Genomic DNA, 58,298 nt, shown 5'->3' on the forward strand with positions numbered 1-58,298 from the left:
CTAATTCAAGATCAAATATTTCCTGAATTTAAACCAATTCATTTTATTTGAACAAGACTTCAAAATGTTTAAGAATTGACTGAAACAAACACTGAGCTTGGAAAAGTCCTTCTGAGGTTTCCATTTTGTGATATATACAGTATAAACCAGGGGCCCGTAGAACCCTAAGAACATTGGGATGTAGCCCTCAAGTAGCTAGCATGCTAATCATACAACGTCCATTTTGAAAAAGGTCCGTTTAGCAAAATTTAAAGGTTCTTTTTTTTCTGTTTCATAAATTGCTCCTCATTAAAGGTTCCTTAGTTCTAAGAACTTTTTAATAGTGCAAATAAAAGTAATTTACTTAATACAATAAAGGTGTCAATCTTGGCTCATTTCTGGGCCAGAAACAGTTAAACAGGGGCTTTACAAACAGCTACAACAGTAAAAGATCTGCAATAGCAACGCAATTTTTGTGAATTTTCTAAGGATTCTTCAATTATAGGTCTGAAAACATTTTAAATTTGTGCAAACTGTACTTTTAAAATTTTATTACTTGGTAAAAATGACCTTAATAACCTTCAATTTTAAACACTTGTGCTCTGGATTGACTCAAGTCTCTCTCTCTCTCTCTCTTTCTCTCTCTCTCTATCTATCTCTCACGCTCTTTTTTAAAACAGAAATGCTTGCTTTGTCTTTCTGTGCAAAGTCATGATGAAGGACATCACTGATTAGATCCTGCTGTTCCCGTCTGCTGTGTCACTGTTAGATTGCAGATTCATGTTAAAAAAAAGGTCACCGTTCTTCATTCTGCTGTTTGTGCTATTAAATCAGGCTCATCATGTATTCTTCTGAACGCTAATCGCCTGCACATTTAACGTAGAGTTAAGCAATAAGTCTGCACTCATGCCCCTGAATGCTAAAAGCCTGTACAGAAATGAGATGTATGTAAGAATGTGTATGAATCTAGCACACGTGGCCTGTACATATAGAGGATATGCATATGGAATCAACAGTTGCCATTATTTTTCAAAAAATGATATGTTTCAGGTTTTTTTTTTTTTTTGTACATCAGTAAAAACAATTAAATTTGAACTTTGTGTTTTATCCTTTGACTTTTCGCTCCATAAAAAAAAGACAAACAAATCAGTAGATGAAATATACACTCATCCACTTTAATGCAATCACGTGATCACTGCGATTCACGATTATATTCTTATACAAACAATTTATCAAAACAAACAACAAACCAGATAAAAATAAATATTGCACGTCGAACGTCAAGTCCCACTCACGAACACACACACGGTGACGTCACCAGGCCACGGTTACAGAATAATGCCATGTCGGTTATGAATCACGAGTGTCACTTCACTGTGGTGCGTCATGCACGTCATCGCGGTTCCACTGCCCGAGTTGTAGATCATTCCATCAGGATCACACCGTTGACCCGCTGCATCTCGAGGTCAAGGGCCTCAGGAACCTTTTCGTTCAGCAGCCGACAGGAAACTTTTCACTTCACAGTGGAGCAGAAAAGCAACGAGAAAGGAGGGAGAAAAGAGGAAAAAAAAAAGGAGAGGAGCTCGGTTTCTTCGGTCACGACATCACACAGTGATTGTAGTCATGTGGCTGAAATGTTCTGCGTTGTCACGATACGATTCGATGTACCGAGAAATCAAACGCAAGTGTAAGTTCAGGACGACGTGCATATACAGTAAGACCCGAGGTGTGTGAAGGTTAAAAGTGGCCACTCAGGTGCTTATAGTGTAAAAAGTTAATTATTTCTTTAAAGAGAAATTATTTCCAACATGGGCTTGGACTTCCAGAGAATTAGTTTGAGCTGTAACGACTGTTAAAGCACGGTTGGGCCACACGGACAGATGCAGGACGGCCAGGACGGCCATTTCCTACATCATGACATCAGGAGTGCACTTTATTTTTCATTTACATCATTCCCAATTTATCACAAAGGCCATTTCTGCCATATTGTAAAAATTAAGATAAAGTCTATGAGAAAAACTATGAGGACATCACACGATACCATGACCTCCCTCTGGCTGTTCATCTCCTAATCCGATCCCTCGCTTTACTGATGATACGATCACTGCATGAAGAACTGAGGAAAATAGAGAGGAAGAAGAAGAAAATCTGGGATGAAAGAGCAGATCAATCTGTCCATTGATCTGTTTACCAGATGTCCAGATGATCACCAGACTGAGAGGGACACCAAACGGACGATACGTATCGATTTATAGTGAGAGAGCATCATCATCATCATCATCATCATCACTGCCTGGACGTTTCTCCGTCTTCCACATCCACGTCCTCCACATCGTCAAAGGATGTTGCTCCTGAAGTATCAGACATGCTGTACCAGCAGATCACCTCGTGAAAGACATTGTCCTCCGTTTCTACTTCCTGTCCCCCTTCTCCCTCCTCCTCTTCTTCTGGAGAGAGGCCAGACTCAGAGTAGGAGGCGGAGTGGTAGCAGGAGTCGCCTCTGCTCCATAAGGACCTCCGTTTGAGCTTCTGGACCTCGTCTGATGGCAGCTGGAGATCTTCTTCTGCAATTTGTAGTTCCTCCATGGTTCCTTGTGGGTCTTCTGCATATTGAAGGGCGTCTGAGTGACTCAGGATGAGGCTGGATTCCTCACTGATGTTCTGATTTATTTCAGGCTGGCAAGGCATCGAGGTCTTCTGATTGGACAGTGCGGCATCTGGGGGGAGGAGCAAAGAGTAAGAAAACAGGGGTGTGCAGCAGGGGTGTGTAAACATTTGACTAATAGTATATCTTGAATAAGGGGGTTCAGAAAGTAATTTAAAATAAATCAGTGTGTGTGTGAGGCTTTTGTTCCTCGTGTGTGTACCTGAGCTCTGAGTGGAGACGGTTAACTGGTTTCTGTGAGCGAGTTCCTCTTCTGAGCAATCCTCCTCCTCCTCTTCCTCCTCCTCTTCCTCCTCCTTCTCCACGTCCTCCTCATCCACAGAATTCCAGGCTCGGAGTTTCGCTTCCGCAATAGCGAACTGCTCTGCGACACCTGTAAACACCAAACACACTCATTTACTTACACACTTCTGGGTCGTGATGTGTCGCAGTTGCACCTGAACCTGGAACAGTCGCAGGTCAATACGAGGAACAATGAAAGTTTATTAGTGAAAAGCTGCAGCAGTAACAGTCATGAGAATTAAACTCACACTGCACACCAACACACACTCATCTACACCAACACACACTCATCTACACCAGCACACACTCATCTACACCAGCACACACTCATCTACACCAGCACACACTCATCTACACGAACACACACTCATCTACACCAGCACACACTCATCTACACCAGCACACACTCATCTACACGAACACACACTCATCTACACCAACACACACTCATCTACACCAGCACACACTCATCTACACCAGCACACACTCATCTACACCAGCACACACTCATCGACACCAGCACACACTCATCTACACCAACACACACTCATCTACACCAACACACACTCATCTACACCAACACACACTCATCTACACCGACACACACTCATCTACACCAACACACACTCATCTACACCAGCACACACTCATCTACACCAGCACACACTCATCTACACCAGCACACACTCATCTACACCAACACACACTCATCTACACCAGCACACACTCATCTACACCAACACACACTCATCTACACCAGCACACACTCATCTACACCAACACACACTCATCTACACCAGTATATACACTCATTAACCCCAACACACACTTAGTAACCCCAACAAATGCTCCTCTTTGCCAGCACATGGTCATTAAACAGGGTTAGGGTTAGGTAACACACAGTAATTAAACCCAACACACACTTGCTACGCGCAGTGTTCACAGCGTAAGTGCAAGTGTGTCTGTGTGTGTCTGTGTGTGTGTGTGTGTGTGTGTGTGTTCACCCTGGGTCACTCTGAACTTACAACCAATTTACTGCAATCAGACGTGTGAAAGCAACCAGGCAAATTCTACTCTCTGTCACACACACACACACACACACACACACACACACACAGGAAAACAACACAAGATAAGGAGCAAAGTGAAAAAAAAAGCGATATGAGGAGCAGGTGTGTGTGTGTGTGTGTGTGTGTGTGTGTGTGTAATCTCATTGAACACCATCTGCTGACACTAAACGCCTGCAGGAGACGAGTGCTGTGTGTGTGTGTGTGTGTGTGTGAGTGAGAGAGAGAGAGAGAGAGAGAGAGTGATTAGTGAAAGATGGGAGAAGGTGAGAAAACTCTGGAAGATGATGAATACTTGAGATGATTACTTCAGTATTTATTCCTCTTCACATCATTTGTAACTTACAGTGTCTCTCTGTCTGTCTCTCTGTCTGTCTGTCTCTCTATCTGTCTGTCTCTCTATCTGTCTCTCTCTGTCTGTCTGTCTCTCTATCTGTCTGTCTCTCTATCTGTCTCTCTATCTGTCTGTCTCTCTGTCTGTCTGTCTCTCTATCTGTCTCTCTATCTGTCTGTCTCTCTGTCTGTCTCTCTCTCTCTCTGTTTATCCTTATTACAGTTCATCATCAGAAAGCTCTGAACTCCATCAGGACCTCATTAGGAAGGTCACAGGAATTACTGAAAGGCGTCACGTCTCACCTGAACTGATGCAGTCAGATGTGAAAAAAGAAAAGAAAATAACAACAGAGTTTTACAAAAACAATCAGGAAGCAACAGAAACCTGTGGAAAAGAAACAGGAGTGTGAAAGTTGCCTCATTTCTTCTGCCTGTAATAAATCCGTGTGTTTGTTTCTTGACGTGTTTGAGCATCTAAAGAGATAAAATTCATAAAACCCACAAAACTTCCATCGTACGCTCTCTTACACACAGAGGGGTTTGGTGTTAGATCCACAAACAATTGCAGGAGTGTATCAGAGCTGACTCTACAGGAGAGCTGAATGTGTGTGTGTGTGAGTGTGTGTGTGTGTAACTTAGCGCTGACACACACCTGCTGCGAAGCGGGCCTCCTGCTCCCCCTCGCTGAGATGCGAGTAGGAATTAAAATGCGACTGCAGCGTAGCAGACGAGGGCTCCAGCGGTTTGGACCAGCCTTTCCACTCGATCAGGTGAGCCACTCGACCCTGAGCCATCGCCGTCGGTTTGGTCACGTGATCCTTCACCACCTGAGAGATGCCTGAGGAAGACGAGGAGGGGGATGAAGAGGAGGAAGAAAAGAGCAGGTGGAGGAGGAAAAAAGATGAAGAGGAAGAAAGCAAGGAGACAGAGGAGGAGGAGGACGAAGATGAAGATGGAGAGCAAGAACAGGAGGAAGCAAAAAAAGATGAGAGGATGATGAGTTTGAAGATGAAGACCAGGTAGAAATTTAGTCTAATCCAGAAGAAGAGAAACAGGAAGTGTTTCAACAGAATAAACAGAAATAACATATCATGGTCCCGCCCTCTTCTTTCCTATTGGCTGATGTTTCCATATTACAGAGTTACATTTTTCCTCTCATGCGGTGAAATTTAGCTGCTTCTAGGACTGAGTTTCACCTCCACATCTGATGGCCCTGCACACACCCAGCTCTTCCTGAAACTCACCACGCCTGGGGTTCACCTGCTCCTGGTGTCGCCACCCCCCAGGTACACACAACACACACTCACAACATCCCTACCACATCACACCGTAGGGCTCTGAAGCCGGACCGTCACATGCACACACTGTGTGTGTTGTTGTTATAATGAAACCCAATGATAACTCTGTCTCAGTAAAGTGTGATGTAATGCCTCCTCACCGTTGAGAGATGATCTGGCCAGAGCCGCGATCTCCTGGATGCTGAGAGCTTTTCTGGATTTTGGGAGCATTTCAACAGGCTCATCAACCTGAACAACAAACACACACACACACACACACACACACACACACACACAGGTCGGTCCAGCTGTCAGTGCACGCAAAACCACTAGAGAAGCATTCGAGTCGGAACAGCAATTTAATTCCAGTGAAAAAACAACGACTTTTAGGAAGTCTAAGATCACATGACACAAAACATGCAGTGGTTTAACATTTTTGTCTTTTTAAAAGTTAAATATTAAATGAACAGGACACACAGACACACAGACACACTCACATTCAGTTAATTCATTAATTAGCAACATAAAAGCAAAAACCCAACCATTAAATTAAACAGAAATAAATGACAATAAAATATTTGATAACAAAATAAATAATCAAGACTGAAAATGAAATAGAATTCACCATTAAATTTAAATTTAAAAAAATGATGATAAAATAATTAAATATTAAATAAATTAGATGCTAAAATAATTAAATATTAAATTAAAAGTGGTAATAACCAAAAATAAAAATAAAGAGAAATGACAATGATCAAAACCAAACTGAAATAAATTAATGGAAAATAGATTGAAATAAAATTGATTGAATGAAAATAAAAAGAAGCAGAATGAAAGAAATGAGAAATAAGAAATAAAATGAGCAACAACAAAAAAAAATAAATGAATGAAATAAAACAAAATTACAAAAAATAAAAATAAAAATAAGCCAATGAAATAAAATGCACGAGTATGATGAAAAAAGGTTATTTAGTGATGTATGAGAATATTCAGGCTTTTACTTTTCATATTTAACATTTTTACTGCACATTTATTACCCTTATTTATGTTTAAGTTTTTTTTAAATACATTATAAAATGCAGAACTCCTGGATCCTGAGCAGTGGACAGTGTGTGTAAATCTACAGGAAGTTACATCACACAAAGTATCATAATATGGTAAAAAATTCAACATAAACTTTGTCTGATTTTCATAAACAGTAGAAGAGGTCATGTTTAAAAAGTGCTCACCACACACACCTCCTCTGGTCTGACTCCGCCCACAATATCACACTCTGCACTTCGGGGTCAAATAAAGAGAGGGTGTTGCGGCAGTGTGTGTCCAGGCGATGTGTGTCCAGGCGATGTTAACTGTGACACACACTTGAACTCTGACTTTAGGATCTGAAGCAGACGTTAAATTCTTTGATAAGCCGCTTGGCCGTCTGCTCGTCTGCTCGCTCTGAGACAGTCGTCTGAGGAGCGAGACACATGGCCTCAGAGTCTACCGTTTAAATCCTAGCAAGAACTTCTTCAGAAAATCATCCTGTTTCTGCCACTACTGACCTTCAGCCATCTTTTATTTCATCTTCTACATAACTATCATTCTTTTTTATCTCCATATCTGTCAGGAAGTCGTATCAGGAGTAATAAAGTTTTGTGTTATTAATAATCCTGCAGCGCCGCTGAGCTCTGGGTGTGATTAGTTTTCTATAACAGCAGCTCTGACAGAAGCGTTGCCATGTTATTTTATCATCTTAGCTTTAAGAAAGAAGAGAGAGAGGGAATAAAGAGAAGCTGGTGAGGGAACGACTGATTAAAGCTGCTGCAACAGTAGGAAGAATGAGAACCCACTTGTTTTGCAGATGTTCCTTTAACATTAAATTTAATACAATTTTACAGACACAAAGTATGACATGTTGACCTTTAATAAAATAAAGTTGTTGCTGTGTTTTTTCCTCCAAAAATGACTGAAATCTGTTACATAAACTGGTGTGAAAACAAAATACTGACCTTTGAATGGTACTGTGTAAACAATATATCATAATAAAAAAAAAACGAATTCTTTTATAACTTACACACAGACATAATGTTAGACTAAAGTCTGGTCTAAACAGGATATGGCAAATTATCATTTAGTATTACAAGGTTTGACATTTTTTCAGGAAACTAAACAAGGCTTTTGTTAAGGCATTGAACTAGTGATCAGAAGGTTCCAGGTTCAAACCCCACTACTGCCATGTTACCACTGTTGGGCCCTTAAGCAAGGCCCTTAACTTACAACTGCTCAGATGTAAAACGAGATAACAATGTAATGGATAAGGGTGTCTGCCAAACGCTGTGTTGTAATGTAATGTAATTCTATTTCATCATACTAGGTTGCAAGTAGTCAAAGCGGGACTTTTGATTGTACAGAATAACAGAACTCAGTCCTGAGAGTAAAAACTCTCTTTATTTCTCTATATAATCCCCTGATACACTAATCCACTTATCCCAGTGTCTCACTAGCGCTTGGACGCCATCAAGGTAAAAGGTTTCTCAGTACGCCGCTTTATTCATGTCTGAAACGCCGGCCTCCCAGGAACTCCTTTAAGGGCCCAAACTTGTGTAGATGTGTTGGAGGGAGGTCAGGACTCTACGGGGGATGGGGCAATAACTCCAAGATGTTTCATGTTCAAATGTTTCACTAAAACTAAGAGTCTCATCCCCGTACTGTGCTTGAAATCTTCTGTAAATGTCAATCCCCTGTTTTTACGCCCTCATTCACCAGAAATTTCACAAGTCCCAGACTGATTTATAAATAATGCTACAAAGGTTTGAAGAATCCATGAGAGCTGGAGATAAAAACATTCTAAACTCCAAACACATAAACAGTCAAATAACCCTATTTTATTTGTTAGAGCTAAAAAGAGGCGAAACGTTTCTTTCATACTTTATTTTAAGCCGGTGCTGCTCAGACATTTAACCCCATATCACTGATATTTTTATTTCATTTGAGTCTCTGGTTAGATCTGATTTATTACTTGGCCTAAATCTCAGTGTGGGGTCGTCCCGCTCCAAATGGGATAAAAGCCGCTTCGTATCGGGGTCTGCTAATATTATCCAACACAGACGTGGACATCGTTTGAACGTTATTTGTGGCCTATTTGGGACGACCATCGAGGGAATACGGAATGCCCCAATAAGGCCGATACGGATACCAGGATGATAACGTTTATTTAAGAAAAATACTTGATAATAAACTTTCTAGAAGCCTCCAGATTTAAAACAATAAATCTGTAAAATCTCAGATTAATATTCTCTGCATCTCAGAACTCATAACAAATTACTGTAATGAAAATCAAGTTTATAAGTATTTTTAAAACCAAACAATTTATGTTTTGCTTCAAACACCTTTAAATATAATTTCTGTAAAAGATGCACGGTATTCCAAATGAAGAATTTATTACACAAAGAGATCAAATGAAAAAGAGGTTCTTTTGGTACTGTAGACCCTGATACTCTCTCCTGCCTCCTAGATGATGTTCTCGACTTGGTTAGATGTTGTGAACATTTCTCTTTAAGTCAATTTTGAGACCTTTTAGCTTCTTATAATCTTCTAAATGGCCATGAAACAGTTTGTCAGTGTTGTTCATTTTGTTTTGTGACTAAAAATGGAGGGCAGTTGACTGTAATTACTAAACAGTAATTACTTATCATGCGATAATTTTGTGAAAAACCCTGGCGCGGTCCAGAGTCACAGCACATGAGTGAACACACTTCTGTTTGGTGTTAAATTCCATTTATGGTATTGAATAAGGTGAACATGGTCAATACCACAGGTATTTATAAGTAAAGCAGGGCCTAGAAATGGTCCAGTCTAAAATACTAAAATATTCCTAAAACCTTCTTTAAACTTAAAAACTTCTGTTCATGTAAATCATTGTTATTAAATTTAAAATGAAACATAATAATCTTTTGGACCCCTAACGTATCAGTCCTGTGTCATTCCAACAGGAAAGCATTCTGAAACCATTCATGTGTGGTGTCACTTCTCAGCCAAGGGAGTCGACTCACTCATAACTCATAAAAAAACATCCTCAAGCAAGTTCCAAGAACAGTTTGGTCATGAACAATGCCTTTTCCAGCATGATGGAGATCCTCACCATATGGCAAAAGTGATAACTTAGAGGCTCAGGGAAGAAAACGTGGACATTTTGGGTCCATGGACAGGAAACCCCCCAGACGTTAATCCCATTGAGACCTTGTGGTCGAACCTTAAACAAACAAAAACCCACAAATTTTGACAAACTGCAAGCATTAATTATGAAAGAATGGGCGGCGCCATCAGTCAGGGTGTGGCCCAGAAGTTGATTGACAGCATGTCAGGGCGAACTGTAGAGGTCTTGGGGAAAAAAAGATCAACACAAACCCTGACTCTTTTCATAAACTTAATGTAATAGTTAATAAAAGGCTTCGACGCTTATAAAACACTTGTAGTTATACTTCAGTAGACCAGAGAAACATCTGACACAAAGATCTAAAACAAGCCGACACAAGCAGCAGACTTTGTAAAAAATCAATGTTTGTCATTCTGAAAACTTTTGGTGAAAAAAACATATAAAGTGAAATGTCTAAAATGATCACGTGGTCAGTCTGCAGAGCGCGGGAAATCAGAGCCGCATATCAGGTCCACATTTACGAGCCCGTGACGCCGCGAGTGTTCGGCGGGTGTGTGTGTGTGTGTGTGTGTGCGCGCGCGCGCTGAGGTCGGGGAATTAAAGACGCGACGGTGTGCGCGTGCGGCGCCGGTAAACGCGTCTGCTGGCGGAAAATAAACCCCGAGACGGCGCTGGGATCAGAGGAGTCTGAAATCCACCTGAGCTCGGCTCGGCTCGGCTCGCGATGCAATTAGCGTCGCTATGGCAACACGCGGGAAGCCGAAACAGCTGGTCCTGCTGCACAACACGTCATACACCCCCCGGTGAGCGTGCGCGTGCACGCGAGACATCCGGCGCAGGCGGGGGGGGTGTGTTAGCAACAAACCGGAAGTTGGCACTAAAAATCCTTTGTGTGTGTGTGTGTGTGTGTGTGTGGTGTAACCACCAGGCCCTTAATGGGGAGATGTTGAAATGCAGACAGACCAGACAGTATAAACACTCTTCCCCAGTATAAAGTGTTAATATTTTCATGGATTATTTGCAATGTTGAAGTAAATAGTAAACAGATTATTAAATAAATAACCTTCACACCTCACAAAGTGAACAATAACTAGATAAGGCAATGTGTTAATGCTAATAGCTTTACTGAAAAAAAAATATGCAGGGAAATAGTTACAGTAAACTATAAAATATTTAATTTACTAAACTGACATGTTAATGCATTGATTAAAAACTTATAATCTATTTTAGGAAATATAAAAACAGATATTGTCTGTATCGATAAAGCGCTGACTTTTCTTGCATTGAAGTCGTAACTGGAACAGACGAGCGGACGATTTAAAAATTTTTATCTTGACTGAAGGACAAAAACTACAGACAGTTTGGTCTCCACAGAACCCTGACCTCACCATCATGAAGGCAAATACACAAACATACACAGTTTGCCTTTAATATACTTTGAAATTATTTTACACATTTGCCTTTTCTTTTTGCACTTCGAGCACTGATAGTCTAATTAACAGGGTTACAGGGTTCTTTAAATAAAAGGAATTTTGCTCCTTCAGTAGAACACTGTTAGTATGATAACATGATTAGCTGAGCAACATTTTAAGAATCCTTTTATTTAAAGAGCACAAGTGCTAAGACCTAAATGTTACACACCAGACAGATTCTCAGTTCTATTAGGAAGAGAAACAATGAGTAACGATTTCCCAGTTCATACACACACACATACACACACACACACTCGCTCTCTCTCTCTCTCTGGGGGGCTTTACGTTTGAAAGATATTTTAATTTTTTATTCTTTTTATGTTTGGATCCATTCAGGAGTTCCAGAACATTTCCGTTCCAGGTTCTTGGAACTCTGTTAGGGACAAACAGTTCTTTAAAGCTCCTAAGAATAGATAAGGATTTATTAGATTGTACTTGGAAATCTTCCTGACAGGATCACACTTTAGAAATGATCTACATGGAACGGTTCCCCAGAGAGACAACTAAAGAACAACCGAAGACCCCCTAAGGGCTGTACATTTAGAGCGTACTTCCTGTACTGTACATTACATACGTACACATATACATATTATACTTATAGCCTTGATCCAAACACTATTCCTGGTATTAGTGTTTAGATTAAGGCTCTATGTATAAGGTGATTTGTTTCCTTAAATAATAATTCCAGCTTTCTGCAAAGGGTTCAACTGCTTAGATATAGCAAGGTCGAGTCTGCATACACCAGCATATTATTATTATTATTATTATTATAGTAGTACTAGTAATAGTGATATATAATAAGTTTTAACATTTAAAATCATTTTACACATTTTATTTGTATTTTTTGCACAGAAAGTCTGTTTTACGGTTCACTGGATAGTCTAAGCAGAGGGTCTCCTAACCGACAAGGAACACAGTTACCGGTCACTTTAAATAAAAGGAACATTGCTCTTTTAGTAAAACACTTTTAGCATGAGAAGAACCTTCAATTAGCTGATCAAATGTTCAAGATTTACTTTATCTAAAAGAGCAGAGATGATTATGATAGATTCTAAGTTCTGTTATAAGGAAAAATAATAAGTAACAAATTTCCACACACACACACACACACACACACACACACTTGTTTAGGAGTTCATTGCATACTTAAGAGTTCTTTACTTCCAAAAAACAGAGGTGTGTGTGTGTGGCTTTACTTTTGGAGCAGATGTTAAAACGTGTCCCTAATTTAATATGTACACATACAGTATACAGGGTGTTGGTCTTTAGATTAAGGCTATATGCATAAGTTTTTTTTTTATTCCTTAAATTATTGTTCTAGTTTTTTTTTCATGTTAAACTGAAATAAAGCAGGGAAGAGTCTGCATATACTTATTATTATTATTATTATTATTATAGCGGAGCTGCACTACAGCCTGTTCAGGCATTGATGTGAAAATCACGACCTTTATTAGGAGAGCTGTGATGTTCAGTAAGAGCCCTACAGCATCGCGGAATGAGACACAGCCGAGGGTTCGTATCCAGGCAACAAGGCGGCCGCTGTCGCATCTCTCTGATCTAATGGCGTACAAACTGCGCCTTCAGGGAAATACACACACACACACACACGTCTAATGCTACTAATAATGATAATGGTGATAAAAGGTAAACCCAGCTCTCTGATTGATCCAGGGACGAGCTGGGTTTATCTTTTACATGACATGATGATGATTCACCGTGCACGGGAAATAAATAAATAAATAAATAAATAAGAGGAAAGGGAGGGAGGAGGAGAGAAAATGTAATAAACAGAAAGATGGAAGACGAGCCCGTACCTTTAAGCTGAGCTGGGGTAAGGCGGTCAGGAGCATCGCACACATCAGTCACAGGCTGGGAGAAGCCGGCTTTAATCCAGACTCATGTCCAGACGCGACAGCACGCGTTAATAACGGCTTTGTGCTCGGTTAGGGCTCGGAGCATCCAGGCTTCACGTCTCCTCTGTGAGTGCCATTAACGCGTCACTGTTCACAGCCACCTGTTCCTTAAAGACACAACACACTCACTCTGACTCCTGCTTTAACCCCTTACACACCAGACAGCACTTTCTGTGCACCAGCCTGCACATCTGGCTTACACCCAGTTTAACACTCCTATTGTTTACACAAGTGTACTATAGAAGGTGTGTGTGCTTCCCATAAGAACTAAGAGGATCTAACCGAACTGTTTTCCAGCTTGATAAGATCCTGAGATTTCGAGTTTCCTGCACAGCGGTGACTTCGTGGTTATCACTGTCGCCTCGCACCTCCAGGGTCCGGGTTCGATCCCCGTGCTTGGTGAGTTTACTCCCACAGATGCTCCAAATACAGCGGTACCTCAGCATACAAACTAATTTCCACCTTAAGATAAAAAATTTTGCACAAACTTTGCCTTAGCGTGCAAAGCATTTGACATACATCCAGGAGCCGTTCAAAAATAGTGTCAATGGAAAGCCAAGTGAAGTGTGTTAACGTTCTTGGTGCTTTTATTGTTGATGGCAAAAACGTTATCAAGGACGGCAGTTAACGAATGGGAGTCGCTTTCAGTTTTGTTTTTAAAGCAGCCGGTGCCGAGACGGATCATAAATTAATGTTAAGTGATGTTTTAATATCTATTTATTTAATATTTTACTTCGTTAGTGTTTTCTAAATATTTTGTTTTCATGCACAAAAATATAATTATAGTGTTAGAAATTGATAACATTGGTAATATTTTGGGTGGCTGGAACATTTACATTATTTCCTGGGAAAATGCGATTCACAATATGAAATTCCACCTTAAGAACTCCTTATGGCTTCTGTAGATTGTGTGAATAAATGCAAACCCACACACACTCCAAAATCTAGTGTACAGAATGACAAGTGCAAAGCATGTTATAAATCTGCTTTAGAAAGCAAACATGGGTGTGATGGTCAAGGGTGCACAAATTTTTTTGGTCAAACAGTGTTAAGTAACTCTTAGACTATAAGGTTTGTTTGTACTGCCGAGGAAACAGCATGATGGAACCAACTCTATTCTTGTGTACTAAGTGCAGGTTCTTGCTTAAACTCAGGCACTTCGGAGCCCGTATTTACAAAGCTTCTTAAAATTCTCCCGGAGAGCTCCTATCTCAACTTAAAAAGTCCTAGCTGGGAGTCCTAGACTAAAAGTGATTTAGGAAACTTCTCAGAGCAAATATGAGTAAGGAAAGTACAAAACCCTGTATCTTAGTGAGGGGGTGTGGTCGACCCCGGCGATGGGGATGATGCAACAAATCAAGGACTGTGATTGGTTAATAGAAAATCTGTAAAGGTCTTAAAATGAGCTCTTTGTAAAAACAGAATATAAGATAATAGAACAGACAGTCAAATCATAATGTTTGTATATAAACAAAAAGGTAAAATCCTGACTACAGGCTACTTTATGCAAAGATTCTGTTATAGGCTAAAGATCTTAAAGTTAATTAAAACAGACAAATGTTAAAAAAAGGGGCCAACTTTTGAAGCAACCAATTTCCACACAGTAGTTACTATATTTAAGATCTTACATTTTTGATACTGATTTTATTTGTAATCCATTTCTTTTTGATGGGAGCAAAATGTCTCAGCTTTTACCAGTTTACAGGACAGTCTGTTTAAGTTGCACTTTTTAATGGTATGGAGCCAACAACCCAAGAGAGACAGAAGGAAGTAAAGGAACAAGAAAACCTCATTGGGCAGAAGAGCCGTGTTTACCTTTAAGCTTTACATTGTGTTTTTTTTTTTTTTTCAATATTTCTTCTTTTTACCATTTTGTCCTCTGCTATAGAAACTCTTAAGCCTTTTTTATGTCCAATATGTTTCAAGGATCATTTTTATTTTAAATTTAGGATTAAATCTTAGTTAAGGACAAATTCTAAGAGAATGTCTTAAGTCAAAGAATTTCAATAGGGGCAACGTTTAGACTTGAGAAGCTTTGTGAATACTGGCTCTGGAGTTTAATCCAGAAGCACAAGGGATGAGGACGCTGGATCAGGTTTAACCACCTACACAACTGTCAATCATTCAATATTTACATGACTCAGCTCATCAGTGCACAATAACAAGGCATTTAAACACGAGTGCAGTTCTCATTATACACATATATACATTATATGATATTACCTCGGATTATCGTAAGTTGCACTGCTTTGGACAAAAACAAAACCCAAAGAGATCATTTGGGGCATCATGCCAACAGTAGATTTCTGCTCTTCCACTTTATTTTTGATCTTTATTTCTGGTACACACGCAATTAAGAAAAGGCTGTTAATTAGCTGGCTTAACTAATCTGCTGTGCTGGGAGCTGAGTAAAAGGCCAACATGTGCAGGGACAAAACCGGACCCACTTAATAATTAAAATGTTGCATTGTGATAACCGAGCAGTGTAAAGAGATGATTGCAATAGTAAAGTGGAACTTTTAACATAGATTTGTTTATACTATATGGGGATGTGAAAATAGGGATTGCTTTTGGAAACCAAAATCAAGTTGTTAGTAAATGTTTGCGGTCTTGTTCAATATATGAACAAAAAAATTTTTTTTACCTTCCTGGGGTACAAGATGCCTCCAAGATGAAAATAAAAATATATATATATTTTTTAAATAAACCCAAGCAGCGACAGAATTTTCTAGAAAGTAGTTTTAAATTAGACATTCGTTAGCAAGTTTATATTCTTTTATTTTCAATGTGTTTCTTCAGCGTTTTCCAGTTTCTGATGTGAAAGAAGCATTTAATCCTTAAATAATAAAGTAAAGCAAAAAAATATATTTACATACTTTTCAATAAAACTGTAATCAATGAATTATTAAGCACCTCTCACCTGGAAGTAGAACAAAAAAAAAAAAATCTTAAATATAGAATACAAGAGAAAACTGCCATATCTATTTGGAAAAAAAAAAATGCATGGCATTAAACGCTATTTAGCTAATGTTTATTTTTTTTGAAAAAAAGAAAAACCTCTCATATATATGTACAGAACTCTCCTGAAATGTTTCTCCCACTTTGCTGTGAGTAGAAAAGGCTTTTCGGATCATTCCTGTCTCAGTTGTCTCAGATGATTATTGTCTAGGCTTCAAGTTTTATTCTTTAAATGAAAATTTATATTCTTTAAAAAAAAAAAAAAAAAAAGAAGAAAAAAAAAAAAGGCGCAGGCTTTGCTCAACCTGGGGTGGGAGGGGCTTCTGTGAAGGGAAAACCCCACCTCCAAGAGGTAAAAATGCAGAAACGCCATGTAGGCAAAGAGCGAGAGAAAGAGCAGAGGGATGGCTTAAGAGGAAGCATGGTGACCCTTTTCCAGCCGCTAAAAAGATCAAGGATTATCCCCATGAATCCTGACCAGCACTGCTCTTACAGCAAACACGAAGGAAAGGGGGGGAAGGAACAACCAAAAAAAACAAAACAAAAAAACAACCTCAGATCTGCCAGTAAATACTCCATCATCACCGGCATCTTCCTTCTTACATGTTAAAAATAACACCAGCCTTCTTACGTACGGACACATGAGAAAGGGAGGGGAAACCCTAATTAAGAGCTAGTTAACGGCACGATCACGCCTCCAGAGTGTCGCGCACGTCGTACACACGCTGCGTATAAATCTACACTGAAGAGTAATAAGAGCAGCTCCGCATCCACTACAACCGTGGCACGCAGCCATTTAGCAATCATAAAATTCTTTTGCGGTTTTCCCCCACTTGTTTAGCGGGGGGGAAAAAAAAACAAAATGAAACTTTATTTTTATTTATTTTTCAAAAGTCATGGGGTGGGGGTGGGTTAGAGAAGTGATTGTAGTCAGTGTCTTTTGACTCGAGTCTTCAGGAGTTTCAAGTTCAGTTCAGTTTGTAGTCCTTTCCCTCAGCGCAGTACAGCTCCCGGGCTGAAGGGGGCGCTCTTGCTTTTAGCTGTTATCCGATTCCTCCTCGGCCTCCCGGAGCCAAGTGAAGAACGCGGTGACGGATTTGAGGGCCACGCCTTTGCCCACTTGCTCGGCGGGGTCTTTGCTGGTCTCCCACTTGTAGAACGCTTCCTCTTTGATCACGTCCTCGTCATACAGCACGTCGAAGAACATCCGCAGCAAACCTGAGAGAGAGAGAGAAAGAGCGCGAGAGAGAGAGCGTGCGTTGTTACTACTAGCCACGGGAATCACCTGATACAGAATCGCAATGTAAATCGAATCGGCACATGGATATCATGATTAATATTGTAAGTACCACAATTCAATAAAATGACGGCATACTCTCCCCGCTTTTAACAATTAAAAATAAAAGGTAAAAAACGTTATAAACTGGACTCACTGGCTGGTTGCTCCAGTCGCACCATGAGGGCCTGGAGAGCATAAAGTGCCTGCAGCTCCTTCTGCTCGTCCATCAGGTACTTCTGCAGCAGCTTGGCCCTCTGGGTAATCTGCTCCACGTCCACCTTATACGGGTTGTCACCTGTGATTGGGCAGAAACGTTAATCATCACGGACCACGAATAAACAGCTTAAAACCGTGTTAAGACGGAGGACACTCACAGATGATCGCCGCTTGGCACACGGAGGTCATCAGCGCTCGGACGAATGAGTTGGAGATCATCTGCTGCTCGTTGAGGTTCGCCTGAAATAAAGTACAAGAATGATCATTGTTTTTGTACTTCGATACAGTTTAATTGCCGCTCATGCGCTGTAGTATCATGCTAATTAGCTTGACATTCTTCTTAGTGTTTATCAGCAGTTGGCATCTACTATGTTGCATTACCGCCACCTTCTGGTCCTGTTCGCTCTCTTACTCTCCTTTCAGTTAAAATCATCTTCTCTAGTCCCTTAATAAACCCATCAAACATCCTCTTTCCTACCTTTCACAGTGTACTCAACCCTTCACAAATCCTCCCACACTTCCCTCCCTTAAGTGCTGTTCCAGAAGCCCCACCCCCTAAACAGGCATTGCCAAGGAACTTGGATCTCTAACGTCTCCTTTAATTGGGATTGAAACACAGCAAGGACTCAGTGTTTACCTCCACCCAGTCATGGATCCTCTGGTTGCTGGCTTTGTCCTGAATCAGCCAGTCGAGGTTCTTACTCATCTCCTCGACGCTCAGCTCCTTCTTACTTGGCTTCTCAGTCTCCTCCCCCAGCGTAAACTCCACTTTCTATAAAACACGAGTCACATACACGAGTCAGTACTGGAGGGAAATCGACTCGCAACAAAAATAAAAACCGTCCACTATCTCTCTCACAAAAATAAGGGCATAAGTGGTACCTGTTCCGTCACAAACTTGTTGACGTCCTCATCCTCGGCCAGGAAGTCCTTCCAGTTGAGCCCTGCGTCGCTCCACAAAGCGCCGGCCTTTTTGTGACTCTAAAAACGAGAGAGTTTGAGCTTTTACACAATGCACACAAGCTCAGTTTGTACCCGTCATCCGAGTCGTTACAGTATAATGTTATGGACTTATGCTCCTGCCACACCCACTTCAGTTAATAAAAGGCTGTTAGTAGTTACATTTAGTGTGCTAGGAGCTGAGAAAACACGAAGACGTAGGGGAAGGGAGGGGAGGGGAGGGGGGGGGCTCTCCAGGTCTGGAGCGGAGAAACACTGATCTAAAACAATACACATTTATTCTTAGAAATATAGGACTAGTTCGTTTAAGAGAGAGATACATACCAGTCCTTTACAGAGCAAGTTGAGGATGTGAACCAGCAGCACAGCAGCCTTTCCTATCGGCAACAATGGCTTCGCCACCTCTCTACACACACAGAGAACAGTATGAGGACAATATTTAATCTGAAATTATTATATTCAGCATCTGAAGGCCACATAAAACCACTTGTTCTGATATCAAGGCCACATGTAGTGCAACAAGTCTGATGTACACTTCCTGTTCATTAGGTAAAAGTAAGATGGCCGCCGTGCGCATCTTGTAGTCATCTGGCGCTTCATTTGAACAGATGGTGTTTAGTGAAGTTTTTTAATCCACCTGACGTACATGAGATACACGGCGAGTGCTAACACTCACATGGCAGCCGGTTACGGTGCCACGATCAACCCTCACTCAGGAGTTCCAAAAACAGATAAAAAAAAAAACAACTCTGCACCTGTTACGGCACACATGGTTTATTTTAACTTAATTTTATCTTAATCTAAAAAAAAAAAAAAAAAAAAAAAAAAAGTTCCCCGCTCCAGAGAGGATCATCCTGTCACACTTTGGGGATTTAAATTTTTTTTTTTCTCACCTGAAGAGCGGCCCCATGGGTATTCCTCCCTCGTGCAGCATGGGGGAGATGATCTCCGCCAGATACAGCCAGATGTGAGGAATGTCGATAGCCATGTCATCAGCCACCTCCAGAATCTCTTGAAGCCTAAAACACACACCATTTTACTTCAGGTGTAAAACTTGTACTCACCCTTTACACTCAAGACAATAATAAAATAAATCCAGCACAAGCCAACAGTTTCCTTTTTACATAAGAAGCTTCACGGAATAATAAAAAAAATTTATTCATTTAAAGCATCTTCTTATCTTGTGCACTTGCGTGTGTGAAAACACTTAAGCACAACGTAATCAGTGTTAATGAAGGATTAATACAGTGATCAATCGATACGCGAGCTGTAATTAAGTCGTCAGCGAGTGACTGAGTTCAGGATCAGCCGCTCGTAATGAGGCGGAGCATAAATCTGAACAGGGAGTCATTTCTAAGGCTCAGGTGCGCGGTGCACGGCAGAATCGATTTACAGGCTGATTCTCTGAACTCCTGCATGTAAAGCAGGGACACATCTGAGACATGGGAAGACGCCTGGGATAAAAATCACATCAGTGATCTGTGGCAGGGAGCCGACCCAAAACTGAGGTCACCATCAGAGTAACGATGTGATTATACGAGATAGACAACAGAAATGATGGTAATAAAAATCAAAAGATAATCATATGTACAGTCGATGTTTCAGATGTTTTTTTTTTGGGGGGGGGGGGGGCTCACCCTTTGTAGTACTGCTCAGAAGGTAAGATAGCAGCGCTGATGAGTTTGTGCAGCAGAAGGCCCATGTGCTCCCGGGCGATGGTGCTGCGCTCGAGCGTCGACTCCACGGCAACGCGCACGAACACGTAGAGCACAGACGCGCTGTTCAGCTCCTGTACGCACTGCACCGCCTCCTACAGGAGAGACGAGGACAAGCAGAGACAAACGTTAAATCCACTGATCTCACTCCCGTTAAACAAATTAGGTTCTGTTGAGAGTTCACCCCGCGCTACAAACCTTCAGGTCGTTAATGTGTAGGTACTCCTCGATGATGGCGGTGGATTTCTTCTCCAGCTCCTCCTCACTCAGGGCGGGTTTGCTCGGAGCCGGTGGCGGCGGTGTCGGGGCCGTTTCACGCTTCACTGATGAACACAACGCAACACACAGTTACGCAAGAAAATTATTTACCTTTGACCTTCTAAAGGGCACAATCTTACACGCCATTATGACCAACACATAAGCACAGTGATTAGTGATCATTAGCAATTTATAACATAAATCATATTTTAATTATATTAATACAATACAATAGTAAATCATCTAATTTTTTAAACTGTAAAAATAATTTTTAAAATATATCCTACAGCATTTTCATTAGCACTTTATAGTTCTCCGATTATGTTTACAGTAAACTAATATGAAAACCAACTACATACAGTAATTTTGGTTTTTTAATCATACACCAGATGCCACCATGTGGCTGAAATGAGGAACTGCATCCCTCAGAAATATTTTATCAGAGACGTTTTAGATCATGACGCAGATCGAAAAATAAACTTGCTGGGAGCACCTACAAAATCATGTAGATCAAGTGGCGTGATCGATAATCGACATACACATTTAATTTCTTTTTGAACTTTGTTTTTTATGTAGCATCGTCTACAACAATATATTAATTTATACAATTACATTCTACCTTTTGATTTAGTTATTTTTTCCCCCCCTCTACTACATATTGTGTGACTGCTGCTGCTATAATGCAATAGTTTCCCCCTGGGGATCAATAAAGTCTGTCATTAACCCGTCTCCTTACCCGCTGCCTCTCGGCTGGCGGTACGATCCCGGCTCCCGCGCTCCCTCTCGTCAATCATGCTGGACACACGGCGCACGTCTCCGGCTCGTGACCGGTCCTCGCTCTCCCTGCTGAAGCTGCGTTTAGTGATCGTGGCTCGCGTCCTGTCCAGCCCTCGGTCTCTGTCCTCGCGGCTGTCCCGACGGTCCAAGCGATCAAATCGGTCCCGCTCACTGCGGTCTCGACTTGAGCTGTTCCTGCATGCATGACAACACACAAAATAAATAAATCAAAAGGCAAGATGACTCACTATCATTACACAGAGCTTCGGATCTATTCCTCAGAACTTAACAGTAAAGTGTAAGTGTGTGATGATTGCTCTGCCGCAATCAATGACAAAGAACCGCTTACATCATTAGATAAGATTAGACAGATGGAGACATAAATAAAATACAGTTTAGTCCCAGAAATGAGGATTTAATACTGCAGGGAGATTCGGACCAAGTTTGTGCGTCCCCTCATAAGTGTCTCAGCATGTTATACAAACTAAACAGCCTGCAATTTCCGCAGTCACATTAATAATCACCACTGCAGGATGTTTACCCTCTTCAAAATAAATAAATAAATATAAAATCATGCGCAGCTCACTGTAACTTCAGGCTGTTTTTAAATGTTAAACATTACATCATAAAAGTTATAAAGGCCAAAAAGGCAGCAGGAGGCAACACTGAAAAAATATAAAGATAAAAAAAATGAACAAGAAATATATAAAACAGTAAAGTGGGGGTGTCTGTACATTTACAATATTTGTGAAGAAAAAAAAAAAAAAAAAAAAAAAAAACCACTCTTTTTGGTGTGGGAGACGCAAGATGAGTAACATCATTACAACGGTTTTTGGGGATTTGTGTCCGTTTGTGCAGCAACACGCAAAAACCACTGAAGGAATTTTAAGGGAGATTGTTTGGAATGTGGACGATTTTTCACACTTGCCTTTGAGGAACTCTGCGCTCTGAGTCCATTGAGGATGAGGAGGACGTGGATGAAGGTGCAGCCTGCTGAAGAGCTGAAAAGCGGTTCAGGGTACTCGTAGCCGGCCGTCCCGCATCTATTTGGGGGAGAGAAAAAAAAAAAAAAAAAAAAAGTTAAATATCAACATGAGGCCTGAGGAGCACCATAAAACTTAAGGTCACGCAATTTAGGAAAAACAAATAAGAAAATAAATGTGCAGATAAAGGCCGAGTTTATTGGAGATTAGTAATAATTTGTTCTTTCTATCAAAGTTCAAACAAAGAGATGTCAGTAGCTGTACCTTGCTCGGTGGTGGTCTTGGCTCCTGATCCACCGCTGCTCCCTTTGCCCCAACTGCCCCAGGATCCCTTTCCTCCAGGGGCGAGAAGCTGATTGTTGAAATCTAAAGCACCAGGCTGTGGAAATTAAATAACAAGTACGAATAAATCACTCGCTATGAAGCGCTCATGCCCCGCCCATAAACACTGATTTTTATACCGTGCGCTACGGTAGCTGCTAATGAAATAAGCAATTGTACCGAGATGACGTTTTTGCGCTCAGGTGTTCAGTACCTTGGTGATCTTGCTGAGGCGGGACGTGTCGATGGGACGGTTCTTGGTGCTGATGGGTACCGTGTTCCAGCCCTCATCCTGAGGCTGATTCATTCTACCTCCTCTTCCTCGACTTGAGTCTTTCTTGGACAGAAGCTGCTGCTGCACTTTGGCGTGCTCCCGGTGCTCCTCCAGCTCTGCCTCTTTGTGGATCTGGTCGATGGTTTTAGGGCCCTGGTCGCCTCGCCGGGGAACCCAGTTATTCTGTACACACAGGAAAAACCAGGAGGGTCAGAGACAGGGAGACGAGGCACAACGGACCTCATCATATTTATGACTTATCAAGTTATTTAATTAACTAATAAATAAACTTTTTTGTGCTCCAAATTATTGGGGCTGAATTATGACAAAGTGTGAGACTGTCTGTCCACTTTAAAAGTTTAAGGGTAAACAAAAACTTGTACAATTGTATAATAAAAAAAATATATGAAAATGAAACTTTACTTTTCTCAGGTCTATCACATCCTGCAGCATGAAGCGGATCCTCGACGAGGTTTTTTTCTCCTTTATTATTTTCTCCATTTGGTGGAAGTACTGGTCCATACGGGGCTGTAACCACACACACACGCGTTAACACAAACACAGTACCACTACAGAAGTTAAAGCTTAAAAACTGGATTCGTTTTACTAACATCTACACAGTTTAGTTACCTTGGCCTTCTCGAAGTCCAGGTCCTTGCCGATGGTGGACAGGAGCCTGCAGAGACACTCGAGGCTCTCCTCATCGTGGTTCTTCAGCAGCTTGACGATGCAGTCGTGCATGATCGGCTCCGTCAGCATCTTCAGTTTAAACAGCTCTCCGATGAACTTGATGTTGCCGAGGGAACGGCGCCGGGCTTGGTCCTTCGCTTCCTCCAGCTCTTCCTTCAACCGCTGCCGGATTTCCTCCTGTGGGGAACAAGGGGGGGGGGGGTTAGGGTACGTCCATTACAAATATAGCCATCAACTACATATCGACTACTCAGATTCCAGACATGAAACACTTTTACCACAAATCCCTAAAACTAGGGATGCACCGAAATTTCGGCTGCCGAAAATTTTCGGCCGAAATAGCATAATCGGTTTCGGCCGAAACGTAAGAAAGCGCCGAAAATAAAAGCCGAAATTTTTGCCACGCCTCTCCCATCCTCCCGTCTCGTTCGCGCTGTCATTACGCATCAAACACGCCGTATGTCGGCGGTTTGGAAGCACTTCAAAGTTTTAGATGAGGACAGCAAAGTTGCAATAATTTTAATTAATTTGTAGTTTTTTTTAATACAAACAAAAAGAAAATATTTTAAACATGTTTTTTAATGAAGCCATTTTCGGTTTCGGTTTTCGGCCAAGTGCATCCAAAAATTTCGTTTTCGGCCCAGAATTTTCATTTCAGTGCATCCCTACCTAAAACATTAAGAACCTACACACAACCACCTTTAACAGGTGTACAAACGCCTTATTATAAAGATATTTAAAATGAGAAGAGTATTAAAGACCCCCTGCAACCCCCCAGCGACTGTAGACAAACATTTACACCAAAATGGTACACTAGAGGGCACCCAAGTCTCAATGCACAGGAGAAACTAATTTATTAGCAAAACCATTCGCGTTTAATTGTATAGATTTTTCATGTGTATTTTTTTTTTTAAACATCTAGAATAATGCTTTAAAAATTATTCTTCTGACTCCTTAGGAAGCTGCTGCGACTGTTAATTTTTCCTGCATATGGGGACTTTATATGATTTTTTTTTTTTAAAAAGGTAGGTTCTGATAAATGTGAAATAAAAATGTTATAAATAAATAACTCAAAATGAAACCAAGATAAAAAAAGTGAGAATGCCATGCACACTCTGAGTGTGTCTGTTGTGTTTAGCGTTACAGCACCTCGGTGGCGGCGTCCAGCTCCTTCTGTTTCTGCTCGAAGATTTCGTCATCGTCCTTGTCCTTCTCGAACTCCTTCTGGCAGCGATTGAGCAGCAGTTTGCGGAAATTCACAGTGGCTCCCGGTTTGTCCGTGGTGGGCACTTTCAGCTGCACACACACACAAATATTAAGACTAATCTTGTCTTACACCAACATTTTCCTTTGAAAATGAAAGGAGGCTTCTCAGTTTGTCGAGCCCATCAGTGATGATCAGTGGCCCAGACACGTGGCACAAAACTGAGGTCATCATTGGAGCATCACAAACCCATACGAACTGAGGACGTCCCCAAACCTAATGATAATGTCAGACAGACAAACTGAGAACATAACGCCATCTAGTGAGTAGGCCTGGGATCGACGTCTTCAATAAATCATAATGTGTTTAAAAGAAACTGCCAGCGTCATACCAGGAAGAGCCACTACTGTGTGTCAGAGGCACGGTGGAGGTTAATTACACCTCTGGATTCTCAAAGCTACTACACCGAGCAAACCTTGGGTTACACAAAACTAGAAGAACTGCATCCAGAAGAACTTATATTTTATATAGCGATGTGCTATGACAACATTCCTACTCCTGACTGGCACAAAACCCTTATAATGTATTTTTTTCCACATGGCATTAGTTTTGATTTTCTACAAGGGATTAGCAAGGCTTGTGTTTGTGTATACACCCAGACATGAACTAAAAATCAGAAAAGCTTACCCCCATAAGGCAGCGGCACATGTTGGCGTAAGCAACGGAGAAGTTGGGTTCAGAAATGGCTTTTTCGAAGATGAGGTCGATGACTCCTTTGAGTCTCTCCTCTGTGTCGATGGTCAGCTCCGTGACCTGCTTCATGAGCTGCTGAAACATCTGCGGCGTCAGTTTGTTCAGGACGCTACGCACTCTCTTAAACAGCTCCTGGGTCTTGAGCGATTCGGGGTCGTCCTCGTCGCCGCGGGACTTCTTTACCGCCGGCTTCCAGGCCTTCTCGGCCTTGTTCAGCTGTATGTCGTCGTTCAGAGACACGCTGGCGATGATCTTGCGTGGCTCTTTGCGCTGACCCTGCTGAGACCGTCGTGGACCTGGGGGCTGAGAGTCAATTTTTTTTTTTTAATAAGATTTCCAATGTAACAGTATAAATAAAAAAAAAAGCAAACTAACAAGAAAGTCAAAGCACTGCATTACTGCGGCAGCTTTTCAGTTCAAACTGCAAAACTTCTCATCTCCAATATGCACCTTGAACAGATTTGGAACTGAGAACAATAACTTTTTAAAAAAAAAGTTCTTTAGTGAGACTTACAGGTCCTCTTCCTCCCAAAAGGGGCGCTCTGCCCAGATTGGCAAACGAAGGCGTGAAATCAGGCCCGCAATTCATCAGACGGTTCGGATCCATCGGCCGCAGCGGCGTTTTATTAGCCTGAACAGCACAAGAGAGGGGAGAAGATGAATGTTTCAAATAATAAACAGCGATTATTTTACAGCACCGCACTCCTACAGAGCGCTCCGTCACTAACGCTCAGCTTTACCTTGTCCAGAACCACGTCTGTGATGTGCGGCAGGCCCTCAGGTTTGTGCATGCTGGCACTGATGAACTGGAAGCCCAGCAGGAATTCCCGGTCGTACCTCTTCTTCTCCTCTGGATTAATGGGCTTCCAGTGCTCTAAACACAGGAAGTGAGAGAAACTGTTTAATAACGCAAGGAGTCGGTCAAAGTTTCAAATAAACCATGAAGCTGAACACTGATAAGAGATCGCTAAATCGACATCTACAACCTGTACATCAAAAACATCTGGCAAAGCATCAAGTTTAATGATCATAAAATTCTTGTAACCAAACGGACGGCCGCTGTAAAAACACACTGCTTCCCCGCTCACCCTCTTTATACTGATATTTCTGCTCCACAGGTTTCTCAGAGTCGGAGTCGATGTTCTCCGTTTCCAGTTTGTCCTCTTTCTCCTCCCATGTCTCATCGGTCTCCTCAGGGGTGGGAGACGCAATGGGACGAGTCTCAGAGGGCTGGACCTCGACGGGAGCAGGCTCAGGAACAGCTTCCTTCTCCTCCGGCTTAAGAAAATTTAATTAAAAAATTTAGTCATTAATAAGGAAATGTTCTATTAAAAAAATTATTATATATAACAGCATGTCTAAAGATGTCTTTTTGCAAATAGAGAATTACTGCAGCCATGATTAATTTTAAACACTTTATTATTGGCTTTACTGCTGTGTTTGTTAAGGGACAGCACTAATGGAAAATTAATGAAATAAAGAGGTAGAATGTGGTGTTCAACCGGGAGCAAGATCCGCAACATTTGAGAGTGAGAGAGACATGACAAGTGAAGACACAAACCTCTTTATATGCGTCCAACACGTCCCCGACCACTTTATTATTCAGATCGCTCTTCTTCAGCTTTTTCTTCTTTGGCATGGACAGAACAGCTGATAATGCAAAAGAAAAAGAGTTCAGCCGAGCAACATTCAAACTGTTTCCATGGTAAGAAATAAATTATATATACAAGATAAGATATAGTAAAAGATGGCTGCGATGCAGCCGAAAACGAGCATCATGGCCTGCACCAAGGACCGTGTGGGAACATCAGGTCACCTTGCATAGTCGTCTCCTCTGCAGGAGCAGGCTCGTCCTCCACTTGCTCCTCCTCCTGCTCTTCTGTAGATGTTTTTGCATCGATTTCAGGAACCTCGGGTTCGGCGGCCGGCTCCGGTTCTGGCTCGAGTTTCTCTTCCTGCAGCTCTTCGGGCTCCTGAGGCAGACCGTTGGCCATGGGGATGCTCGCAGGCTCAGGAACAGGCGTGGCTGTAGGAGCTGGGGAGGGCGTGACCTCATCAGATTCCGTCTCCCCGTTTGCAGCGGCTGCTGCTGCTGCTGTAGGGGGCGTGTCCTCCTCAGCAGGGGCCGCGGTAGAGGCGGCGGCTGAGAGCGGCGTTTCGGCGCATGGCTCGATCGTCTTTTCAGGCTCGGCCTCCTTGACGTGAGCGCACGGCTGTTCGGGAAGGGCGGCGTTAGACTCTGGCGCTTCCTCCTCTACCTTTTGGGGCGCAGCTTCAGGAGGCTCGGGGGCGTCCACGCTGTCGTTCGTTGTGGGCTCTGTGGGGAGCGCTGTAGGAGCGGGAGAAGAGGATGGAGAAGGGTCCGGAACAACATCTTCACTTTGTCCTGGAGGCACAGGAACCACCAGAGGAGCAGCAGCAGGGACATCTGGGACAGATTTAGGCTCGGGGGAAGGATCTGAACGAGGTGGAGGGGTCGAGGCAGGAGCCGCAGGGCTTGAAGACTTCACATGATCATCTGGACAACACACACAAGGAGGAACACTGGATTACACGGGCTGGCTCTGATTAAGAACTAAATCAGAGTGGGAATCTATTAATCTAATGCTGAAGGTGTTTACCGAATCGGACCACCGGAGCCGCAGGGGTCACGGTCTCACCGTTGGCCTGGACGGTACCACTGACCTCAGCACCAACAGACTGAAAGGAAAATAAAACAAAAATAACTTCTTTTGCTTAACCTCAAAGCATGACAAAATGTTCACTACTGTCACACAGATTGAGACAAATCCACCGGACAGTTTTTTTATTTGATAAATATAATCTGGATTAAGCATATTTATAGGCAGGTTTATACACACACGCCAACACTTTTCATAGTTCATTTCCAATATGGAAGTGCCAATATAATCGCTTTTAACTGAGAAGAAACACTCGATTGCAACCTAAAGTGTAAAAGTCTGGATTAAGGTCTAATCTTACATGAGGAGGCGTGGGCGTAGATGTGGTCCTTGCTCCAGACATGATCTCCTCCGTGATGTCTTTACCTCCTTGATTAGGGTCTCGTATTCTAATCTGAAAAAAAAAAAAAAACATTTGTCGGCTTGATTAACACCACAGTAAAAATCAAAGATCTGACCGCTGAAACTAAAGCATGAAGCTTTTAGAGAAAAGACTAAAATATTACAAAATAAAACAATGTTCTGTTTGAGTCAGATTTGTTCTGAAGTCCGACAAAGTGAGTCTTGTACGCCTTTGACACAAATATACAATGTAAAGCATTCCAGTCCAGTTGACTAAATCTGTCACTTTTCCCACACTGCCATAACTTACGTCATACAATTTTAAATACTCAAATACTTTTACACCTTATTTCATCTCCACATCTTCAGCTCATGTTCAGACTTTAAACATAAAGCTTTTTTGTGCACTCATTTTAAAAAACTATTCCTTGCCACGTGCACTTAATTTGTACTTTGATTTGTAACAAGTACTTAAAAAAAAAATGAGCGAAGGAAACCAAAAGACGACACACTTAAAAGATTCATCACCTGTTTGCGCTCCCTTTTGTGCTGTTGGGGTGGGGCTTGCTGCTGAGGGGGCGGGGCCTGCTGCTGCTGAGCAGGGTTCATCATAACAGGCGGAGTGGGCACTGACGGTTGGTACGGAGTCTGAGCGGGGTAATACGCTCCAGCTGAGAACAGGAACATACACAAACGAGAGGGGGAGAAGAAGAAAAACAACAACAGTAATTACATTGTTTCTCGCAATTCGTGTTTCTCGTCGACATTTCATTAAAATTTTTAAGTCAACGTGAATGACTACATACAGGCTCGGTTCAGTCCAAGTCCACAATGCAGGGTTGCTCATTCGCATTTTAAAAATCAGTTTGGAGGGGAACGTTTTAATAAAAAAAATAAATAAATAAAAAAAAAACACACAGTTTGTTTCCACCTGCATCGTGGATTCAACCACATGCAAGTGGCGAGGTCGAACGATTCAACTCCATTCAGTCAAAATAAGTCGGGGGTAAGAGAGGAAGTGTAGCCAGCTGTACCAGGGAGCTAACACTCGGGCGCAGACTATTTGGGGAAACCTTCTGACTCTTCTATAAGAAATATAAAATAATATAATCTGTTTACTTACAGATTGTAGTCTTGATCTGTAATTAAACAAACTACGTTTACTGTTCCATTAAACAAGCAAATTCTTTTTGTCACTTACGTTACAAAATCTTACCTGCCAGGCAGTATTTCCTATTTCTTGAAAAAGCTAAATATTATTTAGAGTGGTGTAAACTCATCTGTCTTGAAGATGTGGGAAAACTTTAAGTTATGACTTTGACTGTTAGTCAGTGCTGACACTGGAGACTCCTTTCACTGATTACAGTTATATAAACTTTAATAAAACTTCACCACATTAACGATCTACTTAATTCTGTTTATTACGAGTGGAGTGTGCTTTACACCGTTATAAAGAATTAATTAACACCCTCTGACCAGAGCACAGAATTCAATCGCGCTGTGGAATATAATTGTGATTTAAGGACTTTATGTACTGAAGTCTTGTCTGATCGAATAGTAGGGATGTTGGTTCAACTGGCTACAAGAATCAAAAAGATGGGTAAACATGCAAAAAAATAATAATTACAGCAAATAAGAGCTACAACTCCAAACAATGACTCATGAGGCGACGTAGAGATGATAATACATTTTGAAAAGGAAGTTGCAAGGCCTGGGGTTTTTCTTCAAATTGTAATTTACCTCATAGGCAACAGGGGGCACCAAACCCAACCTGTAAGTTTTTTTTAAAAGCAGTTTTTTATTTTTTTTTTAAATAAACTGTTCCTGTTTAAAAATCAGCACTAATCGCAGCCTCATGTGTCTAACGGGAGTCGGCCAGCGGGAGAACGCGGCCAGAACAGTTTTCAGTAGTTTAGGGTTCTGTATCCATGCTGTGAGTTTTTATTTTAAAAAATTAATAAATAAATAAAAGCCAAACAGCCCTGCGTTGTGTTCCACACTCACCGGAGTAGCGGTGGGAGGTGAGAGGAACGGCGTGATGAGAGAGACGGCTGCTCTCTCGAACCGCGCCTCTCCCCCCACCCCCCCGCCTCTCCCTCGCTCCCAGAGCGGCCTCTGAACTCCGCCCAGAGCGGAAAGGCGAGAGAGAATAGAAGAAAGAGTAGAACGTGAATGACAGAATATTGAAAATATTTTAACAGCACAACTGGGGGCTAGAGAACCTGCGACAGTCAGACAAGGCAAAAAAAATAAAATAAAAAATACATGAAAACGAAATAAATATAAAACAAGAAGAGAGTAGAGCGGCGCTGGTTAGTCCGGTTTAGAAGAGAGGAGCGAAGGACAGAGGTGGAGTGTGTGACAGCGTTAAAGAGCCTCTTACCATAGGAGGAGCTGTAGTCGGGGTTGGTTCCGGGGGGGTAAAAGCTAGTCGGTGCGCTGGCCACTGAATACTGCTGCGTCTGGTGAACGTATGGTCCGCGGTACTGCGACACCTATAAACAACGCAAAGCCACAATCAGTTAACCTGGAAAACATGAGACGCACCAAACAATAAGTCTAGACTGATTTAGATAGACGCGATGTAGTTCATTTTAACATCATGCATATAAGTGGTACTAGGACCATGAAGGGTCAGGTCAAAAATGTGGAGTACAGTGAGGTGTGTCCTACCTGTCCAGGCTGAATGAAGTAGGCGTGGCCCTGAGAGTTGGGCGGGAATGGGATCTGCTGCTGGGGGATCATCACCATCGGCGAGTTTGGGGGGTAAACGTGAGAGGATGGGACAGGGCGAGGCTGGTTACTTGCCCCCACACGTGGGGCGCTACTCTGCAAAGTGCCCCGGGGGTAAAATGACTGGAGGAGAGAGAGAGAGAGAGAGCGCGAGATGAGTGTTAGTCTTAACAATACTGATGAACTTTCAGGAAGGAAATAAAAAAATAATAATAATAATAAAATACCAATAATCAACCACAAACAAGTAGAAACTAAAAACTAGAGAATTGGGTATTCAATAAGTTAACTTTAGAACAAAGTAAAAAAAAAAAAAAAAAAAAAAAAAGTCTTATACAATATGGAAAAAATTATTGTAATGTTTATTGCTCCTTGTAGACCAACACCCATAGTTTTTTTAAAGAAAATAAAGAAACATTCTCCATCCATCATGTACAGAAGTCCTGAAGGACCAAGAGGTTAAAGAAAATTTAGAAATGTATTTTGGTCTTGTTCCCGTGTCCTCTCATAGCTGTGACTTAACCACGAAACACCCCAAACCAGTCAAACTCAAACCAGACTTTATTATGGTTTTTACCCCAGTTTTACTGAATACGAGTCACAACGCTTCTTGAATTCCCTAACTCGCAGATCAGGGCTTCTGTACACATGCACTAGTTTAGACTTCATGCACAACAGCAGTCAGAGCAAGCGTCCGAGCGCCGCGTCGCTTTCACAAGAAAGAAGAAAAAGAAAAAAAAAAAAAAAAAAAGGAGAGGAGGATGAGGAAGAAGAGAAAATGGAGAAGCAGTGATTTTTGTTAGTATTTTATTTATTACCTGCAGTGACCTGAATCCACCCTTCATCCACAAAGCACACAGCGGAAGACAGAGCAGAGCGAGAGTGTGAGAGAAAGGAGGACAACACGGAGCAGCAGTTAATCAGACAGCTGTTAGCAGCAGAGGCTAATCAAGCTGATGTGCATTTAAAGAAAGAAAATTCTTTGTGACAATTTAAGATCTAACATCTGAAATCCTTTTATTTTTCTTCAATTTAAGTGAGTTCAAAAGGAATCAATTAAAAATAAAGAGCAGATGACGCACCATAAAAAAAAGTAAACATTACGCAGTAAAAATTGTAGCTTTTGATTCCCCAGCCATGTTACTCAGCCAAAAGAAAAAATATGAACCAGCAATCTAATTTAGTAAATTAATTAAATAATATCAGAAATTCAATTAAATTTTAATTTAGTGTATTAGTTAAAAAGTTAGCAGGATAAGAGCCATAAACCATCACCCACATAAAAGTTTATCAGACTTTTTCCCTAATTATAAAAATGACTAAAAATTCATTTCTTCGAGATGTGTAGTGTGTGTGTGTCCGAGTATGAGCGAGAAAGACTAAAAGGTGTTAGTACCTGTTGATGTAAAGCACGAGGCCCTGGTGCAAACTGGAGAACAGCAGGAAGAGAGAAAGAAGTTTAAAGGTCAAGACGGGAAGAAACAGAGGACAGACTCGAATAACAGACACCATCGGCAGGTAACAACTCAGGAGGCAGGGTGTGTGTGTGTGTGTGTGTGTGTGTGTGTGTGTGTGTGTGTGTGTGTGTAAGAGAGAGAGAGAAGGATAGAGGGAGTGTGCGCATGTACACAACATGTATCTTGCAAATAAGATTAAAGACTGTCTGGTTAAGGTCATTTATTAATTATAATCCAATACAAAGGTTTCAGTAATTTCATCATAAATCCTATTTCTCCCATTCATCCCAATACTAAATTGACACCCAGTACAGATAAGATTGTGTGTGTGAGAGGGGGGTACCTTGCTTTACCTTTACTTTATTCCCGTTAGATACGAGGTAAATGTATTTTTCTGTGTGAAGGAGTTTAACTTCAGCTGAAAACATTTTAAACCTGAATGATTTCTAAGCAAATTCTATGGGATGTAGATTGTAATCAGGAGAATAAACACTCTGGGGTGCAGTACAGGAGGAAATAGAAAAAGCAGTATTGTTCTGTCTCCAAAAGAAATTCACCAAGATTTCATCTATTTAAACTATTTTAGATGAGAGGAAGTGGAACAGGACATTTAGAAAAAGACGTATTACTGGAATGAGGATGAGCTGACGTGACGCCTCCGTCAAAGACATGAAGCAGAAGTCAGGGCAGACAGTTAGCGTAGCCACAACAACTGCATCAGAGCTGCGTAGCATGCACGTCATATTAAAACGATTGTTATTTCTCGTCAACACCCAGGCTAAGTCAAATAAAAACCTTTCAACTCAAGAAATCAAAAAAAATATCAATCACCATCCCCCGCCACTTAGCGAAAGCTAGATTCTTGTTTTTGCGATGCACAGCGTTAAATAAAGAAATTACAAGTTTTCATCTTAAGTCCTTTTACCCAAACCAGTCATTTTAATTTAAAGACAAAAACTGGGTGCAAATACTTTGTAACTAACTTATATACAATTAAAAAAATAATGTTAAATAACTATAAAAAAGATAAATAAATAAAAAAAATTTCTCCTACTGAGAATTTTAAGCAGGATAAAAAAAGGGAGAAAAAAAAAAAAAAAAGTAATAAGCTGCCTAAACAAAAATTACTAAAAAATAGAATTGACAAAAAAGCTGTTTAAAACAATATATACACAAGATTATAATTAGCAGCACATTTTTATAATTTTTCAATTATAAAAACCTAATTTATACTCCAAAGTCTTTAAACCAAGTATGATGATTCATGTTGATTCACTCGAGTGATTCATGATGATTCAAGACTTTTTCACTCTTCATTTAACTAAAGCTCACCCTTTTTTTTTTTTTATGATGACGGTGTCATATCATACCTGTCTGGGTTGTGGTGCCGAGTTCATTGGTGGAGGCTGATTGGCAAAAACAACAGAGGCAGGCTGACCAGGGGGATAAACAGCCTACGGACAGGAAGGGCAAGGGGTCAAGGTTAGGTGAAGGAACGAAGCAAATCGCACGGTATTCAAGGAGAGCTAAAACGAACCTCACAGTGAAAATCCATTTCCCTGTTCAACTCCCAAGTTCCCAGAAAACATTTATCATGTACCCAGTTACCGTGGTTACCACAAGCACATTTCTTCAACAGGAAATCATTGTTCTGTTCGATATAAGAGCTAAACCACAAGCCTAGAAACTAGTCATAAACCTAGCACCCTATATTTACAAGAAGAATGAGCACAGTTTAATAACTGACATTTATTTTAAGTAATAATGAGCCACAATCTTTTAAACACATCTGCTCTGGTTTAATTTAACCCAACTCAAGTCTGAAAGGTGATTGGTTTCTTACCGATGTCAGTCCTGGCGAGGGGGCGGGGTGAGGGACTGAGGGCGGTCCTGCGATAGGCTGAGGCGGTTTATTCATTTCCCGTGGTTCTGCATGAGGGGGGGTCGTGAACCTGCCTGCCAAACTGTACAAAACACCACAACATCAAAAACTTTAAATACAGGATAATTCGCAGTTTGCTGCTTAAAAAATTAATATATATTTATGCAATATTAACATAATCCGCATTGAAGTATCAAGATATTGTATCGAAAGGTGACTGGTGATTCCCATCTGTAATTTTTTGTGACTACAAATACATATTCTAGACCGTAGATTAAATTAGACAGAATATTAAAGACAGAATCTATTTTGTAGAAGAATATCTAAAAACCAAATACAACATCTAGAATTTGAATAGCAGACTAGCTAAAAAGAAGTAAATCTATAGACTAACCAATACGACGATTTAAAGACTACACACTATGTATAAATCAGACATTTATATTAGACATTTAGATGAGGGTTCTGTAAAAGAGGCAGCAGGTCAGTGTACCTGTGAATCTGTGATGTTTATCTCTTCGTTAGATGCTTGGAAGGGACCCTATTTAGTGTGCACTTACTGTTATCTAGAAAAGAGAAACAATCAGTTAACATTTATTTTAAAAGAAAATAATTCAAATTTAAGGACAACAAAGAGACTAGTGTGTGGGACAGAGACTGTAATAATGAGGGTGGGGTTTTACTGTGGGTCCTGATAACATGATAAACCCCACCCTTACTCCATACACACACAAACCTGAAAATATCTAGTTGTAAAACAAACCTGAAAAACATTCTGTACCTAGAAAGTATAATCGATTGCCAAAAAAAAAAGAAAAAAAAAGGTCACCAGTGACATTGCAAGAGTTCACTGCTGTTTAACCATGACCAGGAACAACTTGCAGTGTTTGTGTGTGTGTAACTTGTGTATGTGTATAGGTACATGCACACATAGGAAGAAAATTCAAAAAAAAAAAAAAAAAAAAAGGACTCTCGTATGTGTGCGTGCACCAACACACACACACACAAGTTACACACACTGCAAGTTGTTCCTGGTCATGGTTAAACAGCAGTAAACTCTTGCAATGTCACTGGTGACCTTTTTTTTTTTTTTGAATTTTCTCCCTAATTCAGTCGTGTCCAATTCCTCCCTGTCACTAGGGGGCTTCACATTAAGGCTACTACTACCACTCAGTCAGGAGGGCCAAAGACTATCACGCATTCCCTCCTAACCACGTGACGCCAGCTGGCCGATCTCTTCTAACTGCTCGTTATAACTATTCTGTCGATTATTATTCTTAGAAAGAAAAAAAAAAGGACAATCGGAATTGGCTAAAATCATTCTTCACGTCAGACTTTTTCAGAACCAAGCAAAAAAAAAAAAGAAAAGAAAAAGAATGACACAATGGAGAAGAACGATAGCTAACGGCATTAATACTGATATCCAAACATCTGCAACACCTGGGGGTGGGGGGCATAACCCCCCCCCCCCCCCCCCAAAAAAAAAAAAACTTGCCTAGGAGAGATTTTACAGATTAAAGGGTTTACTTTGTAATGAATAAATAGTCGTTTAATGGGGGTTGTTTAATAATAAATAATATTATTTATTATAAATAAATAAAAATTATTTAGTTTTTCCCTCCTGTATAAACCTTACATTAGTCAATATGTGTGTGTTAGGGTTTGTATAAACAACCAAGTGCATGTTTATTATAAAATTGTGTAACGCTACAAAAAACTCAAAAGGTTAAATACACAGTAATTAAAATAATTAGAAAAAAACTTGCTTTTTCTTTTCTCTCTTTAGTAAACCAATGATCTTCATTATCCAATAAAAACACAGGAACAGCCTCAATTTAAAACTTTAACTCAAAAACTGTTTACTGATTTAGCCCGTCCTTTAAGTACCTCATGATAAGTCATTAATCATCATTATAAGCGTTTGTATTATTGAGCAAATTAGTTTTGAAAAATAGTGTAATGTTACGTCGTCTAATCTCATGAATAAAAGGTTAAATATAAAGCATTTGAACTTTGGGCTGACTGAGGATTTTCGGGGGTAAATAAGAGGTAGAATTGAAAGTTTCAACCAATTATATTCTGAAATTTAATAATACGTCTGATATTAAATAATACCACGTACAGCGTTAATTTAATCCACATTAAAACACAAAACTATTTATGACAATAATAATAATAATAATAAATCCTCTCCACATCGCAGAGTCTCGGTTCCCTCAGAGAGCAGCTAATGCTCGGGGTTTAATCCTCATCAGGGCACGAGCTGGGACGCACGCGGGGCACGTTCTATACCACTGCGTAGTGCACGTGCGCAGGGAGCTGGCGGGCGTTTGGGATCCGTCCCCAGAAACTTTACACTTAGCAACCATATGGCAGCGCAAGCGACACGCTAATGTCCGCTTCACTCGGATAAACTCCCGACCAAGCGCAGTATCGCGGCCGGGACACTCACTCAGACCCACAGAGGGTACAGCGAGACCTGTACACACGCGCGCTACGTGGCTCTCTGACTAATATGTAAATCAAAAAAAAAAAAAAAAACCGAGGACGCGGCCTACAAACAGGCCCGAGTGTCACTGCAGGGTGATTGTTAATGTGTGGCTAATGCTAACCGATTAGCTGTGCTTAACGGCGAACAGTCGGCCGCGTTCAGGTTTAAAGTTTTGCACAAATCCCAACATATTTTTAAGGTGTCACGATATATTTATGAATATTATTTATAAATTTTTTACAAAATCCCGTATAGCTTTGTTCACGTTAATGCTAGTCGACAACGTGACTAACTCAACATATGGGGCCAGGGAATCCAGGCCGGACTTTACTTCTGCATACATTTCCGTATACGTAACGGAAACGCCGGAAGTGAATGTCCGCCATTTTTTAACACTGCACCACAACGTTTAAATAAACCTCATTTATTACACTTAATACATGTTTATATTATATTTATATACTAAATGTACCTGATTTAAGCGCAAACAAACGTTTTGCCAGCTACGATACACAGCTAATATAATAAAAAATAGCATCACTCGTGTTGCCATGTGGCTAATTCTCAACTGTCAAACATGTCATAACCTTATACTCAAAGTTTAAACTTGATTTGAGCAGAGAAATATACAGCGACTTAAAAATTACAAAAACATACAAAGCGCTAATTTACATATATAAAAAACTATATTAATTAGGACGTTGTCGCTCACCCTCGTTAGTGGGCGTGGACAATCGCAATGACGCAATAAATCAGTTACGTCAGGCCGAATACAAACCGCTGACTGGATTCTTCTCGGAGCTGGAAGCAGATTGTAAAACTACCAGGTTTCAAGCTCACGTGCGCAGACCTACACTCTTAAATGAGGCAAAATATTACGATGCCTCTAAAAATTATCAACTCAAAAGCGTTGCGACGACTTTAAATTTATAAAAAAAATTACAATGAACTGTTATTAAATAAGAAGCTCTGCAAGTCATGCTGCTCTTTTTAACACATGAAATAAAACACAACACCGATGTGTAACTGCAGACAGACACGAGTGTGTGAGGTAGTCAGAGGAGTGTGTGTGTGTGTGTGTGTGTGTGAGTAAGAGAGTGAAGGCGCAGGGTGAGCCGCAGCACACTGAGGCAGAGGCCCAGCTGGCCCTCATGATTAAAGCTAAGCTAGCAGTTAGCACAGATAGCACGGCGGCTAGCGGCTAGGCGCGCGCTGCACTCACCGGTCCGCGTCCTGTCAGGCTCCGCGCGCTCTGGAAATGACGCGCTCTGTGTCTGCTCGGTCTGTAACAAACCGCACGTGCGGCACGACTCCGGGTCGCGAGCGCAGAAACCAACGTCAGAGCTGTTAAAGAAGAAACGCCGCCTCGAGCCTCACCGTCAGGGGCTGCGTTTAAATCCCCAACTAGCGTGCGGAGCAAAGGCCAAAAAAAGTGCCGGTGTGCTTCTTACAATTCACTCAATTCAGCTTCCAGAATTCCCTACAAACATGTCGGACTCCTCCAGAGCGAGCCTGAGGCCCGGAGGTCCATGATGAAGCAGCGGATGGAGTCGGATTGCCGCCGGAAAACTGAGACACACTGCGCGGATCACACACCGAGGACTCCGAGAGCCATTCGCTCCGCTTTAGTCCCGCACACACACACACCGCACCGGCCCGGGGGGGGGTGGAGGTTTAATCCCACCCGTATTCACACAATCCCCGCCCTCTTGCGCGAAGATTGGCTGGAGGGACAAACTCGCGAGCCTTCCTCTGATTGGACAATAAAGATAACTGCAATTCAACACGGAAATAATAATAAAAATAATATAAATATATAATACCAGAATTACAAATAAAAAAATATTTTATAAGATACAATTTCATTTAATTAGATTACTGTTCCCAAAGAAAAAAGAAGTAAAAAAAAACAACAACATCAAATAAAAATGATAAACTATAAATCACACAATGAAATGAATCCAAATATTAGCCATGCCTTTGTAAAGGTCTGGGATTATATGTAATCAAAATAATATAAATCCTTATAGGGTCTGCGTGTGGATTTTTTGAGTTTCATAGGTACAAAAAATAATAAAATGGAGTTAATATATTATATTATATTATATTATATATATTTATATATTTATATATTATATATATATTTATATATATTATTATGTTTATCATGCTAAAGATTTTGAACTGTCATATTTTATATATATTTTATTATATTATGTTTTATATCTTTTTGTAAGTCGCTCTGGATAAGAGCGTCTGCCAAATGCCTAAATGTAAATGTAAATGTAAATATACCCCATGAATATATACTTGAATTGTAGAAATATAAAATTGTAAAGTCATAACTACAAAAATACAAAACTTTAAAATAAAATTACTGTAGATAGATATGTAATATATTATTATAAGTAAAATGAAATTACTATGTTTTTAAAGTAAATAAATGAATATAAAAAACTATTTAAAAAACATGACAAACAAGATGGAAGAATTAATAACAATAATAATAGCATAATTATTTACATAATTTACATGTTATCCAATATTAAATATGAATTCTTAGTGTTTATTCTATATAATCGTCATTATTATTCTTTTTATTATTGTGCACCGTTTGTTAGTGTTTTAAAGAAATCGTTTGAATTCGGTTACTCTCCAATCAGCGTGCTCCTCGTGCGCCTGCTGTGTCAGCCAATCCTCGATCAGGAGGGCGGGACTTGTCACAATGTAGTTGGGAGATAAAAAACAAATGCGATTTAATAAGCCGCATGTGTACTTCCGGGTCAGTTTAACGAGGTCGGTCGTGAACTTCCGGTTTATATGCGTCTGCTTTTCTGCCCCCAATACGTCAGTGCGTCCGCCATATTGAAACGGTGTATAACCTGAGTCATTCCCCTGCTCGCGTTACAGAGACGCGGCTGTCTGCAGGTTTCACCTCAGGTTGTTTAACAGACACAACTCTGGTGGTAAACGGCACATCTCTGAGTAATCACATGTGGGCTAAATGGGAATAAATAGTCATTGTCGTTGGTGTTTATAGTGCATAAATGCAGAAGCTGAGAGCAAAACAGTGACATGAGCAGAAAGAAAATGAACTGACCTGGCAGTGCTGTGCTAAATATTTTACTGCTAATGTTAATCTTATAACCAAACAACATCTGGTATAAATAACTACATCATAAAATAATTCAATGGCACAGAGCAACTAAATTAGCAATATTGTAAAAATAGCTTTACAAGAGAAAAAAACATGACACACACACACACACACACACACACACATAACCTCCAGCTAATCTCAGCTGTCATGCTAAACATTTTGAACTGTCATGATGCTACGATGATTGGGATTACACACTCACACGGATTAGATCTGGGTCTATAAAGTGCCTTCGTCAGAATCACACAGTTATCATTAACGTGTTGCAAAACAATGCAGTTCTAGGGTTTTATAATAAACAACCAAATATTTAGATACACACGAGGACAATTATACGTCTCTTGAAATGTGTTTCTCTTGTTTTATAACATTTTCTCTGACTTTCTTTGTGTCAGAGTTTGTCATGTCCCACATGCTGTGCTGCTAACTTCACTGAGTGCAATAAGCAATTACATGGCACAACATTAAAGCACTATTCATACGCTCCCTTTTTTCTCAGCAAATTCTTTAATAAAACAACTGATTTGGCTTTTTAATATTACATTTGCATAACAATAAGAAAAGCTGTGTACATTTCAGTCCAGGGACATTGCCGCCGCTTTGAGAAACTGTGACATCATTGATAAACGGTTGTGAATGATGCAACAGTGGTGCCAATACTTTGTGATACCCATCTAAGTATAAGTAAGTCATCTAAGTACTAAGTTACATCAAAAAAACAGTATACTGTACAAGCTGAAATGGTTGGTGAGTTTAAACAATGTGATGTCACTGACACAGAAAAACACAGACAACTTGCACATTTTGCACACAAGTTTTTTCTTCATCTCTGTGTGTGTGTGTGTGTGGGGGGGGGGGTACTTAGTTATTTAATAAAATACAGTTCAATAACAAATAAAAAACACAATAAACTGAACAAAAAAAAAAGAAAGAAAGAAGGGGGGAAATAGCAAAAAGAAATAAAAATAATGATAAGTAACATTAATTTGCATTTTTTTGAATACATACAGTATATATATATATATATATATACTGTATGTATATATATAAATGTTGTCATTGTGCTCTACTGTACAAGGTACAGAGGTACAGTATTTCTACCTCTCCAAGTTTAGTCAAGTTCATCCTTTTTTCTGTCAAACTGTTTACTCCTAATTAATATATTTATATCAGATCCTTGATGGTCATCGGTACTGAAACATGGCCTCGTCCTCAGCAAAATACTGATCCGTACAAGTGGCTTGTTGTGTTATTGCACAGTGTGAAGCCTGAAGGAGAAGATTGGGTAACTACAAAGCTATGCGAATTTGGTGATATACAGCGGTACCACGGCATACGAATTTAATCCATTCCGGAGGCGAGTTTTTAGGGTGAAATTTCGTATTGTGAAACGTATTGTTCCATAGGAAAAAATATAAATGCAGATAATTCATTCCAGCCGCCAAAAATATTACCAACACTCACTCACTCACTCATCGTCATTACTGCTTAATCCTGTATTCAGGGTTGCAGGGGCCTGGAGCCTATCCCGGGAGACTTAGGGCACGAGGCAGGGTAGATCCTGGACAGGGTGCCAATCCATCACAGGGCACACAGACATACACACACATTCACACACTATGGGCAATTTGGAACACCAGTTAACCTAACCTTCATGTCTTTGGACTGTGGGAGGAAACCCACCAAGCACGGAGAGAACATGCAAACTCTATGCACACAGAGACGGGAATCGAACCCGGACCCTGGAGGTGCAAGGCATCAGTGCAAACCACTACACCACCGTGCCGCCAATTTCCAACACCATTATTAGATAATTATTATTTTATAAAAACAATCAAACCATTTAGAAAATACCAGAAAATAAAGCCAAATATAAAATAAATAGACATTAAATTTCACTTAATCATAAATTATGATTCCTTTTGGCACCAGCTGCTTTAAAAACCAAACGAAACAGCTCCCTTTTTTTCTTGCTACCGTCCTTGACAACATTCTTTGGACCCATGGTGCAAAATCTTCATTAAAGCTTGCACAAATTGCAAAAAAAAAAATCACAAAGACTATGTAAACTCACTTTTCTTTTCCTTTCACTCACACCATCAAGATACAACATCATTGAACAGCTCCCAGATGCGCAACTTAGCCGGGGTTTGGTTCATCTCAGTATCTTTTGCCTGATGCTATGAATAAAGTCTCTAATTATTAATTATCTTTTGCATTATTGTTAATGTAATCGCCAGGTTTGTGGTTAGAACAGCACACATATGGCTAGCATCACACTCAGCAACAGTATTACTCAGCAACTCTATCTAAAAACATGGAGCATCGAGAAGCCACCACTGCTAGCAGAGGGAACTCATCACAATTTAAAATGTTGTACCTGTCCCCATCCTTGTTGTACCTGGCCCAGCACCCTACAGCCCAGAGTGTATTCACAGAAGCTCGTGCTATTAAGAAGCATGGTTGTTTTTACTTTCATATGAACTCTTGCAAGAGACTGTGTGCACAGCATCACCTAGGACACCTTCTCCGTCTGATCTGATCCGATCTGGCATCGGTGCTTTTTCTCTTAGACCAGAACTCATCTTTGACTTATGCTTGTCATACAATGACACCATTGACAAAAGAGTTCTCTTGGTGGAGGACCAAGGAGAAGATCTTGACAGTCAACAAACCACCCAGTCTGCCTGGACACATATTGATGATCACATCCTCTGCCCGCCCATACTAGACACAGGATGCTGTGATTGAAGGGGACCAAGTGTTAGGTTGCTACCAAGCTCAAAGGTAAACCTGTCCATTAGCAAGAAAAATATCAAGCAATAGTATGAGTTGGTAAAATGTCTATGGTCAGGTTGGTGGTGGATACTGAGGCTATCATGGGAATACACACGGCACCAGGGCTCCAATCATTCATAACAGGGGCAATTTATTGTATCCAATACATCTACTGCAATGTCCCTCAGGGAATCCATGAGAAACCTAGACAGACATCATTAGAACAATCAAAATGCCCCAGTTGCAGAAACCTGAGTCCATAGTAGAACCAAGTACCCTGGAGCTGTTATACAACAATGCTACATGGTTTTCCACTGTGCGTGGCCTTAATGACTGACTTTTGCAAGGTCCATGTCTATCTGCATACAGACAAAATGATAACTCTTACATACTTAAACACCAACTTTAAAGTATCTTGGCCAAGAAGTCCTCCTCTTCTATGAGCTATTTAAAGTCTAGCTGTATGAGCTACCATAAAGGGCTGTATACCTCCACAAACCAAACACTGTTATTTTTTGCCTTTGGCACTGAGGATGAAATAAGTACAGGCAGCAGGAGAAGAAATGTGAATAGAGTCAGCTCAAATTTCTGCATGGTGACCCTCTCATGGCCCTGACCTACTGTAAAGCCTGTGGAAACCCAGGGTGATGGAGTGATAAGGACAACTGGTAGGATGTCCTCATACCAGACCCAAAATGGTGTTCACAAATATTGGGTCTGTCCCTTTGTTCTCCTTCTAGTAGTCCATGAACATTGTGCTTAGTGACATCATCATCCACACCAAACGTCTGGTTCACCTCTGGAGGCAGAAACTGGACCAACCAAATGAAGAATCACTTAAGGCAAGGGGACGCTAGTGAGATCTGTGGTATTCTGGAACCACAGGATTAATAGTGGAGTGTAAGGAAGCTTTTTGTTCATGAGCCCTTGAAGCTGTGAGAGATCTCGCAGGAGGAGGTCTCGCAGCAGTGAGAAGATAAAATACTGTTGTATACTTATGAATATCTCAAGCAGTCGTCATGCATGGATTATGGATACACAAATCCAGGTTTTAGGCAGTTGCAAGTTACACACGTGGTATGCGATTTCTCTTCTTTGAATTTGCTAAAATAAGTTGAAAAGCAGTAAAACCAAAATGTATTTTTTCAGTTACATCAGTGACAGATTAAGTGTAAACATGAGAAAGTTTCCTCCAATTGGACAAACTGGAGCATTTAGATTTTCTTTTGGCAGGAGTGGATGGTACAGGCCTTCTCCAGTTCTGTAAAGAAAAGAGAAAGAAGAGTAACACTGCTGGTGTGTGTGTGAACATAATACTGTACAGATAATCAGTCATCGTACTGTTTCCTCTGATGTTAAATACACACTCTGCAGCACTGCAGTTCTCCTACCTGAACTGGCACACTCGCGCAGCGAATCTATCGTCGTCATATATTCTTTACCCAGAAATTCCTTGTAGTTTTTTCCTGATGGAACTTCTTGGAGACATTTAGTAGAGTCCTTAAAGAGTAAATTTTGACTGCCCTCAGACTTGAACATGTTGAAAACGACCCAAGAATTGGAATGACCAAACAGGGCCTGAGATACGACAGAGGAAGAAAATCCAAACCTCAGTTAGCCTCAGTGAGTTAGATTTGCTTTTATTTCCCTGTTTTTAGAGAAATTAAAACTAATCTTAACACATATTAATTGAAGATGTTTACAGTTTTAACTCAACCTGTTGCTCCTTGAGGAATGAAACCACAAAATCACGTTTGTCTGGATGAGTGACAACAGCGTGAGCTGGAACTCTGGCTAAATGACACATTTTATATTCAGTGGTTTCAGCAGAGCCACTGGGACAGATCAGCCTAAAGCTTGATGATTTCAAACCCTTAGCCCAGGCTGGTCCATTGCCTGGAGAGAGATGAAGAATTCTTCATGAATATAAGGCTGAGGAAATCATCTTAAAAGAGCGGTTAAAAACGTGCTCGTAAGAAAACAACTCTTTATCGCGGCTATATTAAAGGTGTGTGCGGATCGGATGCCCCCCTGTGGCGAGCCCTCGATGGAAGCAGCCAAAAGACTAACAACAATAACTTGTAATATAACTGAACTAAAGTAAATTAATTTGTAAGTTAACACCTAACCTTTCTGCCTCCTTACGTTAATTCAGCTGGCATTTTTGGCTCATACACGGCTATTAAACATTCAAATTCATTCAAGTTCCAACTCACCGTCTGTGTTTTCGGCTACGGTGCTGTGCTTAACAAAGGCCACGTCACCAGCACCTTCAGCCAAACACCTACAGGACACAAACACTCACACTCCATTTCAGCAGGAATCTCACTAAAACATGTTATATAAGATACTGAAAAGTTATTAGCCCATCATTTAAGCTAAAATAGACCCACTCTCAAATAATAAGACTTGATTACAGTTTGATTATGTCTAATGGTGAGACAACCATTTTTGGTGTTAGCTGATTGCTTTACTAAAGCTTATTTCTCAGACCTCAGCTTCCTACAACAATGAAAAGTACAATGGAAAGTGCAAGTAAAGAAACAGGAGTTCCACTCATTATTGGTTTTGGAGGGGTACTGACTGGAGGTACTCGTGTTCTAGCTGAAGATTTTCATTGCAAAAGTCTTCCAGGCGCTCTATTTATCTCATTTCTAGTAGATAAATGATGTATCTGTCTTAACACTACACTTAATTCCTGATGGAAAATTGGTTTAGACATAAGCCTGAGTTATACTTCTGTGTACACGGCAGTGCAACAGGCTATTGTGAGCATTTACATACAGTATGTGCTGGTGTGTGTGTCACACTGCGATTACACCCCCAGTGCTGAGTCTCTTCCCCACTCTCCGTACAGTGTTTTCTTCAGTATGCTCTTCCACAAAAATAACAAATGAAACTGAACAGATCTTCTTATAGTTGGAGCTAATAGATAAAATTACTTCAATGCAGAAATGAGATAAGATTAGAGGAGATGGTCAGTATGATGTTCTGAGCCATAGTGATGTGGAGTTACATTTCAGAGGAGGTGCTCGTCAGGCTACACCATAGGGTATGTCTTAGGGTATGTGGCTTTGTAGACTTGACACAAAAGCATTAATCAGGCTGTTTTTGCTTTACAGCTATGGTTGAGTCCCAGAAGAACACATTGCTTGTTGTGGTGTTTTTGTTGAGTTTTTGTGTCCTGACATGTACAGGGTGAATAAGAGCCATGTTTCCTAATAGTTTAGGTTGACATGTACATTAGCTGGAATACAATACTGTATGTATATAATTAAATGGTTATTTAATCAATACAGGTGTACAATTGTAACATATCAGTCCATAAATCCGTAATTTTTCTACCAGAAGGAGCCCTCGAGTTCTGATTTATGTCCCAGGTCACCAGTTCACTTCCTGTTACAGTATATTTAGGCATGAGTCCATTAATCATCATTGTGAAGTATTGTCACGGTGCACCAAGCCGTTCATAGTTTGATCATTTGTTTGTCTCCTGTGTATGAACTATGTCACTGTGTTCCTACAGTAGATTACGGACAGAAACGTTCTCGGTTTCTGACTTTTTTTCTGACTGATATTTCGGTTGCGCTTTCGTCTCCCGTTGTGGATCCGTTACAACAATATAGATATACTACAGTAACCCATTTTCAAATGCATGGATGCATCTTAAGTGATACTGGATTGAAAACGATTGACTGAGTCCCTTCTGTCTTGTGATCAGTTTAAACAGTACATGGAAGTTGCGGTGCTGTTTGTTTGATGTGGATTGATGTAAATCGTACCTGAAGGCTCCAGCGTAGCCATAATAGCGCTCCGCAGTGCTGGCTTTGCATTTGTCTACCATCCCCCTGATACCTTCGGCTCCCTTACACAATTTACACAGGTTTGATTCCAGGTCTGCTCCCGGTGCACAGCTTTCACTGAAGTACTTCGCTACAAAAGAAAAGAAGGACAGAAATAAATACACAGAGATTTAGTTTGCTGTGGAAATATTAAACATCCAAGCTCTGAGTCGACTCACAGAAATCACACTCTTTGGTGTCCTCATGGAGGAGACCCATGGGGATGTTCCAGCCTGCTGTACGTCCCAAACCGGTGTGACATGACTTTCTGCCTTTCAGTGTTTCCCAGGTCACACCGGAGTCCCTGCGCACCACAGCCACAGCATAATAGGATGATGTATCTGCTGAAGGTGGCATGAAATAACACAGAGAGGACGACATGTCATACAGAGACAAACAGTTGACCTCCTGAGTGTGGAGAGAGCCTTAGTGGAGCATCAGGCCACAATGTAATCCTCAGCTCTGAATCTGTAGGCATGTGGAGAGCCTGAACAGGCTGAACAAGTCAGGGGTCGGCAACCATCGGCGGCTGTGATGCATGTTTTGAGCGACAAAAAATTGAACATGTTTTATTTTAATGTTAAGAGATCACTGTAATATTCAAATTTAGAATGACATAAAAAAAACCTAACAAACTAAAAAAAATAAATATTTTAATGAAATACTCATTAAATACTCAATGTGGATTTTCCACAGCTGCAGGGAGCCGCGGTGCCACAGGGTACCGACCCCTGGGTTAAATAAACCCCTTTAAGCACTTGTATATTGGAATAAAACTCTTTCAATAAGTTGTAGGTCACCAGCCACCCCTAATCCCTGGCAGAGAGAAGGTTATAGCAACATCTGAGGCTTTGTACATCTGGAGAAGGCGATTAGGGGGCGACCTCCCACTAGAGGGCGACATTTGCTGTGAGACTTCCTGTATTTTGATCTAATATCTGCTGGCCTGAAAAAATTGATATGACAAAGATATAGATGCTTTAAAGAAATATGCTGGATCTCCAGATCAAGTCCACCATCACAACTGTGATTTTCCAACTTCGTATCCTCATTGCCCTAATCAGTGTTCCTGCAACCCCAGAGTGTTTTGCCCAACTCAGCCCTAGCACACTGTGGTTCCTGTCCTTACTCTGGGTTTGTTCAGGTTTGCTGGCCGTACTTTGAGACAGCAGTCCACCAGCAGTGGCTCTACCATTAATTTAGGCAATGCAGAGCTCCACATAAACTTCATAAAGTAATAATTCTCTGTTCTTAACTCCATACATTTCAGATTCATTTGGAAATTCTAAGGCACGTAATTAATGAAAAAAAAAAAAGTATTCATACCCCTTGAACCTTTCCACATTTTGTTACATTATAACTACAAATAAACAAATATAAATGTCTGAAAATTGTAGCGTGCATTTGAATTCTGCCCCGAGGTATTACTTAAATGTTGTTTTAAACACTTTAATGAACACTAGGCAAGCTGTTCACTCAACTTGTCATAGAAATACAGGCACATTAAATAATTAATTAATTTATTAATTTTTTGTTGCTGTATGTCACATAAAGGGGTTGCAGGTGAGGCATAAGCGCTGTAGGTTAAGAATCCTGGGTCAGGGGTAGCTCAGTGGTTAAGGCATTGGGCTATGGTTCAGAAGGTCTCAGGTTCAAATCCCTCAATCACCAAGTTGTCCCTGTTAGGCCTTGAGCGCGGCCCTCAACTGCTCAGATGTGCAATGAGAAAAAAATGTAAGTTGCTCTGGATAAGAGCGTCTGCTAAATGACTTAAAGATGTTTTAAATTAGGATAACAAAGTCTAAACAAGAACCAAGAAAGCATGAAGCTATGACTAAACAAAACTATGAAACAGAACAGGTTAGCATTCCACACAGGATAAATCAACGACACTAAACAAGTTTATCCAAATAGATGCAAGACCAAACTGAACCAAGGACAAGACACATTTATAAAGAAACTAATGAGCCACCTTGGCTTTATTAATATGTCACAGAATCTTCATTTAATTATTCTAAAAATAGAATTTCAACATGTTTTCCATGGCCTTCCCCGTAAACAAACTCTCACTGGCCAAACCTCGGCAACTGGACACGATACAGTTATAAACTTGGTATTAAATCACCTAAAATGTGACTTCATGTGGGGTTGGGTCACATTTACCTTCTATAGCTAATCGATGATGAAAATAGATTTCACTTACCAGATCCAAAATTGCACTTTGCTGTTGGGAGAAAAAGAATTGCATCATTAGCTGCACTTATATTACACGAAGTAATATGTGTGATGATGCTTTAAACGCTTTAAAGTTATTCTTTGTATTTTGGTAATATTTTCCAATCATGAACAATAAAGACATCAAGCCATGATTTAGCTCACATTCATTGTTATACTCTTCGACCATGGCCACCACCAGACCACACATCCCAGCAGAGTACACCTGTCCACCATCAACCGCCATTGCATCAGCTTCTTTACGCTGCAAAAAAAGCATGCCACAGTCTTTCTCACATGAATGTGGGATAAATGAGATCCGAGCCTTGTTATCTCACACTACCATGATTTTGCTGATGCAGTCATCGACAGTGTTTCCATCCTGGCACTCGATCCTGATGTTGCTCTGATCATCCACGCTCATGAAGGTCCACATGTCACATTTATTTCTCTCAGCATGACCCACGGTGCACCATGTGATTTCATGAGGTTTGCTGCTTGTACTGAACCCTGTGGAGCAGATATTCGGATTAACTGGGTTGCCAGATTAGATACAGACCAAATACGAATCCATTCCACACTCTAAATGAATTCCACTCATCAAATGCAAATTTTTAAGTTATACAGTTGTGCATCCCCTGTTAGTGTTTGTGTCTTACCTTTTGTTAGAGCATGGCTAGTGGCTATAAACTCTTCTCCTAGGTACAGGAAAGAATCTGTGCTCTCTGGCAGCTTCATCAGTGATTTCGTTGAGTCTTTGAACATCAGGTTTTTTGCTGAGAAGCCATCAGAAGAGAAGATACCTTTGTCCTGTTAAAGATACTTAGAATTACATCCTCATTCAGTTTATTCAGTTATCTCATTACTTCAGTTTATTAGTGGTGAATTCCAGAACACAAGGCTAAACACGGTTCTTGCTTTCTAATTAATATAGTGCTAATATCATATGTATTCATGACAAAACATTGTTTCCCCATACACTTATACACTACTTATAACTTTATGTGATAGTAGCAATCTGGTGATAATCTATGATAAGAAACAAGTCTAAGGGTAAGAGACAAATCTACACAAAACCATATTACACCATCATTCTTATATACTAAACCTTCCAAAGTATCAACAATCCATCCATCTGGAAACTTCTATAGTCCAACGAGGGACCATGCAGGCCAGTGGTGACCACTGTATTTATTCCTATTTTGTACGGCTGTGGTAAAACCTTCAATCATCATGCGCATTCACACACTACAGGCAATTTGGGAACGCCAGTTAGCCTAATCTGCATGTCTTTGGACTATGGAAGAAAACTAAAGAACCTGGAGGAAGCCTAACAGCACAGGGAGAACTTGCAAACTCCATGCACACAGACCCTGAGGAGGGAATCAAACCCTCGACCCTGGAGGTGCAAGGCCACAATGCTAACCACTACGCCACCAAGCCACCCAACATATCAACCGCACTACAAATGATTATTTTTTTAAATAATACAAAGTCACATAAAAATGATTAAAATTATTTTATTAAAAATAGCATTTTTTAAACATACATTGCAAGTATACTTAAATTATGGCAATGATTATTTTTAAATATAGTTTATTATAATATTCTGTAAGACCCCATAAAACCATAAACAGCCTATTGTTGGGGATGTAAAAGTACAACAGCAATTGCATTATTTATCCCCTCACATACCTTGAGCTGATTAAGAAGGTCATAGATATGGTTGGCCAGTTGTTTGTCTTTGCGACTAACCACAGCATCAGCAGGAACCTGAGCCAGGTTGCAGGTTTTAAACTCGTCTGCGCTTTTCCGAGAGCCATCTCTGCACAGCAGCTCATAGTTGGCCTTATCACCCGCTAAAAATATTTAACGACAACCATCACCATATTCCCCCTCATATATAATATCAGTCTAACAGCAGTTAGGTGCTATAAAAGATAAGGCAGTCCTGATCTCATGAAAGTGGGGATGTTATTTCTTAGTGTCTTACTAAGCACTGTGAAATGGTTCACAAAGGCGACATCTCCAGCTCCGTCCTTCAGGCACCTGCAGTGACAGAAAGAAAAGGATAATATTCATAATTTGTTGCTGTCCATGTAAAGATAAGGATTAATCTGAGAAAAATTCAACTTAAAATTAATGAGGGTGCAATTCACTATTTTTATGCTGTCAGTCATGCTGGATTCTGGGCAACATAATTTAAAACTAGAACTGTAACATGGGCATGTGTCCCAGGCTGTAAAGAGATGAGAGTGGATACTCATATCATATCACATCAAATCTTATCACTGCAGGACCAAAGACAAAGGTGAAAAGTGATGGTAGGTTAGTGAGGTAAAAGTACTAAGAATTACAGTATGATATGGAACCCTTGCATTACCAATACAGGAGATAAGAAAAATCAAGCAGCCCAAATGGAAAGAAAATCCACATATTGCGGATTGGCGGGCACATCAAACAATAACAACTCTTCTTATGCTTTATCTTAAGATGTAACAATTTGTGCACACTTCCTAAACCTAACAGCATGGAATTGTTGCAGTGGTATTTTTTGTGTTAACATTCTTTTTTTTTTTTTTTTGCCTGCTAGGATTTTCATGTTAGCATTGTTGGCACCTCTGATGATGATCTTACTGGAAAGCTCCATCGTGACCGTAATACGGCTCCTTGTGAGAGCGTGAGCAGTCGCCTTTACACAACGCGCACAGTCTCTGCTTAAAGACTGCTCCAGGCACACAACTGGCTGGAAATAATTCCTTTACCGCTGAAAAAAACAAACAAACAAATAAGACAGACACATACTAAATTACATAAGCACCTGGAATTCAGAGAAAATTATGGAGGCTCTCACCTTCTTCCACAGGTTTGTCCTCGATCCCTGCCCATTTGATATGTCCAGCGGAGATGAGAGTGCCGATAGGGATGTTCCAGCCTGCGGTTTGCCCCAAACCAGTGTGACAGGTCTTCTTCCCACGAAGATCATTGAAGCCAAAATTCGTGCCTTTCTTTGCTACAGCTACAGCGTAGTAGCACGTCTCTTCATCTGAAACAAGTTCAGCAGTTTACATCAAAATTTTCATAAAAATTACTAATAATTTGTTTCATTTTTAGAAATATTTAAAAATGTTATAAAGAGACCACCTGTGCCGTAATGCTCTGCGATGATGGGGTGAAGGTTGTATGGTGCAAGACCTGCCGTGTAGATATCTCCTCCGTCCAGAGTGATGGCATCTGCATCACCATTCTGATCAAACACATTCCTAGAATTTACTAAATGTATGTGGTGACTGTGGTTTTATTTTATGCAATGTGAAAGAATCTTGTCATGTGGAGCCCTGTGTGAACTGGCATCTCATCCAGGGTGTCTCCCTGTTCCTGGGACTAACGCCCAGTGTTCTTGGGATAGGCTGTGGATTCAGTGTGACCCTGAACAGAATAAAGCAGTTACTGAATGTGAGTCAGTGATTTAAGTATGCACATACTTTACCTTGATGGCTTTTATGCATTCCATGGATCCCTCCCGCTTCACACAGCTCAGCAAGTCCAGTTTTAACGCCAGCTGTCTGCATTTCTGAGTCTCTTGCTCTGACTTTAAACACCATCTGATTCTGGGATCCATTGGTGCGGCCTTCGCTGAAGCTGAAACAATAAGACAATACCTATGTTGTGGAAAACAATTATAATAATCTCGATTTTATACAAATAACGACTGAACTTTTCAATAATTCTTAAAAACTATAAGACCATCTGCCTTAAATGCAAACTTTCAGGGCCTTTTCTGAAAGTTTGAAATTCTAATCTAATTTAATACTAACCAGCACCCGACTTAATGTCAGAATTATGTGGATTTTAGTTTTTTTTTGGTACAGTGGTCTGAGCTGGAGGTGTGTACACTGTCAATATTACTCAACGCAAGAGCTGAAAGTTCAGAGCAAATCATCAGCAATGCAAATAATGTAGCAGAGCAGATAGTTATAAAAGTTTATAAAGTGGCATTAACAGTGACTTAATTCGCAAACTTTAACAAATGTACATTTTTTATTTTAATACATGTATCAAAAAGAATAGTAATCTCAAAGCACATCCATGTTACAGTAAAGAGTCAAAAGGTTAACGTTAATTAGTTAAAATGAATAAATGAATAATATTCACTGCATTACCGAGGCATCCCAGAACAACACAGATGACAGAGAGCTTCATGCTGGACTCCGGATGCAGCGGTGATCGCGTTAAGCACTGTGATAGCGTTAAGTCATAGAAGGTCTAGAGAAGAGTGGGCTAACAGCAAAGAAAATGTGGACTTTATCCTAAATACCTTTAAATTCACTATATAAGTACACTACATAGGGGGTGAAACAGGGGCTTCTACACCTTCTTGTGGAGCACTATGTGTCCAGCAAGATTTTTTTCTTTTGGAAATTCCAGTTTCAAAGTCCATATTCCCCTCTGTCAACAGACCACATATTTACACACACACACACACACACGCACACACACACACACACACACATATTGTCACGTGGTGAGGAACAAGCAGATGCAGGTGTTTATTTACAAGTACAAACAAAAAAAAAAACAGACTCTAGGACTCAAAACTGGAACATGAACTGTGAAAAATGCCATGGCCGTGAACAACACTAACCAAAATTTTACACGATAAAAGCACAAAGAATGTAGATATTTTTGTCATAATTTGCAGCGATGTGTAAATCACATTTTTTTCCCAACAGATTAAAAAAATGTTTGTATCTCCATTAATTGTACCCTAATGTACAGAATACATACCCTCAGTTGGAGGACTTCCTCTTACCTTGTTTAGTGCCTCAGACATGATTCCAGACACTATCCAATGCGCTGGCGTGGGGGTGTTATAAATATAGTTTAAGGTGAGTTTTTTCTTCTTATGTAGAGCGCACGTCTTTTTTTGATGCCCACCTGACTTCCGCTTTCATCTCAGGCAGGGGCGGACTGGGACCAAAAAGTATCCCTGCACATCCGGGCCCACAGCAGCCCACCACGTCTCAGGATAATACAAGATAAAAGTTCATTAATGTGGCGATTAAATTTTAAGACCAATTACTTGTATAAAAATAGAACACAATACAGAAATTATTGCTCACTCTCACTCACTCATCATCTATACCACTTTATCTGGTATTTAGGGTCATGGTGGGCCTGGAGTCTATTCCAGAAGACTTAGGGCACGAGATAGGGTACACCCTGGACAGGGTGCCAATCCATCACAGGGCATACACGTACACTCACACAATCATTTACACACTATGGACAATTTGGGAACAAATAGTAATCCGTAGGCGATTAAAACCCTCCCGAGCACGATAAACAGGGTACCGTAGCTTCTTGTACATTCTTACTTTTACCTGTATAAAAGTGCCCTCAATGTGGCTGCGCTACACCATCATTTTCTTTTATAGTCCGCCCTGGCGATTAATATATGAGACTGCCATAGTGTTGTTCACCCACACTAGGACATGGTAGTCTCAACTGCTGGAGGAAGTGCTTTAGGGCCTGAAATAGAGCCATGATTTTGAGGCAATTGATGTGCCGCGCAAAAAGATGGCCTCTCCAGCTCCCTTGGGCTGGACGGTCATCTAAGTCCCCAGCCCATGAGGGAAGCGTCTGCCGTTAGCATCTGCGACGACAAGACGAACTTAGAGTAGGACCCAGAGTCAGAAACCGGGGTCTGAACCACATAGGAAGGGTACGAAGCACCTGGAGCGTAGCCCTTATTGGGGATTGGCCCTAGAGTAAAATTCCCTGGTTCTTAGCCACAACTAAAATGCTCTCATGTGCAGAAGGCCCAAAGGTGTCACCGTGGTTACAGCTGCCATGAGAGCTAAGATCTCTAAAAGTGATGGTCACTTTCTGGTCTAGCTTGATTTCCTTGACGGTGTTGAGAATGGATTCGACACGAGCGGAGACAGCTGTGCCCGCTTACGCCCAAATTCCATGTGACACCCAAAAATGTTGTCCTCTAAACAGGAAAGAGCATGCTTTCATGGCATTGGATCTCAATCCTAGGAAACAAAGATTAGCTAGTACAACATGCTGATGTCAAAGCGATAGCTACTGAGACTGGGCCAGCCAGTCATGTAATTCAATACGGATGCTCTGGAGTCGTAAGAGCCAGAATTACATCCATGTTTTTTGTGTATGTGCGGGTGAAAAAGCTAGACCAAATGAAAGGACCCGATACTGGTAAGCTTCGCCCCCGAAAGCGAACCTCAGGAACCTCCTGTGTTGTGGCAATATTTCTATTGATTTATTTTTAGATAGCGGTAAAGCCCGCAAAATCTAAAAAATTGGACGCAGCCCCCCGTTCCTCTTGGGAACCAAAAAATACCGAATGTAGTAGCCTGACTCTCTGACTGGTAGGGGAACATGTTACATGGCCCCATTTTCCAGCAGCTTCTGTCAGCAGATCCGCACTTTCCGGTTTCATGGAAGTGGAGACCACGCTATTGAATCGCGGAGGGTGATGTGAGAACTGAATCCTGTAGTTTCTCTGTACAGTGCTTAGTACCCAAGGAGATATACTTGGCAGTAGCTTCCACGCTGCCAGTTTCTCTGAAAGGGGCAAAGCTCAGCGGCTTGGTTAAACGGGGGGGATGTTAGATGTTCGGCATCCTGAAACATGGCAGAAAAAACCCAAAGAACTAACATTTTATTGGAGACTGGAGTTGCCCGAAACACCAGTGGTGGCGGAACAAGAACACCAACCTCCTGGGGGTGCCAGGGAGAACACTTCATTGTTTAAAAGGAATTCTGCGTGCCTCTCCCCATTGGGGGGCCACCCCCCACGGTCCTGGGCACATAAACCTCAGGGCTTCTTTGTGAAGACAATATGCCAGTCTGACCTCTTTTGAGGCGGATTGCGTGACGCACCCCAATCTTGCGAGGGGGTGCCCAGCTCAAAAACACTCTCCTTTTGTGTTTCACGACTCGCAACAGTCAGACCCTGTCGAGACTGGGTGGCCGACAGTCCCGACTCTTGAGCAAGGCGGGAAAGGAATTTCCCGAAGGCTTGTTATATAACTCCGCCTCATGAACCTAGTGGCGACCGAGTTAACGACATCGCCAAGTAGGCCGGGAGGCGAGATGGGGCATCGAGGAGGAATACACAATACTTCTCCTTGATACTCCTGAGATTCAACCACAGTGCCTCTCCGCGGAGACCATAGCAGCCATAAAACGGCCGATAGCACGGGCCATCTGCTTTGTTGCACGAAGAGACAAGTCTTCGCATAAGTCCAATACGCCTTACCTTGCAGAGCCCCGCCAGTACTCAAGTCTCTCAGCAGGTCAGCCTGGTGGGCGTGCAAAACCGCCATGGTGTGCAACGGAGCACCAACCTGACCTGCTGCCTGAAAAGCTTTTCCCTCCAGGGAAGATAAAAAGTCTACACAGCTTGAAAATAAGTAATAGCTTTACATCTGTGAAACAAGTCATTCAATGCAGGTGAGACAGTCCCGAGCAGAGTTTGCGACACAATGATACTAATGAAGATAACCCTGGTGGTGTTGCTCATGGTTTTAAATCTTGTTCGCTTCTGGGAATATCATCATTTCTCAAAGTTATGGAATAGTCTTCCAATTAATATTCGGGACTCAGACACAGTCTCAGTGTTTAAGTCCAGGCTAAAAACCTATTTATTTAGCCAAGCATTTTTATAAATAGATTAGCCTCAGGTAAAGGAGCAGGTCTGGGGGACTCATGGACATAGAGTATTATGGAGGAAGGATGATGTCCCAAAAGAGAGACAGCCTGGAAGCGTCTCTTCTATCTGGGTGTCATCATATAACTCCGCGCTTCTACCTCAACTATATTTAAATAAATAAATAGGTTGATGGCAGGAAAACACGGGATGAATACAGCTTACTCCATGAAAGGGTTAACTCATATGGAGCTTGCTAAGAAAAGGGGAGAGAGCGTCGTTGAGGCTCCGCCCCCCGACCACCCGACAGAACCTGCCGTCAATTTTTTTATTTTTTTATTTTAATTAATTTATTTTTAAATGCTTAGAGGCTATTACCATCTCCGCGGAAGCAAGAGAGGATGTTTATCCCTGCCCATTCACAAGAAGCGCCAGGGCGCGCTTGAGAGTGGACATAGGAATTTCCCGATCCGATGAGAACGTGAAAGAAAGGAGTTTTTAAATCCGTCTCTCACTGCTCTGCCGGATGCACGAGTTTAAGCCCCAGGAATGCACGGCGGCTCGAGGCATCTTAAGGAATGCGAGGCACGCGCGTAGCACTTAATCGAAGCAGTAAAGTGTAGAGATCACCCTCCGATATGGATTATACACACGGAAGGACATCTCGTTTAAAACTCTGCCATTATCGGTGAGGTAAACACTTATTTTGCTGGTTAGACACAACACGCTCACAACTAGGTGAAGACAAAAATCTAAGGAATGTTTCCGGTTCACTCCTATTTATAACCTGCAGGTGCGTCCTATCAGATGACGTCACCTGACCGAGGTTTTAAAAGCCAAAAATTTGGCGTTTTTGATACACACATGCTTCACAACCGGCAACATGACAAGATGTTCCCATAGCGTTTTCACGCAGCATCGAGTGTAGCCTTTGAAAGGGAACATCCTGTCCAGGTGTAATCCTACCTTACACTCAAGGTTCTGGGATAAACTTCAAATTTTCTGCCACCAAGATGAGGACAGAGATCTTCCTGAAGGTGTGAGTTCAAAGTTTTATGAGTCAAGTAGAATGTCAGGACTTCTGCAGTGACAAAGCCACAGAAACCAGAAAAAATATCTGTGTGCTTTAGGGCAATTACACAGGAGAGGGGAAATGACAATGTGTATATGTGTTTGTGTGAAGGATGACTCTAAGTGTCTTTGCATCTGTGAAACAAGTCATTCAATGCAGGTGAGACAGTCCCGAGCAGAGTTTGCGACACAATGATACTAATGAAGATAACGCTGGTGTTGTTGCTCATGAGTTTAAACCTTGTTCGCTCCTGGGAATATCATCATTTCTCAAAGTTATGGAATAGTCTTCCAATTAATGTTCGGGACTCAGACACAGTCTCAGTGTTTAAGTCCAGGCTAAAAACCTATTTATTTAGCCAAGCATTTTTATAAACAGATTAGCCTTAGGTAAAGGAGCAGGTCTGGGGGACTCATGGATGTAAAGTATTATGGTGAACTGGTATGTTTAGATG

At 41.0% G+C, this 58,298-nt stretch overlaps 3 protein-coding genes and 1 non-coding gene across 7 annotated transcripts; all 4 read right to left on the reverse strand.

Moving 5' to 3' along the window:
- Window positions 1-1,154: 1,154 nt before the first annotated feature.
- On the reverse strand, window positions 1,155-13,193 carry fam131aa (family with sequence similarity 131 member Aa). Of its 2 annotated transcripts, none has more exons than XM_053486949.1 (5): window positions 13,028-13,193; window positions 5,765-5,852; window positions 4,979-5,164; window positions 2,847-3,017; window positions 1,155-2,696 (listed from the first exon to the last, which is right to left on the reverse strand). In XM_053486949.1, the coding sequence occupies exons 1-5, from the start codon at window positions 13,070-13,072 to the stop codon at window positions 2,266-2,268; spliced, it is 921 nt and encodes a 306-aa protein (XP_053342924.1). In that variant the 5' UTR covers window positions 13,073-13,193; the 3' UTR covers window positions 1,155-2,265. The 2 variants fall into 2 exon arrangements, with proteins under 2 accessions (XP_053342924.1, XP_053342925.1); XM_053486950.1 differs by lacking the exon at window positions 13,028-13,193 and adding an exon at window positions 12,659-12,726.
- Window positions 13,194-16,947: 3,754 nt separating this feature from the next.
- eif4g1a (eukaryotic translation initiation factor 4 gamma, 1a) lies at window positions 16,948-38,748 on the reverse strand. 2 transcript variants are annotated; one of them, XM_053486403.1, is made up of 32 exons: window positions 38,323-38,748; window positions 35,103-35,175; window positions 34,571-34,691; window positions 34,098-34,181; window positions 32,667-32,699; window positions 31,211-31,393; window positions 30,921-31,032; window positions 29,066-29,208; window positions 28,497-28,589; window positions 28,136-28,214; window positions 27,331-28,032; window positions 27,076-27,164; window positions 26,603-26,792; window positions 26,255-26,388; window positions 26,029-26,145; window positions 25,449-25,817; window positions 24,707-24,853; window positions 23,498-23,734; window positions 23,291-23,395; window positions 22,808-23,050; window positions 22,537-22,651; window positions 22,218-22,332; window positions 21,249-21,484; window positions 20,453-20,577; window positions 20,177-20,349; window positions 19,433-19,558; window positions 18,864-18,945; window positions 18,462-18,560; window positions 18,217-18,351; window positions 17,738-17,819; window positions 17,518-17,658; window positions 16,948-17,302 (listed from the first exon to the last, which is right to left on the reverse strand). In XM_053486403.1, exons 3-32 carry the CDS (start codon window positions 34,643-34,645, stop codon window positions 17,121-17,123), a joined length of 4,746 nt encoding a protein of 1,581 aa, XP_053342378.1. In that variant the 5' UTR covers window positions 34,646-34,691; window positions 35,103-35,175; window positions 38,323-38,748; the 3' UTR covers window positions 16,948-17,120. The 2 variants fall into 2 exon arrangements, with proteins under 2 accessions (XP_053342378.1, XP_053342379.1); XM_053486404.1 differs by lacking the exon at window positions 32,667-32,699.
- On the reverse strand, window positions 24,925-25,000 carry LOC128513541 (small nucleolar RNA SNORD66). The gene has a single exon (XR_008356406.1). It is a non-coding gene; the product is annotated as a small nucleolar RNA SNORD66 (small nucleolar RNA).
- Window positions 38,749-41,101: 2,353 nt separating the features above from the next.
- tfa (transferrin-a) lies at window positions 41,102-53,343 on the reverse strand. 2 transcript variants are annotated; one of them, XM_053486783.1, is made up of 17 exons: window positions 53,258-53,343; window positions 52,585-52,736; window positions 52,239-52,341; window positions 51,949-52,140; window positions 51,732-51,861; window positions 51,088-51,143; window positions 50,790-50,953; window positions 49,754-49,904; window positions 49,438-49,604; window positions 49,260-49,359; window positions 49,084-49,104; window positions 47,060-47,224; window positions 46,821-46,971; window positions 45,255-45,322; window positions 44,756-44,934; window positions 44,430-44,616; window positions 41,102-44,299 (listed from the first exon to the last, which is right to left on the reverse strand). In XM_053486783.1, exons 1-17 carry the CDS (start codon window positions 53,295-53,297, stop codon window positions 44,253-44,255), a joined length of 2,073 nt encoding a protein of 690 aa, XP_053342758.1. In that variant the 5' UTR covers window positions 53,298-53,343; the 3' UTR covers window positions 41,102-44,252. The 2 variants fall into 2 exon arrangements, with proteins under 2 accessions (XP_053342758.1, XP_053342757.1); XM_053486782.1 differs by lacking the exons at window positions 41,102-44,299; window positions 44,430-44,616; window positions 44,756-44,934; window positions 45,255-45,322 and having other exon boundaries at window positions 46,207-46,971; window positions 47,060-47,221.
- Between the last annotated feature and the right edge of the window lie 4,955 nt (window positions 53,344-58,298).

Source organism: Clarias gariepinus, chromosome 25, assembly GCF_024256425.1.
Source record: "Clarias gariepinus isolate MV-2021 ecotype Netherlands chromosome 25, CGAR_prim_01v2, whole genome shotgun sequence".
Lineage (NCBI taxonomy): Eukaryota > Metazoa > Chordata > Actinopteri > Siluriformes > Clariidae > Clarias > Clarias gariepinus.

Coding starts and splice junctions, on each gene's coding strand:
- fam131aa (XM_053486949.1), bottom strand. CDS start 13,072: ATGTGTGCGATGCTCCTGACCGCCTTACCCCAGCTCAGCTTAAAG. Junction 5,165..5,764: donor GGCCAGATCATCTCTCAACG/GTGAGGAGGCAT, acceptor CGTCTTCCTCAG/GCATCTCTCAGGTGGTGAAG. Junction 3,018..4,978: donor GGAGGCCCGCTTCGCAGCAG/GTGTGTGTCAGC, acceptor TGGTGTTTACAG/GTGTCGCAGAGCAGTTCGCT.
- eif4g1a (XM_053486403.1), bottom strand. CDS start 34,645: ATGAATAAACCGCCTCAGCCTATCGCAGGACCGCCCTCAGTCCCTCAC. Junction 34,182..34,570: donor CCTCGCCAGGACTGACATCG/GTAAGAAACCAA, acceptor TCCTGTCCGTAG/GCTGTTTATCCCCCTGGTCA. Junction 26,146..26,254: donor CAGACGTGGTTCTGGACAAG/GTAAAGCTGAGC, acceptor TGTGCTGTTCAG/GCTAATAAAACGCCGCTGCG.
- tfa (XM_053486783.1), bottom strand. CDS start 53,297: ATGAAGCTCTCTGTCATCTGTGTTGTTCTGGGATGCCTCG. Junction 50,954..51,087: donor GAACCATTTCACAGTGCTTA/GTAAGACACTAA, acceptor AAATATTTTTAG/CGGGTGATAAGGCCAACTAT. Junction 49,605..49,753: donor TAGCCATGCTCTAACAAAAG/GTAAGACACAAA, acceptor TCTGCTCCACAG/GGTTCAGTACAAGCAGCAAA.